Source organism: Cinclus cinclus, chromosome 1, assembly GCF_963662255.1.
Source record: "Cinclus cinclus chromosome 1, bCinCin1.1, whole genome shotgun sequence".
Classification (NCBI taxonomy): domain Eukaryota; kingdom Metazoa; phylum Chordata; class Aves; order Passeriformes; family Cinclidae; genus Cinclus; species Cinclus cinclus.
The window spans coordinates 14019745-14080692 of record NC_085046.1 but is presented as its reverse complement, the minus strand read 5'-3'; the positions used below and the strand labels follow the sequence as shown (position 1 = coordinate 14080692).

The 60948-nt window shown below is 38.2% G+C and overlaps 1 protein-coding gene across 1 annotated transcript; it reads right to left on the bottom strand.

Moving 5' to 3' along the window:
* Window positions 1–1442: 1442 nt before the first annotated feature.
* Window positions 1443–34996, bottom strand: KIF5B (kinesin family member 5B). Its single transcript, XM_062506905.1, has 26 exons — window positions 34871–34996; window positions 27538–27625; window positions 25902–25975; window positions 25380–25484; window positions 24941–24989; window positions 24580–24635; window positions 24379–24466; window positions 22823–22947; window positions 21235–21339; window positions 20749–20894; window positions 18821–18969; window positions 17313–17506; window positions 16335–16403; window positions 15045–15251; window positions 13159–13302; window positions 12321–12509; window positions 11380–11497; window positions 10977–11038; window positions 10758–10867; window positions 10494–10595; window positions 8405–8465; window positions 8215–8286; window positions 7934–8038; window positions 7229–7445; window positions 5424–5553; window positions 1443–4042 (listed from the first exon to the last, which is right to left on the bottom strand). The coding sequence occupies exons 1-26, from the start codon at window positions 34994–34996 to the stop codon at window positions 4036–4038; spliced, it is 2898 nt and encodes a 965-aa protein (XP_062362889.1). The 3' UTR covers window positions 1443–4035.
* Between the last annotated feature and the right edge of the window lie 25952 nt (window positions 34997–60948).

Here is a 60948-nt window from a genome sequence, read left to right as displayed (position 1 = left end):
CCACACCGTGCTATGCAACGCCTCAGCTTTCCCTCTGTAATCGTTAGCCTCTTACTTTCCTTTTCAAATCCAAATAGCCTAAATAGGTGCTTTTCTATTGTACCGTATTTTTCTTCTCCACAACTCTCCTTCTGCTCATTGCACTGTACAGCGCAGAGTACCCTCTGCCCCTTCAGCTTTCGCAATGAAACACTCAAAGGCTCAAACTGCTCTCCTCCTATTGCCCCCAGCAAGGGCTGGTTAAAGATAAACAGCCCTGTGCGGAGTTCAGGAAGACTCATGAGCTCAAAATTCCCCAGCAAAAATTCTGACTGTCTATCAGTCCTCAGGAACCATCTTCCAGTGGTGTCTTCTTTGTCATTTAGTGAGGTTTTATTACGTCCTTAATACGTACCTAAGTGGCAGTTTTGCATATTGCACAAGTTAAATAGTGATTCATTTTGACACTTCCAAAATGGGTGTTACAATTCCTTGGTGCATTCAAGGGGGAAGGCATCTAGGCCAGCCATTGAATTCCTTATCAGTTTGACAGCGCAGATAACCACAGTTTTCCCCGGCAGAGATGCAGTAATGTTTTCCTGCTCACTCTCCAAAGTAATTATGGACCACTCCATTGCTCGTAAGAAACTTAAGAGTGAAAGATTTCCTTTCCTTTCTTAGCATCCCTTAGTGGTTGTCTGCAATTGAAGAGGTCTGAGTTGAACATCCCCTAGCAGACATAGATCTATTCAAAAGCGAGCTCTGTGACTGAGCCGTCTTCTGTTAACAAGGCACACTAAGAAATATTTTACAGTATAGATCAGCTCACTGCTGAACAGTTTTACAGATGCAATTCCTCCCTCCTGAGATCTTTGCTTTTATGTAACTGTACTAGCAGACTTAAATCATGGCCTCCTTTATGCTTTATATATATATATCTCTCAAAGTTCTATACATCTAGCTGAATCTTTTTCTGTGGAAATTATCCAGAAGTTGATTGCAGCCTTGCGTAACTACACTACTCCATAAAAAAAATATCAGCTCAAAAGCACTAAGAAAAAGTAGAACCAGCTATTACAGATACTGGTAAAGAAAAATGAGTCCCTGGAAAGGAAAAGAAGCCTACAAAAGTTTAGATGGCAAGAAATACTGGAAATGGATTAATCTGTCTCATCCAGAATGAGGGGTCACCAAATCAGCAGACGCCAAGTTTAAAAAAGGAGAGGTTCACAAAACAAGCGATAATTCATGGTAATTCCTTTCCAGCCAAGTATACATGGGTTCTGGAAACAACTGTCCAAGCATGTGGATAAAAAGAGAACTTTGACCATCGCCATACAGACAACTGACACCACTCAGGAGAGCCCCAAGCACAACACAACACAACACACCTAGAAAAGATTACTGCATCATCACATTTGAGCACATGCAGAGATAATCAATGGAATAAATGCACAAACAAGTTCAAAGATTTTTCTCCTCTTTATTTAAACACAAATACATTTACAGCATGCAGGTAAGTTAAAACTATATGGCGTCTTCCCCAAACCAATTGTTTTAATGCATCTTAAGTGTACTGAAGTTAAATCAGATTCCACAGGTAGACTTGTCCTCATGTCAAATTTAGAGTTACACACAGTAGTGAGTCAGCATTTAAATTATGTAAATAATTTAGTTGTTCACCAGAAATAAATATTATTTCACCAAGTTCCTATCCTAAACCATCTTTTAAAAATATGATCTAGAGGAACATAAAAATAAGAACCACTCAAAGACTGCAAGTTGAAATAGCAGTGTTGAACATTTCCCGTTTAGACTGAATATTTTCATTTACAAAATACAGTAATTGTCCTGTCTGGCTGACCTTTGACAGCCAAACCAGAAAGCAAAGAAAGTTGTGTGTGTTCATATTTTTTTTACATTTTAAGAGGCAGTTCTTGGTAAACGTCATAAAAGGTTTAAAATAAAAAAGTTTAAATATAAAAAGGTGATGTACACTGAGCTACACACTAGTTACTATTTAATCTAATTCTTTAAACACAGCAATTTTCAGCACCAAAACCCATGACAATTACCTACAGGAATGAAACCCTCATTCACAGGCATGAGAAAAAAATCCTGCTTCATTAGAGTGTGTTGTTTTGTTTTTATGATTGCACATTGACAAATGAAGGCCTGGAAACCTGTAGTTAACATCTGAGAAAGATAATGGACAGTGCTGATTCCATGATGAGAAACTGAATTCAAATTATTTAGTTGTTTATTTTTTTTCCCCAGTATGCTGCCTTCAACTGTGCTCTAAAACAACTGCAAGTTTGGAGTGTTTGGCAGCCTTAGTGAAGAAAACTGTCTTAAAAGCTGAAAACTCCAAAATAGTGGGATTTCCAACTTATACACTCAACCTTTAAAAATCAAACTATTAAAAATTCAGACTACCGTAGCTATAGAAAAAAAGTGGTTCAAGGTCTAAAATTTAACTATATTCCATCATAATATAAATATTTTGCCTATTTTAAAATACAAAAATTGAAAGTGATTTGCTGTCTGAACAGCCACAGAGTTTCTACTGTTTCCACAATACCTGAATACCCAGCAAAAAACTCAAGCCACAACAAAAAGTTGTATCAACCAGGTCTGAAAAACTCATTGAATTCTTCCAGCAATACTAAGTTTCTTCTTTCTTAAAGACCTGGTAACTAGTTTCTATACAGAAGAAGGCTGTTCTAAAAATTATAGTGGCTAAACCCTATGAATAAGTTAAGTAAATTGTACTATAAAACTTTAAACCCCAGATTCAGTTCAGCGAGAGTACCGGAGCTCAAATCAAACAAACAAACAAACAAACAAAAAAAAAAAAAAAAAAAAAAAAAAAAAAAAAAAAAAAAAAAAAAAAAACCCAAATCAGAATCCCATGTTTAATTTTGTTAGCCACTTTACAGGAATTTATTTCAAAGAGAAGAAAAATATTCAACTACTACTTTGGACATTTCATATACCTACTTACAAATGGATTACAAATACAATTCAGGGTAGCACTTTATTTTATTGTTACTTTAAACACGTGCCTCTGGCATTTCTGGATACATCAGTTTAAAAAGCTGTGTCCTTTATTTACGTATCTGAATTCATTGGCCTGTTGCTGAAAAAGGCTTCTTAGATTGAAAATTAAAATTTTAGCCAAAAATTCCAGTACTGTATGCAGTGGGATATAAAGTTACAGTTTAGATTGCCCTCATTTCACTATTACAAAACAGCAAAAGTGAACCGTCACAGACACAGACAAATGGACAGACAGGCTCATCAGAATGAAGCAGAATGTTTTCACTCCACCAGACTGTACTGTGTGCAGAACCAGGACCAGGACAGATGGGATAATCCATTGCCAAAGTCTTTTTTTGTAAACTCAGGTTTACTGTCACTACTGTACAGTATTTAATTCTAGGTCACCTGGTGGCCGGGCATTCGGTAACAGTTAGAGAGCCTTGTTCATACTGAACACTTTCAGTTGGTGGTGTTGTGCCTCGGGGCAGCTCCTCAGCACTTCAGGATCCTCACACTGTACAAACACAGTTAGTTCCAACGTTCTGTGCAGCATTCCAAAAGAAAACTGTAATGTAGAGTGCCGCCCTAACTCAGTGGGACATGTAGTGTTATGTGACGTGCTAAAAATGGAAGTATACCTTAACACTGTTGCACATTTCCTAAGACAATAAGATGAACACAAATTAAGCTAGAAAATTTGAACTAAGATTTTCTCGACGTACATTCAGCTTGGCACAGTGCAGACTAAATTTAAGACATGAAAGACAAACTGTGTAATAAGCAGAGCTACACTTTAAGTAACATGTCATTTTTTGAGACGCCAAAATTGCACTCTAGTTGTTTTTTTTTGGGAATCAGTTAGCAGAATTTGTAGAAGGGGGAAGAGCTGTACAGGCCAGGTATAATTTATACAATTTTCAAAAAATAATCCTACAGTCCCCAAAAGGAGAGATTATTGTCATGGAATGACTCCCTCTACACAATATCCAATCCTCCTCACGTTGCATTTACTTTTCAGCAACTGTAAATGAAAAAAAAAAATAAATCACAGAGTTAAGCCAAAAAAGCAAAGTTATTTACATTTACAGTAGACCATTTCACTATTTACATGGCCTTTAAGAGCCCAGTTCTTAAACCACTCAGGTAAGTGCTAATAAAACACCCACTTTAAAATAAGAAATCACACAACACAAAGCGTTTAAGCAACGCTGTCTGCCACCAATGAATTTTCAGCACGACAAACTGACTGGGTATGCAATCTTGACTGCACTAATGGAGTAAACATTACAGAGAGAAACCACTTATAGCCCAGCCCCATTTCCCAAGACTGCTGCTGCTTTCCTGGCTAGTGGCAACTCCTTGGTCATCCAAGGAAAATGTTATTCAAGGTTGAAGTATCCATCAGTTCAACTTCTTATTTACTAAGAGACATTACTGAACAGAACCAGGTACCTTCACTAGTTCTACAGTCTAGTTTTCTCTGGAGAGAAAGGTTGGAAAAGTCAATCAGCCAGCCAAAAGAAACAAAGAGAAACAAGATTCACATCAGCTGTTCTGGAGCCCTTCAGAAGGTGAGCACCCAGATTTCAAGCACCCCACCCTACTTTTTTATATGTTTCCAAGTAAAGATGGGGATAATTAACTAAGGGAACGGCTTGAAGATATTTACAGACCCATTCAAAAGTGAAGATGACAACAGAATATAAAGCATTACTGTCAGGTGAACAACAGATCAACCAACTGTAAAGCAGATATTAATTAAAAAGAGAGGATTTTGTAAAGCAATTTAAACATATTAAATACCATGCAATTACTTTGGAGATTAGAGATGTTTTAAAGTAAATGCACATTTAATTTCAATTACTGTAACTGCATTTTAGCTAGGCTAACATTTTAAGTTTACTGGATGAGGACATGAATTCTTCTTTAAAATAATTCCAAATCACTGACATATGAAGCAGTGTACAAACAGAATTAAAGAAGTAAATAAATAACATGTGAAAATATGGTAAATTTTATTTTATCACTGAATGTTTTCCTGAAGAAAACCATATTTAAAAAAATACTAGCAAGCCAAAAGAATTTAAAATGTCCACCCCTCCCCCAAACAGTGGCTACTGTCTTTGACTGGTTACCATCTCCAATTGATTGTTTCCACATTTTGTTCTACTCCTGCAGAACACCATGAGAATTACCATTTCACAGCAAACATGTTTTGGAAGAAAAGTAGCAGCATCTTTAGTCAGGTGTACATTATATCATTCCACTGGCTATAAAATTCTGTAAAAAGGAGGAGTTAATCCGACTATTCAAGTGACTTCATGCCACAGAATGAACTGTAATAAACCTAATACAAAGTAGCTTGATCACACATTTTAAAAAATGCTACCAGACAAGCTTACACTTTGTCTTGCCGTCCACCTCCGCGCAGCACGACTGGCTGGCTGTTCTGAGTGAACGCACCTCCACCACGAATTGCACTTGGATGAGTTGGAGAAGCTGCTGGATGCTGGCCAGGCCGGATGGGCTTAGCTGCATGACAAGAAATGTGACTTACAAATACGTACACAATAATACCTTGGATTATTCAATTTTACTGATAACATTAGCCAAATGTAATAATCACAACTGAATGCACTTTGAATAAGAAAACAAGTTCAGAGGATGGCATTCTGAGAATGTAACAGATTAGTGTCAACTACAACAAACCCTGGAAAACAGACAAGGTTTTGGTTTATTGTTCCCTGTTAAAGCTCGGAAAGGTTTTGACAAAGATTATCTTCACAAGAATTATCTGTCCCACTTAATACATTACCTTCTATAATTCCTATGTTTTGGCAGTAAGAACTCAAATAAGACACAACACTAGACAGTTTCCTGAGAGTTATGTATCAGTAAGGAAACATTATACTTGCTGTCCTTCCCACATCTACTTGGTTGATAAAGTCACTAGTTACTCTGTCTGTAGGGGGTTCCGTGAACCAATATTCCACAGATAACATGGCTTCATCAGCCTGCTGCCACATAAAATTAAAATTTGCTCTATAGCCCAAGTAAAAATCCAGCAGTTTTGACAGGTCGTTCATAAGCTGCATACCCTTAATAAACTGTGTTTTCAATCAGTTTTGCACTTGGCATTTAACAGAACATGCAAAATGTATATGTAGGACTTCACAAAGTTCTGTAATACTAAAGAGAAGCACTTAAAGTTTCAGCAGGCAAAAAAGAATCTACAAGTGGCAGCTGCAGCAGAGAAACACTTCTTAATTACTGCCTTAGAGGAAGGTGATCTCCAGGAAGACATGACTCATTCACCTAGACATTTAATCACAACAGGCTGTATACCTCAGGTGAGATCACTAGAGAATTGTTTTCTTGGAGACCCACTTGAGAGAAAATTAAGACAGAAGAGCACCTGTCTGCAGCCACTTCATGTGACCAAAAAGTTAAAACTATTTTGCAACAGCTCTTTGCAGTCCTGCAGATCATGAGCAAAATTTAACTGCAATGCTCATTTCAGTTGCATTAACGTTTAAGGGAAGTGTATTGATGACTGAAGTACTTTAGATCTACAGCTGTAGTGTAATGTGCACAGCTAAGTTCTTTCTTTACAGGTCACAAACCTCCTCAGTACTCAGAGTAATGACAGGTGGAGAAGCAAAGGAATGCAACTATTTTGCCTGCACCTTCCCACCCGTTTTTCTGTTATTTTCCCCTAGAGAGGACTATGGATACTGTATGTTTTGGAACAAAAAACTGAAAAGGTAATTAAGGATTTATGGATATTGTGGGTTTCTGTCTGCCCTGTAAGATCAGGTCAATTTTGTTGCTGAAAGTGATGGCTAAATCTTTGTTGCCTTGAAATACCTATTTAGTCTTAGAAATTGGAATGGAATTGGAATGACCTAAGAGATTAAGACTCACATACAGTGTACTGTTTCTTCTAGGAAATGTAACATATTCAGGCTAGAATTCTAGGTTGGTGAGCCTTTTCCAAAGCCATTTAAAATAAATAAAAAGCCAAACAACCATAAAGCACCACCTCCACACACAGTCTGTTAACCAAAATATAACTTCTAGTAGGAAACAGACAACGTTGGTATGTGCAGTTTCAATGAGGGCTGAAAGATGCATATATACACAAAAACAAAACAAAAAAGAAGTAGGAGACAGATAAGCTTTAGGGGGCAAGGGAGTCTTTACTCACCAATTTGTGCTGAATGTCCTCTTCTGGCCATATTCTTGGATCTTACAGCTTCCTTTATACGATCTACTTCTTGCTGATAGCGCTTGCGATCACGAGAAGCGTTCTCTTTGGCTTCCTTCAGTGCAGATTCCAAAGCTTTAACTCTTTCAGCTGTAGCTCGAAGTCGCTTCTCCAGTTTAGGAAGTTCACAGCGAAGATCAGCATTATCACGTACCAGCTACAAAACCAGAAGTGATTATTTTCTTGGTATCTCTCTTCATAGGGAGAGCTAACCAAATACCCTCCCCACGCCTAAAGAGGCAAAGCAGTAGGGTTGCTATAGTAACTTTGCTTTTAGTAAATCTACGGAGGTCAGTGACATTGAGACTGTCATTTGAAAAATCAGTTGCTGTGGAAGAACCTGCTACCCAGAGGCACCTGTTCCACAGGCAAGCAGCCCCTAGACTCCTATATGAAGTCTAAACACCAACTTGGATCCCTTTCCATTTAAATGCAGATATTTTGTTATACACCCATATGGGCTTAAAACAGCTAATTAATTTATGTTACAAAATAATAGACTGAAATTTTCCTGTATCAAGAGACACACTTAAGATGTAGAAGTAATTTACTTATGAAAGTTACTTTGTGACCAACAGGCATATGCTTCTGTAACAATGGATCTGGAGTAGTTTTATTGAACTGTGAAATGAGGTCTCACTGTACCTGCTTGTGAACCTTTGTAAGCTGTTCAAGATTATTCTCAAGGAAGGAAATCTTCTGTTTCTGTGCAGCACTGCCTCCTGTATCATCCGAGTCGATCTCAGCACTCTGCAGTAACAAAGGCATAGGGAGGGAGACAGGAGGCTGAGTACAAATCTGAACTTGCATATTAAGATCGAGCCAGAAAAATGAAATCAAATAAACATCAGTTCCTAATTTAGTTCTAAACTGAAATTCATGCAGCATTCTCAGAAACAACAAATTTAACTACAGCACCACATTACCTTTTTCACTCTAGTAGCCAGATCTTGAACAAACAGCTTCCGAAGATTGTGAAGAGTCTGAAGTTCTTTTGCCTACAGTTAAGGACAAGAAATTAACAAAGCAACCCAAACAAACTCTGAAAGGGAAAAAAAAAAAAAAAAAAAATAGAGACAAATATTGACATTTGCTTTGGAATACATTCTATCTTACCACAGTCTCTTCCAAACCCTTTAAATCTTGCCTCGCTTGTTCCCGTCTGTCCTGCATAACCCTAAAAGAGAATAAATTATTCCTGAAATATCCTATAAAAATTAGAAATTTTGTTTTAGAGGACTAGAATTATAAACACTGTATGGTACAAATGAAAAGTATATTGGTTGAAGTCTTAATTTAAAGATGTAACCAACAGATGTCACTCAAATCTGTATGGCATGGGGGTGGTGGGATTGGGAGAGTTGCAAAAGGAAAAGAGGGATTTTTAAAATATTGAATATAAACAAGTACATTCAGATACATAAATTATAAAAGTCTCTAGAATAGTAAAAGACAAGACTCTCAGAGTCAGATTCAGAGTAAATATTTGGGAAGATCTTATCCTTCAAATGTTCTTAGCTCTGACCAGCCAAGATAAGTATCATGTGCCAGATTAAAAATTTTCTCTTTGTTTTAACACCTCACCCTCAACACACTGGCAAAACCAGCATCATAAACAACAATGTCAGTGTACAGGAATATAACCTGATGATTATCAGTGTACAGAGCTGCTGTCTTGCCAGTTCATGTGAAAGCATTTTCTGCACAGGAAATGTTCTCTCTCAGAACTGTAAGTCAGTGCAGTTATCAAGATGACACAATTCTGTAAAGGAATGTGGACTTCTCTTTTTATGACCTGAGATTAGAATAGAAAGGCCAAGGACTGCACGAAAATGAACTTTTCCTGTTAAGTAATTTAAAAAGTCTCTTTTCCACTTGAAATTTCTCCTCATTCAGTTTCACTACTAGTCTGCAGTTAAATGAGCAAACATTTGATCTAATAAAATATTCTAAATAATGTCACTATCCTATTCATTTTCCTGATGTCTCTGGATAAGTAGTTCCAGGCATCTTAAACAACTTCAAATCACAAAAGTTAAAGTGAATGGTCTGCATTGTTCCTGGTCTGTCATTTGCCATACACATTTATGACAGTCTGTGGAAAATAACTGGATTCAGAAAGGCTGGGGGATGACACAGAATACAAAACTAATTTTTAAAACTTCTTTGCAAATCTTTTGAAGAGGAATGTTCCTATACAGCGAGTGCTTTAAAGTGGTCAATGCTAGATGTAGCTGAGCCTGCAAAATGAAATAGAAAGTGATAATGTGGCATGGATAGCAATCTTACAAGACAAGAAAACCTACTGTAGTTAATGTAAGTTTCATAATCATTGTGGCATATAAATAAATCAAAATGGGATGGACTCATGAGACCAGAGTACCGTTAAAACTTTAGTCTGTTAAACAGGAAAAACAAACAAAAAAGTTTTTTTAAAAAGCAAGTGTTGCTTCTTGGTTACCAGCACAGATCAGTCAAGTCCTTCTGATTACTTCAAATTCCATGATAAAAACCCCTGAAAACCACTGTCTGTGTCTTAAACATAGGCAAAAGCACTTCTCAAAAAGTACTTTTAAGTACAATGTATTTTTAACTTCTGTAAAGATAAATATGTATGTGCCAGGAAGGGGTTACAACTGATAGAAAGAAAACTTAGAAAGATTTCCAGGAGATTAAGGTCAGATTTCTAGAAGATGAGAACTGTTTTCAAGCTTAACTTGGGATACTTACCTGCAAGAAGAATGTAATTCCATTTTTACACTAACTTTTGAGTCTCTAATTCACTAATACATTTTATTTAGTTAATCAATGAAGCATGCAACTGTTTAAGAATTAACCAAGCAGAGCCACCTAACAAGATAAATCACGTACAAGCCATAAAAAGAATAAAGCAACACAAGAACCAGAAAGAAAGGGGAATTGTTGGAAGACTTTCAGCCTTACAGGATGCAATACTTAGCTGCAAATTGAAAAGTTAGTTACTCCAACCCACAGCACAAGAAAAAAACCCCACAGTTGTGGCCTTCATATCTTTCACAACTTTACTTCCTATTTTAAGTATTCACACAGTGTAAAGGTTTTAAAAATGGTTCAAGAAAGCCTCTAACAAGCATACCATAAAGTGGGAGGCACTGCATCACATTAGGTCGAGAGTTTATAGATAAAATGTCCCCACACATTTGTTTTATGCATCATTATCACTTACGTAAGCTCATGAAGTTTTCTGCTTTTTTCCTGATCAGTCGCTTTCAGCTTCTCATGCTCAACTCTCAGACGTTCCTGTTCAAGCATCATCTTCTGGTTTTGGCTAAATACAGAAAGCAAATATTTTATCAGCTGAAACTCTCAGCACATGGAAGACAGAAAGACAGTGTGGAGGAAACTCACCACTTCCTTCCATTGTACTGTGCTTCTGTATTTGCACAGTCCAGAGACATTTGGCACCACTAAAATAATGACAATTACTCACTCTTGAAGCTCAGTGATGAGCTTCTCCTTTGCATCAACTTCATCTCTCAGGCTACTGATTTGTTTCTGATGAGTCTCACGATGGCTCTGAATTTGCTGCTCCACAGCTTGCTATTAGAAAAACCAGAATATATTAAATGATCTGAGTTACCACCAGACTCCACTCTGTGGGGATTTGGGTTGTTGAGGTTTTCTTTTTTAAACAAAGAAATTGACTTACCTTGACTTCATTTGCGGTTTGAACCTTATTTAAGTGCTCTTTCTCCATTTCATGAACCTTTTCTAGTAGGGATAGAGAAGAAAAAATACATTTCAGCCAGGTACCTAGGCAATCACATGAATGATGGCACTAATTTCCCTTTCCCTTGCTAACACCTCCCAATTTGGAAAAAGTCCCCTCCCACCACAAAAATTAATTAAATTAGTAACATCTTTAATCCTATCAATAAGTTCTTTCAAACGGCAAACATGTTTTACCATTGAATAAACTCTACATGTTCAGTGGAAAAAAAAAAATTCTTTCTATAGCTCTACCTTTCAATCTAAACAGAACAGAGCAATTCCCCATTTATCACTATATTCTTGAAACGGTGGTGGGTGGGGTGTAGGGAGGCAAGTCCTACCCTGTGCTCGCAGTTGAACTAATTCTTCATTAAGGGAATCCACAGATTCTTCCAGCTGCCTCTTTTTCTGTTCCACATTCTGAAGATATTCAGTCAGTGACTTGATCTTGGCTTCATGCTTGTGGAATGAAAAGATTCATTTACTTTGGAACTAGGTACCATAGAATTACATCTGCATAAAGAGCTCACACTTATTTTTTAGTACACAACAAGTAACCTCATCTCAGAACAAAAATGGTGCCAACTAGACTCAGAAGAATATGATCAGTCAAGTAGATCTGTAATGTAGCCTGTAAGACAATGTCTTTATTCTGGATTGGAATGCAATACATTTTTGGCTTGGAAAAGAGATATTTTGAATGTTAAATACTAACAGGGCAAGAGAGGCACACTATATTTAGTAGACTGCCCTGAAATGTGCATCTCCTGATTTTAAAAAAGATTATGTGTATGAAAAACAAAATACAGAAATATTAAACCGCATATCTAGAGTACAAGTTTTCAGATGTGTTAGAAGTCACATTACTTATCTTTTCTAAAAATCACATTAAAATGGTCTTTCTCACATTAGAAATAAATTTAATCTGCTATGCAAACCTCCTGGAATTTTACTCTGCTAATATCTCTCCTCCTTCCAGCTTGTGGCACTAGCCACTGCTACTGTAAGACTTGTATTTATAAAGAATCCTGTGATGGAGAGTTTTTAATACAAGTGCTACAAAAGCATTAGCAGGTTACAGATATAGTGCAGAAATCCTCACATCCTGCCTTACTTAGAAGCATCCAATCTGATGAGAGTACTAAGAAAACAGCTGAGTCTTATGGCTGTTCACTCAGTGTGCTTCATTAGGTGCAAAAAAACCCCCAAAACCCTGCAACCTTTTTTCCCCCAATAGGTTAATGAATTTAATTTATAAAGAACATGGTAGAGAAATATTTACCTGTGAGATCCGGAGCTGGCAGGCAGCCAACTCTTTTTCATTTTCTTCCATTTTCTTATTGCTTTCAGCTTGTGTGCCTTCTAACTGTTTGCAACGTTTCACCATTGTTTTTACTTCTGATTTCATTTTGCTAATGTATAGTCTTGCAACTGTGAATTCTTCATCTATCATGCCAGTTCCTTCAGGCTGCTGAAAAGGGTGGAATAGCACATTTAGAAAGCTCAGTTAACAAAAATGAACTAACAGTGCACTGGAGCACATTAATGACCAGGACACACATCCCCAGCCTCAACTGATAATCACAGAATTAAAAAATATATATAAAAAAAACACCTAACATTTTGGTACTTAAGTCTTCTGATTGATTATTTATAAGTTTGCACAAAGACAATGAGTTGTTTGAAGAAGGAAATACAATTCACTACTGATTTCTAATACTGCTTACATTCTTGCCCTACAGCCATCTTCTAGACTTATTTCATGCCCTCATCCTGTTTTTGATACAAGTATCATCCCGATTGTCACTGTTGGTCAATATTAGATTTCCAAGACAATGCTGTTGATTAAGATCACTCCATACAGCAGTTTGGTAACATGAATGAGAACACTGCTTCAGAAAAAAAAGCATGCCTGCTCTTACTTGTCTCTGCATAATCAAGTTTTGTCTGGGACGTGATTAAGACACAGTATAAGCAATGGAGGAGTTTACATCCAAATTATTAATATACATGAAGCTTCCTCTGGTGGTAATTTTTACCATACTAAGAAAATGCCCCCACCTATCCAAAATGTATGTGTTTGATACACGGCACTGAAGACAGCAGTGATTAACTCTCACCTTGACATCATTATTTCCTACTGCAATTCCAATCTCTGCAAGATCTTTTAGTAAGGAGGCCATCATTTCTGTTGCTCGTTTCTTTTGATGGTTGGTCATTTCTTTAAGTTTCTGAAGCTCTGCATCTATACTGGCTAAAGTGACCTGTAGTAAAAGAAGTTGCCCTTGATTAAACAAAACACACTCTTGTTCACACTAGTTTCATACTATTTATGGAACATCAGCATTTCTTATGAAAGAACTAAAAAGTACTGGGGACAGCGACCTTCAACTAACAAAAAATAATCTTAGAACTCTGCAGCAAAATTAGTGTTAACATTGTTAAACAGCATTTAGAGTTATATACAATTAAATATTGCAGGGAATCACATTTATAGAAAAAGGGTAAATGTACAGCAAGTCCAACACTTTTTACCATATTCTGGTAAATTAAAACAATTTCCCAGTACTGACATTCCATAAGCACAACATTTATTCCTGAGCACTTTCTCAGCTGTTTTGTGCTGCTGTGGCTGTAGTGGCTGCAGATTGCACGCTCAAGAGTCTGCTATTTGTTGTCCAGTTTTAAAAAGACACCAGAATTTTTACAGCAGGAAAGTTTCAGGCAGAGATGCCAAACAATGGTTACTTCATAGGCTAGCAGTGCCAGATGGGGATGCCTTAATTTTATGACACCTCTGACCAGTTGCTTTCACACCTCTGAACAGTTGCTTTCTTGCAGACTGAGTTATTCATGATGCTCAATGGATATTAATTATAACATCTAGAATCACTACCTATAATTAGAAATTACATCAATAAAGCAAACTAAAAAAAAACCCAGCAAAAAACAAACCATACACTTCAGAATCATACACACACACACACAACAGGCCTACTCCAACAGATTTTAAATGCTGGTCAAAGACCATAGATTCTCTGACTTTTGGCCAACCTTCAAGTGATGTAAGTTACCAGAAAGATTACCCAGCTCAGAATACTCAGAAGTTTAAAGAAAAGTTTCATGACCTTGTGAACTTCAATTACATCACTAGTGTTCTACTAAGTCAAATCTTACTAACTGAAAATTGAAAGTCACAATCACTAGAAGACTCAGACCCTCTTATTCTCATCTTCAAGAACACAGAAGAGTGAGACTTGTGTCATCAATATTGTCTGTAATGCCAGCAAACATGCTGATTTTTTCCAGTACTTAGAATTTTAGGACAGTAGAGTATTAACTGCTTAAGACTGATTGAGGTCTGCCAAATAGCTGGCTACCAAAACAGTCAGTTCAGAAACTTCACAGGTACATAAGGAGGTGCACAGTAGTCTGTGAGAATGATGATCTGTAAAATCTGTATTTTATGATCTGAAAATCTGTATTTTAACCAGGGTTATCTTGTGGAATACCTCCTCAGCTACTCCTTTCAGAAAATAACCCAAACCATTTATTTTTGAAGTCATCAAGGTAAGTTCTCACATTCCATACACACAGCAGGCAAGAACATATTCCTTTCAAAAAAAACCACAGCACGCCCACTGCAATTTCAAGATTGGAAGAAGCAGATCCTTAAGTCAGGATTTCCCCAGCTGCACCAGATAGATGAAGAAAACCAGCATGTAATGAAAGTGTTAGGTTTTGACACCTAGGATATTTCTGAACACCCTTCAGGTAGTAAAATGCCACAGGCACTAAAAAGACAAGCATTATCAAGGTCAATAATCGACACAAGTTTCTTCTTAAGCTTACAGTTTTTAGGTTATCATTCCCTGCAAAAATGAAGCAAGTTTTAGACTTAGACTCTCATTTTCCCTTGTGAAATACTTTCAAATTACTTAGAAATACGTAAGGCAAGCAAAGTCACACTGAAGATTGTCAGTAATTTCTTATCCCAATTTCATACCGATTTTTGATTGAGTTCATCACTAAGCAGTTCATATTCCTTTGCCTTATCTTCTACTTCCTGAGATTTTTGATCATAGTTGACAGCTAATTCTTCGAGGGCTTGTAACACCTCTTTCACTTCCTCTTTAGAAGCATCATTTTCAGCCTGAAGGCGATTCAACTCTGCTTGCAGGTTGTCTTGGTCCCGTCTGGTTGATGCCAGAAGCTGCAATGTTGATAGAGATTTAATAAAAATTCAACAACAAATAATCATGAAGAAAATTCCATGCATATCTTGGATTTTATTAAGGCTTTTAGCGATTACAATAGCTTATATCTACATTCTTTGTGACTAGCTTCATGTAATAAAGATACCAAGAACAGAATACGAACAAGTATTCTATATTCGCAATTCTTTTAAGTTCTTAAATATCTTAAAAATGGAAGTGATTACAAATGAAGATATAGAGGAATAGCAACTAGAAATGCACATGGAATATTGCAAGTTCTCAAAAAAGCCACTGAACACTACTCATGAGTATGAAATTGTTCACAGTCTAGGGACTAAAATTCCACAATTTTAACACTGTTAGCTGCTGAAGAATGACTAGACAAAGGGTACAATTGCTAAAAAAGCAGATTTATTTATTTGCATAAGATTCAACAGTAGCTCTGACTTGCCTAGTCCTTGGCTCATTTCCTTCTGGAAATGTGTATGAGGATTACTACTTTTTAACCTCTGTACTGTAGAGAAATAATTCTTCAAATATTTTGGCTAAATGAAATTTTCATTACTAATAGGAATTTTCCCCCATTAAATTTATATCCCTGGAAACATGTAACAAATAATTTGAATATTCTAGCAAGCATGGTCTGAATCAACAAATAGATACTTCCTTTTCAGTGTGGGCCAATATATTTCCCCCTTCTCTCTCTATACAGCAACTGACCAGAAGTAAACCTTAAAACAGATTTCTTACATTAAATCAAGTTACCTTTGGTTTTGACAGCCTGCTAACTTTGCATAGGGAAGACAACTGCAACTGTCTTTGTATAAATTACTTCAATTCTTTCAATCTTCAGGGATACTTAAGATCCGAGTAAACTGGTTTAGGTTTGGCTATCAGCACAGTGTAGGTGGGAGGAATGAACAGGCAGAGCATTTAGAGAAGGCATAGAAGAGAACTATTGTGCAGTAGTAGGCTGTCATTCTACTCCCTGGTCATAAACTGTGACCTACTCCAAATACCACCAATTTCTTTAAAGGAAAGACAAATGAAAATAAAACAGATGCAAGAACAAAACTCACCTCTTCCTGATCCAACATCTGTGTCTTCAGTTTTTCTACTAGTTGACTCTGCTGATTGATTTCTTCATCCTGCAGTTGAAATAAGACCATGCTCGTTAAACTGACAAGTACCACTCATAAAAAATAAATCTATGAGACAGCAGACATTAGGGATCTAACTTCTCCCTATTCCGAGATAATGATGCAACCAAGTGATAAAAGTAAAAAACAATTCCTTTCACTGGTTGATTCATTAGGCTCATAAGCTGCCATGTATGTGTAACACACCATGCTTCAGAGACAAGTCTCATACCTGTGCTTTTGCAACTCTTCTCCAAGTTGTTCTAACTTCCCAAAACAATTAATATTTAAAGACTTTTTTTCTATTCAAATGCAGAACTATTGCTTAAATTTGAGATTATGTTCAAATAAAATATCCAAAACATGGAAAGAAAAAACTTGTCTCTTCAAATTACTCACTTCCCCACATTCATCATTTTCCAATTAACAAATGACCAGATAAGGCAAACTTGATTTCTCTTAATCAGAATTAAGAGAAGGAAAGCACCCTCAGCAAATACTTAAACAAGTTGAGCTAACAGATGAATACTGGCAAAATAAATTCAGAATCACAAAATATCCTGCATTGGAAGGGACACACCAGGATGATTAAGTCCAGCTCTTACCCCTGTGCAGGACACCCTGAGAGTCACACCCTGTACCCAAGAACATTGTCCAGAGGCTTATGGAACTGTCAGGTTTGTGACAACTTCCCTGGAGAGCCTGTCCCAGGGCTCAACCTCCCTCTGGATGAAGAGCCTTTCCTAATATCCCACCTAAACCTCCCAACACAACTGGAGGCCATTCCTTCCTGTCACAAGACTGAAGAGATTTGTACCTGTCCCTTGCTTCTCCTCCTGAGAATGCTGAAGATGTATTACACAATGATACAGTTCAAGACATTTTCAAGAGATCTTACGTTAAGAAAGAAGGGCATACCTTGTCATCCAGCTGTTTGTAAAGTTTGGCAATTTCCTCTTCACATTTCCTTCTCTCAGCATCAGTGAAATTGCCAGTTACTCCAATTGTGGTAGCTGGTTTATCATTAATAACAGTAATATCCTTGTCCACTGCAAAAGCTTCTAAGTTGGCCTTCTCCTTGTCAAACTGTTCATCAACTGGTACAGTCTCCCCTAAAAAATACACTTAATTTTAGTACAGTTAGCCATTACATATTTCCCACAAAATTACCCTTGAGAAGTACTACGTATTTCCTACTAACAATATCGCAGAGTCAATAAGCAATTGAGTTTAGCTGATAACTTGGCAAAAAAAAAAAAAAATTACCACTAGATCATCCAAACTATTTCCTGCTTACCACAAATCATGTGTTTCACCCAGTTACTCAGCTCTGAGCTTCAAATTACACATCAAATTGTATCTTCTAGAAAAGTTATCTAACTTTCCCAGGAGACAGAAAATTATTTCCCTTGGCACTCTGTTTTGCTAGGGGGCCATAATATTTAATTTTACATTGCTTTGCTTCTAATTTAAAATATTTTCAGTTACACTTTTATCCTTTTATACTCATAAAGCTTTTTCTGATGAGAACACTAACTTCACAGTGAAGAAAACACTTCATGCTAAGACACTTCTCAGGTAAATTAAACTAAATTCCTCAGTGCTTTATTCAAAGCATTTTATGCAGTCATTGGAAGGTACAGGCTCTTTCCAACACTCTAGTATCTTGTGTTAAGTATAGTTCTTTCAGAATATTGACATTTCAGGTGTGGCCTCATACCAGCTCTGAAACAATTAAAAAAAAACAAACAACAAAAACCAAAATATCCACACCCTACCAAACCTATTTCAGCAAAGCCATTTTCTTCAGATTAACATCAAGATGTGGTACAGCTCTCTACAAGACTGCAAAATTATTACCTATGTCACCTATATGACCTATGTTCTCTTTTCATGAATATATGGCTTCACTATTAACTTGCATTTTGCCAACAACTTGAACTGATAAGAAGTTAATCATTCAGGAAGAATTAACAGGCACACATTTGGTACCGTTAGCAACTTTGGGGTTTGCATGGGATTTTTGCCTATTCATGTGTTTGAATTTTAAATGGGGCAAGATCTTGTGATATTATTTTGAATCAGAAAACCAAAGCAAAGGAAGCATTTTACTCGGTTTCTGCACTTAATAGTTTTTTGTCCCCCCAAATAAAATTTTCACAATGTACATAACTCCAGTTCTGCTCGAAAACTAAGTGTTGAATCATGAATCTAACATGAATATACTTCCAGACATTTTTGCCATTACATGATTATTAGAAGTTATTTCAGGTGCAATAAAGTGAAAAATATCATGTTCCAAAGTTGACTTAATACTATAGCTTTAATATCCTTATTACTGCCTTACATAGTCCTCTTAGCTATTTTTGGTAGCCTGAAGATTACTTCAGAGTCTGTTGTCTTGCCTATACATAACTGCTTCTCACCATTCCTCCATCTGTTGAGCTCATTTTCCAGCCACTGTATGGTGTTACGCAGAGTCTTGTTCTTCTCTTTTTCCTTCTCATACTTTTTCTTCCACTGTTCTGCAGTGAGCTCCACGTTGACACAGACTGTGTTCTTAATGGTCTTTGCTCTACACAGAAAAAGCAAAAAGCTCTAAAACTTCATTTTAAAAGAAAGGAATTAAAGGTTACTAAACAATATGTTCACATATCACTGGTGAAAGCATAAACATTCCTGTCTCTTATAAAACCTTATTTCTATTCCCTGTCAAGTTACTATTCTTTAATTTGGCTTGATACAACTGTCAATGGACAGAGCAACAGAACTTTGGAAAGCAAAGAAATCTCAAGATGAGTTTGAAAAATTCACCTGCATACCTTCACCTGAAACAACTCAGGTCAGGACAGCTGTGCACAGTTTTGAACCAAGAATAATATTCCACATCCAGCAAACACTGTCCAATGGAGAGCATAACACTTTTAGGATGCAAACAATCTGTCTTTTCTAAAAAAATGCTCATTTTAACCAAAAAGTCCAGTCACTAGATCTCCACTAACCAAAAAGGTGGTACAATCTACTTAGATAACTGCAGAATGTTAAGTCTCTACGTTCAGGTGAATGCCACTAAATTAAGTTTGGATTGGAGACAGAACTACAGGCACTGATAACATATTCATGAAGTTATGTATGGTCTTCACTATAGTGCCATACCTCATCTCAGTAGTTTCCTGTTTGGTCTTCTACTGCTGAATATCCCACTCCAAAAATCAGAACAGCAAAAAAGCCTAATGGCAGTTAAACATCTCCCTTGCTCTGCACTGACTCCTATAAGTACCTTTCTGCAAAACCCTAGGAAAACACTACCACTAAAAGAGACATGATTGTCTACTATATCATATGACTTATACATAGGCTTCAATTATTACAGTGGAGGGCTTCAGCATAAATTTGACATCCCCAGAAAGTTGAATTAACATACTGGACTAACTGTGGTGTTTGAGACAGAAGTGCACTCTGTTAACTCCTGAAGACATCAAGAGCACAAGGCAGTGAAATTGCACAGCTGCAGCTGGAAGAAACTTTTCAGTAGCTCATTCACTAAATAATAAAAGGAAAAGAGCTCTTACCTCCTAAAAGGAAACCAAAAACCTTCACTGTTGCAGAATGCAGTGATTACTCCACACTCACTAACTATTCATATTCTGCCAGATTTCTAATCTGGTCTATTTTCCATAATACAAAACTTCTCCAAGAAGACCAGTAGGAAACTATCTTGTTGAACTGAAGTGAAAGAGGTACATTGCCATCAAAGACCAGATGGACTAGCAGAACATTGAGTGTTTTTGTAATGTGCTCCACTAAATGAGGAGATTCAATCTAGTGGTCAAGAACTGGAGTATAACAAAGCAGCAACAATAACAGAATGGTAAAGAAGAGCTACCTAAGAAAATACAAATTTGGAAATAAGTATGTATAAATTCAGTTAAAAACGTCACAGGAATTTACAAGTATCATTTTGAAGTATAGTGGACTGTTAGATACAGGTCAGAGGACAGGCTCTCCTGGAAAGTAAAGGATGCAGCTTACCAGGGGAGGGCTCCTTCCTACCTTCTTCCACTTTAGGGAGGGCAGGGGACAGGGAAATACTTACAGCCCTCCAAAATTATACATTAAATCACATTTTAAACCAAATTATATGCTTCTCCTGAAAATATAGTCTTCAGGATCCTGGTTGGTTTAAGGATTTTTATATCTTATGGGACAAGATAGAACACAACACTTAAACACATATTCACTGAAGAATTACAAAATGACAATAAACATTGTCATTAATTTGGTTCAGGAATCTTAATAGAGCGATTTACTTCTTTCTCATTCTGCATTTACTCCTATTAAGTCATCTACTCACCTTTGGCCGAACAGAAGAGTAGATTTAGTTTCAGATTCATTGTAAGAAGATGGAGAACAACAAATAACAATAGTGGTTCTGCAATTACCCCCCAGTGAATCTTGAAGGATTCTGGTCATTTTGCTATCACGATATGGAACATATGTCTACCAAGAAAATGGTTAAATGATCAGTCATGAGTTTTCAGACATTTAATTTGCTGAAATATGTACTACACCTTTGCTAGGTTATGACCTCACTAGAAAGACATTAAATTCTACTTTAATTCATTAATCATAGGACTGAAGATGCATGGGATGACAAAATTTTATTTCTATGTTCGGAGCACAAGGAAACTTTCAGTAGGATGGTCAGGTCCCCCAGCATTAAATGTAACTTATTAATCTTTACTGTCAACACAGTGCAAGAGTAATTGCCACTGCATAACATGTTCAGAGATACAAACTTTTAACCTTTAAGTATAAAAAGACAAAATAGAACACTTACACTGCTTTCTGCCAGTGCTGAGATGACATTTCCAAGAGCAGACAAAGACTTGTTGATGTTCTTGGCCTCATCCAGCACAGCACCTTCTGCTCCAGTTTTACTAACCTATACAAGATTAAGACATTACTAAATGCATCTTCAAAAAATACCTTCAATATTTAAGAGAAACTTACGTAATTTCCCCACTTACAAGTCAGCCTCCCTAACTTTACAAGGTGCACATGACCAAACTCTTAAGACTTTTTCCCTGATTCATCATCAATTTCTCAATCAAAACTCAGTATCTGAAGACATTTCTCATGTTTTTAACGGAAATGAATATTCTCCCTGTGAAGGACACCTTTCTTAAGCAGATAAATATATAGTTAATAACTTCTGTCAAATTAACAACTTCAAGTTTTTTTAAGTCTGTAAAAAAGACTGAATTCCTTAAAAGCAAATAAATATTACGAATAGTTTGTGCAGAGATCATCCTTAAAACCAAACTACCTCTCCCCTTAAAAAAACGTAACAAAATAAATCATAAAACCCAAACCACATACCACTACTACCCCCAGAAAATTCAGCAGAAAACCTTCACAAGCAGAAATCTCTGAGAACATATTTTAGAGGCTGAATCTGACCTACATGAGTACTTTATGAACTTCAGTAGGTATCACCAGAAATGTGAAAAATGTGACCTGATGCCATGCTATTTACCTTACTTCTTTTGCCTCAAGGTTTGAATTTGACTTACAGTTCTATAACCCTCCCCTTACTGTTTCCACCAAGCTGCAATCATGACTACAATTAAACAGTTACATTTTCCCGTGTTTAAACTGACACAACGCATTAGAAAATTCCATGTATTCCATAGGAACTGGGGAACTGCACCAAAGTAAGTTTGAAACACTGAAAGGAACTACAGAGAAAGGAGACCTGCAGCCAAGCCCTTTTCTTTAAAAGAAAAAAAAAAAAAAAAGACTCTGACTAAAGAAACACATTTCAGAATAAACATAGGATCAGAGACAACAATAAGGTCACAGAACAATGATGTAAGGAAAAACAACAGCAAGCAGAAATGACTGAAAAAACTGAAGGCAAAGACAGGGATAAACCCAGAAGCAAAGATGAAAAGAACGTCAGAAATCCAGCTCTTAGAAGACTAATTACAGTATATATTTCCTTCTCTGCTACTGATATAGGAAAGCAAGCTGTCAACCAGTATTAATCTGAATTTTAAATTAAGAAACTTGGTACTGCTACATAAGAAAGTCCAGATATTCTGCACCCATTAAACTTTATTCCTGTACCTGGCTAAATCACACACCTCTAACACTTTCTTTTGGCACTCTCAGATACTGAAACTGAACTTTACCCTCCTTCCCCACCCTAGCCCAGATTTACAAACCCTCACTTGCAGAAATGCAGATCAGCTTAAAGTGGTAGTATCTAACAGCCAAGCCAGCCTAGTATTCAGAAACCATGTTTCAAAGTTAAAATTAACACACCTCAGATGACAAGCCAACCATGAGTATTGCACTAATGTAAAATACTGACAGTAAAGAAAAAACACAGTTTCAGAGCAGAAAAAGAAACTTATAATTACCTTCTCACTACCTGCCAAGTCCACAAGGTAAAGTTTTCCGCTTAGTTTCTGTTCTGTTTGAGTATTCTCTTGTTTTACATTAATAAGAAAAATACTATGACTTCGGGAGCTGTGTTCATTCATATCTATAATTCAAAATAAACACATTGTAGAAAATATTTGTACAACCAATCTCACTTAAAACAACACATTCCCAGAGTGCAGCAAGAGATCCAAAGCTAATGAAGCTGTATAGTGTAATTTCTCAATGACAGCAGACTTAGAGGCAACAAAACCAATGGTATCATCTAACTGGGTAAGAGAGACCCAGTTTTCCCTTGGGTTCCTATTAATATCACATAAGTTCACTCATCAGGTTTACTAGCTTGTCAATCATGGATTTCACACATTAATTTACTTTATTAGAACAGAAAGCACATTTAGGTCTTGATAGGAGAGTCTTTTGTAGACTTCCAGTGTGCCCTATTTTATCCTTCTGTGAAAATTTTAACTGGCCACAGCCACACAATCCCTGTCTTGTACTGCCCCCTCTGCTGTGAAACATTAAGAAAAAACAATACTTGAATAATTTTAAGTATTATTTTAATCCAGTAACAAAAGTTAAGCAAACTGCAATCTGAATGAGAACATCTGCCCATTTCTTCTTCCTTTTAACTGTAAATCTCTCACAGTTCTAAAAGTATCAGCTTACTGATGTTAAAGAGGCAAAGAACACAAAACAATATTCTATCCAAATTTTCTTAGTGCAGTCCCCACCTGAACCTTCTTACTTAGCAGCAACGAAGCAAAACTGCAAGACTGAAACATTCCTTAAAAGGAACATTTTTTTTTTTTTTTGATCCCTAACCAAAGAAATGAGAAGAAAATAGTTATATTTTCTTAATGATTGTATAATCTTCCTTCCTGAATAAAGAGCCAAACACAGGAAGATCGTGAAACATCCTCAAATTGGGTCGGAGACTTCTGACAGTCACCTCAGTTGCTAAGAGCTCAAGTCTTACTTTGCATGCACCTACATCTTCGCTCATCTTCTCTAACCCCTCTGTCATTTCCAAATCCTGCTTTTCGTGGGAATTTGGAGACCTATGACATGGCTGCTTACAACTCAGCAGCATGCTACAGCCAAAAATCCTGGAATCTTGGGATGCTCCTTAAATCTGCAGCAGGTCCAAATTCTCATCAGCTGCTCTCGGAATTTGCAACAGAATGATCAAACCGTGGATGAGCCCCACTTACAGATTTCTTGGTTAATTGAAATAAATTCCACAGACTGGGATTTTGCACTATTCCTAAAGTGGAACTACACCTCTTCCTCCAGTGATGAATAGTTCCTCACTGATGACTTATTTCCTCCTTTCAATCCCAGTCTAAGCAACATGATCTAATCAGAACTGAGTTTAGATACTTGTTTCTGAAAGAAACATTGAAACTGCTTATGCCAGACCCTTTCCAAAATAATGAATGATTTAGCTCACATCTGTGCATCCCCTACTTGTTTAAAGCATATCAGAAGCAAATACATAAATCACTAAAAGGAAACAGAAGATGATACTTACTCGTAACTGCTACGTGTCGATTTGATTTTCCTTCATCTATAGTATCCATAACTTCTTCTGGACTACATACAAAACGCTCTGTGCAACCCTTCGGGGAAAAAAAAGGGAGAGTTGTGAAAAACAACATCACATCAACAAGGCACAAGTAAATGGTGCATACTAAAGGAGTGCAAGATGAAAATACATCAGACTGGTGCTCACCTTTACATAGGGAACTCTATTTTTGTCCTCATGAACAGAAAGATTGGTCTTTGAAACTGGAAGAGAAAATATTCCAAAGCTAAGGTAAAACTGAATGAAAGCACTGCATACAATGCATGCCCAAGTCATAAATGCTATCACTCAGCAACACTTGACAAAAACTTAACATATAAGAAAGCACCACCATTGCAGCTTTAGCAATATCATAAAATGAGCTCCATGCTTTCCCATTATGATGTACCTTTATAATGCAGAGGTTATTAGAACATTGAATACCTAAGTAACACAAGGGGTTTTTTTAATATGTCCCTCCAGAATAATTTATTTGATATGTTCAATACAAATACCATTTTGGTCTTACCATCCAAAAGGTCCCTTATTTTATCCAAGTATATTTCAAAATATGACACCTAGAAATAAGAAAAGAGAAACATCACAAGGCAAAAATGCTTTGCTTCATGATCACAAGGATTCAGCATCATGACTATGACCTCCCCTATAACACTACAACCAGCTCAAGTTATTAAAACTGCACTAAAATACACCCTTAAGAAACTGTTTTGATCAGAAGTTTCAATCACTATCAGCACTGCCACAACTTATCAGTATAGTTTCCATCAATGTTCAGTGGAACAAAATTGAAGTGTTAACATAATTCCTCTTTAGGAAAAATCAGTTACTTCAGTAATAGCTCAGGTTATCAGGTTTCCAAGTTACAGGAATTTGAAACAGATACAGAATATCCATTTACCTACAGACTACCCTTGAGTGTTAATAAGTAAAAACGAAGAGAAGTTTACCTTAATATGAAACTCAAGATTCTCATCCATGGAGTAAATATAATTAAAAATATCCTGCACTATTCTTGGAATAATGCCCATTCCATCAGGGTCATGAAGCTTCCCCTTAACAGAAAAAGATATAACAAAAAAATCATACTCAAATCCAGCATTCAAGCACAAGACACCTGGTTCAGGTTAACAGACAAAATGCTGACAGGTATGATGCACTTACTTTATGAAGTAAAGTGAACCACCCATTTGGCCCCAGAATTCCCCAAAAAGTGAAAAGAACAGCCTCAGAACTCTCCCAAACTACTACAAGTGAAAATATGCTATTGATATTATTCTTGTGTTTCTCATCCTGCTACTGAAGGTGAAAAAAACTCCACACTAATTGCCATTCTCAGTCCTAAAACAAATAACGGGGTATCAAAATGTTGCAAGAAAACAAGCAGACATCTTATTTCTATCAAGCAAAGACTACTGTGATGAAAATACATGACAGTGACAGTAAGAGAAAATTATTTTAACGTTTCTTACTTCCATAGTGTGTGTCTTTCCAGATGATGTTTGCCCATAAGCAAATATTGTACCATTGTATCCCTCAAGTACATCTAAAGGGAAAGAGTAATGTCATTAGTTTCCATTTCCTTCTTCTAAAGAAAAGTCAAATAAAATAGAATGCAAGCAGGCAGGTCCTAAAATATCCAGCAAGTTAAATCACTCAAAGTTTGGGAACCTTGTGCTAGAGTTAGGGGGAGGGAAGGTTTCCTCCCTACATCTCTGAATGCATTTTGCCATCACTGTGTTAGAAGTTGGCTGATCAGAAGCACCTGCTTCCTCAACCAGAAAAATCAGGACTTTGCAGATAGGAACAAGGAGGAAATCGATACAATTGCCAGGCTGAACAGATGGGTCTTTGGTATCTCAGGAGAAACCAAACATGAAAACACCATCATATTTTTTGCCTTCAGGAAAGTTTAACTGCCCAATTATGGTAAGAACGGGCAATGCCCTAAGTGTCAAGTATCTAACTCTTAGGCCATAAGCTTCCATTTCAAATTACTAATGAAACAACAAAAGTTTTAGATTGAGGGGCAAGGGGCTGGTGGGTTGGATTGTTTACATTTAAGTTACTGTAGAATCCCATCCTGCAAGCAAACTTTTATTTTCCAAAAACAAGCATGAGGAGGCACTCCAAAATAAGGTCTTTTCCACTTCATCATACTCCTAAATCTATTTGTCTCACCACTAGAGCTCATTTGCTACTTGGTGCAGCACAGCTGAAAAATGTCACAGAGCTCAGAATTTTACATGGAGAAAAGGGGCAGCATTACAATTCTTAGCTAAATTCAGTTTTCAAGGAGCAAACTTCTGATCTGGTCCTGATTATTATTTAACTCATTAAAAGGTTAAATACTTGAAACAGCATCACTTTCCCACAGTAATTTACTTTTCTAATAATGAAAAACATAGTATGTTTACCCAATATTCTGTTGTCACTAGTAGCTGGTATTTCAAGGATTTCTGACAAGGCTTTGTAAAGCTGTTTTTAAAGTTGGGTCAATTAGAACTTAATGATGCCCTCAAAAAGAAATCAGTTTTATTTTCAGGTAACTAGCTAATTGCTTACTACAAAAATTTACTGTGGCATATCCTCCTTTGTGACAAGACTTGATTTTCTGAAATTACTAGGTCAAATCTGACAATTCAGTTTTGGAGAAACTGTACACCCTGGCCTGCATAGCAATAACTCATATTCCACCATTTTCGTTTCCTCCTGCATTTCTCCAAACAAACTTCTATATCACAGTTTTCACCAGTAAATTTGGGGTGACATGGGGGAGGTAGATGACACACCCCAAACTTATTAATAACAGTTATGGTTAATTTCTGATTAATTGTTTTAAATTATTATTGCAGAGAACTGTAAAAAAAAACCCAAAAACATAACAGGTAAATGTTACCAAATGTTGCAATCAACTGGAACAGCAGCTAAGCACTGACACAATTTATTAGCTCAATTACAGGATGACTTTATGGTGCTACAATCTATGTTGGCACTTACTGAACATTCTGAAGATAAAAGGCAGCAAGAGAAGTATTAGTTTTCAACACTGAAATCCACAGGAATATGAGATTTTCTTATGGTAAATTTGCTCTTCCACAATCTTACCTTTGACAATCTTTTTAGCACAGTCATTGTATACTTGTTCTTGTGACGTGTTTGACTGGAATACACGGTCAAATATATATGGCTTGGACTGCAAAAAAGATAAAAACAAAAACAGAAGAGTTATCAAAAAATGCTGGAAGTGGAACACAAAGGTGTTTGTTAATAGTTTAGAAGTATTCTACATTGTTTCAGCCCAATCTTCTATTTTAAGCACTTGAAGACTAGTGAGGAAATCAGCTTAAATAGTGTTGCTTAAATCTTCCCATGCTTGCTTACAAGGAAAGCCTTGAATTAAATATATTTAGTTTCAAAGTGTTAGCCAGGTAGTTCTGCAACACTCCTCTGCCACATGACCTCAAGTTATTTGATGTACAAGGTAAGCCAATGCCTGGTCTGTACATCTGAGAGTCCCTTATTCTCATATACCTTGGTAGTAGGTTTACTCTGGTAAACTAGAATTATTAAAAACATACCCCATGACACAGTATCTATCTTGGTAGTATTTCTTGAAAAAAATCAAACCAAAAGGAAACATTCAACACAAAGTATTGTGCCATATAAGACATCCTTAAAATAATGCTCCCCAAGCAGAAGAAAAGGCAATAGTGGGAAAGGGAACCTTCCACAAAACTCATTTTGGAAAAGACTACACGAAGATCTGACAGAATTTTGAGAGGAATGCCAGATATTGCTTTGTTTTACAGAAGAAATTTTCATAACAGCTTTAAGCAGCTGACAATCCGTTAGGCATGCTCATCTTACAAAGCTCAAATTTTTGTAGCACTTTTAGAGTTTGATTTTGTAGGTTCTGTAGATGGGCAAAGTTTACAAAGAATCTAGGTCAGTTAAAACTGTTAAACTCACTGCAACTGTTAAGTGTTCCATTCTGCTTAAATTTAATTCATTATCACCCCCTCACAAGGATATTCTAAAATTGCCTCTCTGGCAAAGAAACAAGTATGGCTTCCATCTTTTGCCCACCCGCATTTCCCTTCCCTGACGTGACCTTCCTTGCCTTCTAATAATATCTAGCACCATAACAAACAAAGCTTTTTTAGACTAAACACGTTTATCTGAGGCCTTGAAATCAGTTGGACGAGCACCCTCTTGGAAAAATAATTACAGTGTTCACTGTATAAATATGTTGAAGAAACCACAAGACTCAGTCGGCAGAAACTGTCCCTAAGGGGCTGAAGTTTGTCAAAACACTTGTTTCGCAGCAGGGAAAACACCACCCTTCTCCATTACTCATTCCAGCTTCAAAGACACCTCAAATCCCTATGTTCTACGGGTAGAATTGAGGCCATTAGATACACCAGAGGGAGACAACTAACAAGTCAAGTAACCCTGAGGTAAGAAAATGAAGACTGAGAACACATTACAAAAAAAGGAAGACACTGTAGAAAAGATGACACCATCTTTCTTTCTTTCTAGCAGCTGTAGTTTCAAAAAACCTCCAACTTCACAGATATCAATCAGCTACACTACTGCAAGTCAGCCACATCACAAAACATTAATCAGCTCTGTTTCATGCTCAAATGCTTATTTATATGCACTGAAATAATTCCATTGTGGAACAGAAGATCAAGCTGCAAGACGCTTCACTTGGGCAGTATTGCCTTTAACTGACCTTGTTTATTAACACAGTGAAAGCTGCTAAGCACATGACCAATTTAATTTTCCCTCAACAACTGCTACCAATATACAAAAGTTAATAGTTTAGGCCAAGAGAATCCTCACAAGTGGTTGTCACTTGACACTTCTTCATCCTTTGCAGGTGGAAAGTGGAATATTTGCTTACATGTCCTCATTTTTTTATCACATCTATGAAAATCCATATTAGTGGCATGTCCCTACTCCATCATCACTGAATCAGTATCTAATCAAGTAGGTTTAGACAAGCAGGTTCCAGAATAATTATGTTTTAAGAATGCAAATTACTCCCACTCAGTATGGTTTCACATCTTTGACATCTACAGTGCTATGTCTTATCACTTCTCTTCACAGTCTACTCTCTGCAGTAAACAAAGCTGAAACAGTATTACACAGATTACCATGCCCTAGAAAGTCTCCTCATTACCTTTAAGCGATTAATCAAGACAGATTACAGTGTCAGATATTTTTTCTGCACCAGATGCCTTTTCTTCCCCAAGCAGTAAACAATCAGATCTAATGATGAACGGAAGACACAAAAGGCCCGAGCGGCACTAGTGCATAGTGTCCCTAACAGGGGTAGTAGCAGTGTCACTAACTCTGTACGAGGCTACTTGGACACACCCCAGAAATTTTCAGAAAATGGTGCTCAAATTCTATTAAAAATTTAATACACATGGCCTTATAAGCAAAACATAAAATACTAAGCAAACAAGCAGAACTTCTTACTTCCTTTCTAAGAATCTTTTAGTTCCTTGCCTAGCATTTCTTTTGTCTGTAGTCAACCACAAGACAACTTCAGCTCCCGCAGTTGCCTTGTACTTGAAGGGATGTGGTCTCACAGCAAAAATTTCCAAGTGCTCTCACAGCCTTCAGAAAGGTGCAGCTGCCAACATGATTTAGCAGTAGTAAAACTGAATCTGAATAAAGGGATGATGAACTACAGTTTCATAGCTAACTTAAAGACTAGTTACTCATTACATAAAAGGATGCTCAGCCGATCTAAGTTATACAACATTTGGAGTACATGTGAGTTTCTGTGGAAAAGTTTTTTGCCAATATGTCCAATGAGGACTACAGAAAAATCTGCAATCACAATTGCAGAAATCAATGAAAACTTACATCAAAAGCCCAAGAAATACTTAAGGTTATCTCCACAGGTGTAATTTTTAAAGAACTCTTTATTATTATTGCAGCTTTCCATAAGGTAAAGAATTGGTTATTCATAAGATGACCTGAGTTCACCTTACTTTTTATGCACTGATATCTGAAGCAAAGTTAGCAGTGAAATTTCACTTGAAAAATCAGTATCCTATTTTTCTACAAAACACATCCAGAAGCTCCTTAGTATTTTTTAGCTAGAATGGACAGTTGAAACAGTGCTATAACACCTACCCATGCTTAGCCTGTTCTTGCTGAAAGGTTAAAGTAGTACATAAATGGGCTTACTTTGCCTTTAAGATCTGCATCTATATTAAAGAACATTCTTCCCATCAGCACAAAATATGTTAAAAGAATAATCCAAAATCATTCCTGGAAAGTATGATGCCAAGTACCTGACTCACTTCTTCCTGTTACTAAGCTAAGGTGGTGCTGCTTTTACACACCTAATCTAGTCCAACACTGCCAATGGGTGAAAAGGCACAGCTAAAAATTAATATTTTTAGGATAAAGAAAGAGGATTTTCTTCTAGTCTTAGCCCCATGCACACAAAAGTGCAGCTGATATAGAAAAGTCAGTGAATCTCAGTTCTTTTTGTCCTCTTTTTCTTATTTCTGTGAAAACACCACAAGTATTAACTTCTACAGCAGTTATTTATTGCTATAGAATGACTAAATATGTGATTTTAAACACTGTGACTAGAAACTCAATTTCCAGAATGGAAACAATATTTTTTTAGTAAGTGTTTCAGCCAAACTTTAGTAGAAAGGTTCTTCTGAAGAGAAAAGCAAGCACTGCCATTTATAATAATGGTCACTGAATTTCAGAACAAAAAATCCCAGGAAATATAAGTGAGGTGTCTCTAAGCAAGTGGCACTGCAGCCAGGAAAAAAGCTCTCCCTTTACAGATTTTTGTAAACCAGAATACTGCCTTTCTGTTAAATCATCACACCGCTGTCACCTGTCTTACTCAATATTTAATGGAATAAAGAAAAAGAACTAGAGAGTAACACTGGAAGTATAGTACTATTTCAGCTACAGATTGCTATTCCTAATTCATATTTAAAGTTACACTGTAGACCTGATGCCTTTTTCTGCATCTCTAGTTAAACACTGCTTTTTTTTTTTTTTTGCATTAGCAAATAATAATAAAGTTACTTTACTTTAAAACTGCATCTCACTTCTTGAATATACACAGTAGTACAGCCTTCAGCATTTTTCTTTTGCAAAACCTACTACTAAAACTGCAGTAGTAGCAAGTGACCCTCACTGCCTGATTCTAACAATTTTCTAACCTAGCCTTGTCTCATGTATGATCCAACACCAGTTTAAAAGGTAATGAAAAGGAAAGCCAAATGTTTCAGGGTCTTTCCAGGATCACAGGAGTACATATTATACTAAATAAAAGTAGCACCTAAACAAATATGAAAATACAGACAAGTAACCATGATTCTTTCCTAAAAGCCATACAAATAAGGAATAGTCAATGATCATTATTAAAAACCATCTGGACAAGAGGCACACTGCTCATTTCTGTGCACACCCATAAGGCCTCACCACTGCAGCCACTGGGTAGTGCTGGTTTTGGTTCCAGCTTCAGCTGCAAACCCCTGAGTGCCATTCTATTCAGCAATGTATCTCTTGGGCAGTTTTAAGATGAACAAGACAAGGAATAGAAAAGTTTTTAAAGAAGATGCATGGATATATTAAAGCTACTCAGTTGCAAGTAGTTTTATATTTGATAAAACAAAGGAGATAATCCCATATCAAACTGCTCTTTCCCCCGTTCTTACTCAACAGCCTGAAATCCACAAGCAAATTGCTATCAATTTTCACATACAAGTACATTTCTAAAGTTTAACATAAAAGTTACATAATGAGTCATCTGTTTTAACAAAATCCTTATATTTAACAGGAGAAGCCATCAGGAAGAAAAAAGTAAGAGAATATTAAGGTGGAAAGAAGCCACCTGTAATTAAAAAATCAAAAGCTCTTTACTAGTTAAAAAGTTTCATACTGTGGGAAAAAAATACTTTGTTTCAGAGTTTGGTCTTTAAAGCAGACCAACACCTTACCTCCCCTCAAACTGCTGTTACAAACTAACTACAGTTAAAACTACTGTTTTATCTATCACAAATCAAAATGACTCACTTGTCCAGAAAGACAACGACGACATTAATTACACAGGAGCCAGGAAAAGAAGGGAAGATAGCTAGCTCAGAGATGACAGGGGAGTCAAAGGAGGAGGAGGGATTGGTTATAGCCACTGAATTTCCTCCCCACCCTCCTCCAGAGGAGTCAAATCTGCAGTCTGGGATCAGCTCTGCTTCCAGACTGCCTCCCAGTCTTCACCTCTCATCGACCATTACAGGCAACTCCCAAGCACTGCTAAAGCAGCCTCCACTGATCCAGCACGGAGCCAGGCGCCCACAGGAGGTGCAAGTCCTTCGGGCAGCTGAGGAAAGCAGCTATAAAAAAACCAAAAGTGGCTCAATTACCGCTCAACAGGCAGCAGCCAGGTCAGAAACCAAAGGGCTGAAGTAACCAAACACAGCTCATGGAGGAAGCCCTTTAGACACTGTATCATGAGCACTGCTTCTGTTATCCTCCCCGGGCAATTCCACAACACACAGAAACAACTGGTGCCTGGATACAGGCTCACGTTAGGTCCCTAAATTTGTAAAAACTCAGCCAAGCTATTAAAAACAAAACCACCAAACAGAAGTTATTGCCAACAGTTTTAAAGATTCAAGTCATAATTTTGAGGATATCAATCCTGTCCTATAGCCACCATTCCAAAGACAAAACCAGAGAACATCAAACCTATATTCAAATTTTGTGAAACAAGACACAGATACTGTCACTGCTACCAAATTTAATAATTTTGGGGGCATTTTTCTCCAAGTCAGACAAGTCCTGGATCCAGGACAACTGGGAAATGTGTTGTGATTTTTACCAAGCAGAAATTACCAAGGTACAGCTGGCAACACTAAACATCAATCCTCAGCAGAAAGACTCACATGATCCCTCAGGAGTACACCATCAAACTGTTCTACTCAGATACAGAACCACCTCAACACAATCTACATTTTAGATAATTTTAAAGAGTATTTTAAAAAGATAAAGCTTTCATTTACACTAAGGCTACTGAAAGAAAATTTAGAAAATTTCTTTTTTAAGTCAGAACACAATCAAGGTTTATACACTAAACTGTGGACTATAAACAGACTATGCAGAGTTCCAGTGAATGGGTATTCACTGATGAAAGTGAGATTATTCACTCTAGTTGAATTTTCCATTTTCCAGGATTGGCTCCTGACTCTGAGTTTACCTGTACAACCTCAAGAAGAAGTGATGCATTCCAAGATAGTTACTTGCCAGCTGAAATAAGCCCAAATTACCTCATTTCACAAGCATGCCATTGTTCTTGTCAGTCCAGACTCATGGAATTCCATACTTTATTGACAAATCCAGCTGAGTATTAACAGACTAAAGCACTAGTATTAAGTAACTCCTCTCTAAAAAAAAGCATTATATTAAATTGCCCCCTGCAACTTCAGATACTGTGCAAAAAAACCTATCATTGGTAGCCTCCAAAAACAAAACATAAGCCCTCAAAATTTTCAGACAGATAACTGGCATCTAAAGTTACTTTCAGTAAGAATCAGCAGTCTCTCAAGAAATATATTTACATGAAAACACAAATTAAAAGTTAACAAAAATAAAACAAACATCGGGGCTAAAGTGTGTTTGTACAACACTAACCACACCAGGCAATAAACTACTGCACTTTTTTTTTTATACTCCAGTTCCACTTTATAGCTAAATATGATACACTGAAGAAAAAGGAAAGGATTATCTTTTCCACTTCAACATCCTTATTGCTATTTACAGGCCTCCTACCTTGCAAGGAGACTCCAGTAATAATACATTTACAAACTTGCAGTAAGGCAAATGGTCTATTTATTTTGATTTAACAAAAAGAAGCTGTCAGCTGAAGACTGACATACAGATCTCGAACACTAATTCTCTGGAGCCTGCACCGCCGTTCCGCATTTCTTCCCCAAAACTCTCCGCAGACAATTATCTCTCCCAGCTCCCCCGCGAGCATTTCGAGCGCGCATTTAGCACTCACACAGCACGGCCGGCCGGCGGACACAGTGCGGGACTCGCCCTCACTCCGCACCTCGGCACTTGGGCCTTTCGCTGGAGCCTTTGTCAAAGGTCTCTGACCTGCCCCACGCCCCCCTCCCTCCCTCCCACCCCTCGTCCCGCCGTGCCCTCACCCAGACCAGCCCACCCCACCCCGTCCGCAGCTGTCCCTGCCCCCTTTCCCCTTTCCCTCGGTCTCCGAGGAGGCCGCTCCCCTTCCCGAGGCGTCCCCGCCCGCGGGCGCTCCCGAGCCCTCCCGCCTCACAGCGCGCCCACCCCCGCGGCGCCCGACCCCGCCGACCCCTGACACCCCCTCCCTCCCCCCCCGCCGCGCTTCCCGCCTCTCCCGCCCGGGGCGGCCCCTCACCGCGATGACGACGGTGTCTTCGCCCTGGAACTTAGCGATGTACTTGTCGCCACGGGCCACTTCGGACTCGTTGAGGGGCCTGAAGCGACACATCACTTTGATGTTACATTCCGCCGGGTCCGCCATCTTAGGCCGCCGCCTCCGGGGCGCTCAGCTCCGCCGCCGCCAGCTGCCGCCGCCGCACCGCCCGCGCCGGGGTTCTCGCAAGCCGCCGTGGCCGGGAAACCCGCGCCCGCCCCGGCAAGAGGGAAAGGGAAGGGCTCCTTCCTGGCCGCCGCCGCCTCCCGCTCTCACTTCCTCCCCAACATGGCACCGGCCATGGCGGCTGCGGCCGCGGGTCCCACCCCGCCCCGCCGCTGGGGCGGGGGGATGACGTCACCCACCGCAGCGCCCACCCTGCCCCGCTCTTTGCGCAGGCGCAGCACCTCCCTCAGGCGGGCGGGGGCGCTGCCCGCGGGGCCGCCGGGGGCGCTGGCAGGGGCGGGGCTGCCTGAGGCGGGCGGGGCTGCCTGAGGCGGGCGGGGATGCCGTGGCGTCGGCCGTGGCCGCTGCTCGTGTCTCGCCGCACCTGGAATCACGGAACCATAAAATCTTAGAATTATAGGGTCATGAAATCATCAAGGTTGGAAGAAATATCTAAGATCATGAAGTCCAGCTGTCAACCCAGCACTAATCCTGGGACCCCTAAAGCACTAAACCATATCACTCAGCGCCAGCCTCTTAAACACCTTCACCACTGTCCTGCGCAACCTGTCATCCATACAGAATCACAGAATCAGTTAGGTTGGAAAAGCCCTGAGGTCATCGAGTACAACATAAGACCAAACATCATCACGTCAACTAAATGCCAGATCCAGTCTTTCCTTAAACACATCTGAGGACAGCCAGCAGAGCATCTCTGAGCAGCCCATTCCAATGTCTAATAACCATTTCTGTGTATAATTTATTTTTACTGTCCAACCTGAACCTCCCTTGGGCCATCTTAAGGCTAAGTCCTCTTGCCCTATCACTGTTTGCCTGGGAGATGAGGCTGCCCTACCCCAGCTGGCTATAACCCCCTTTCAGGTAGTCATACAGAGGGATAAAATCACCCCTGCGCCTCCTTTCCTCCCGGCTGAACAGCCGCAGCTCCCTCAGGCAGGTTATAGGCCAAGGGCTGCAGGGATGAGGCCTCGCTCTGATCCGAGCTGCCACCCAGCTCTGCTGGCAGCTGGTGTCGGAGAGGTGACACGGCCCTGCCACCAGCAGGACACTGAGCGTGGCAGTGCTGGGGACAGCATTTTATGTGTGACAAAACTGAGGGGCTGAGTGTGAAGTAAAGGCCTAAAGCTGATGGTTGAGATAGGAACCTATGACATTTGGGATTTTTAGTTTGTTTGTTTGCATTTCTTTTCCTCTGCTAGCTAAAAGGTGGGAAATCCACACCCGTGAGGTGTTCACAGATGCCAGGGAGAAGCCACTGTGCCCGTGAGCCTCGTGGCCTGCGTGCATTCTGGAGCTGGAACACAGCGAATGGGATCAGAGCACGTGGAGCACATGGAGCCCACAGCTCGTGATGTCACCTGCAGGATGGGGACTCTCACCACCTCTTCAACCCAAATGAGAAAAAGCAAACAAACAAACAAATCTGGACAGCAGCTTTTAAAGCTTCATTAATTGCAAGTTTAGTTTATATATTTATTACAGGGGCTCTAAAACTAGTTGACCAAAATGTAGAGAGTGTATCTAGACAAAAACATCAGATAAACCATTCTGATAGAGAGCCCCAAGAGTCTCACACTTTTACAAGTGTGCCTTTTACATCCAAGCATGAACTTTCACATAGGAACAAAGTCACAGCTTGGCTGAGTTCAGTCAGTTTCCTGACAGAAATAATGATTTGTACTGGAACTTTTCAAATAACCTTGAAGTTAATTTAAAAACTCCAGAAAAAATAATAGGGAGCCTTTCTTTTAAGTTAGTATCTTTTAACAGGCCAGAAATACTCAGAAGACCCATGTGCTTCCCTTAGAAGTACTCATTTTTCATTATAAAAAAGGGGGAAACTACTGTGAATTTTAACAGAGACCATCTGTAACCAGTCCTCCCCCATTTTTAAGACTTCTCAGTTTAGGGACTTCAGTGATGTGTTTTTACTTAGTATAGATGTGCAAGGCAAACTCTTCAAAACTGTTCCACATGAGAGAAGAATAACCTAATAATCTAGTTGCATTTATAGGTTCTTTTCACAGAGTAATGCAAAAAATATTTCTGTGCCTAGTTTATCTTATGAGGTAAGCTGTCTGCTCAACCGGGTTCGTGTTGTAACAAGTTTATTTTTCCGCTGTGATTAAAAATGCAGCAGGACTGTGCTGTCTTATGCAGGGCAGCAACAATGACATGTCCACACCCATAAGCACATGTGGAAATAGCTGTCTGGAAAAGCCAAGATATAGACTCAGTATGTAGAAGATGCAGTGCTAGTGCACAACATCCAGCATATGAGATATACACAGACATCTGTCTACAGTTTTCAATAAAATGTTTTAAACATAATTGTTTTTAGGTTTTACATGTCAGAAAACTTGTTTTAGTTGGTTGCTATTTTGGAAATTATTACATTGTGTCTCAAGCAGCAATATGTATTAATGCTTCTCATCTCTTTTTGAGATTATTCACAAGCTTACGGCTAGGAATGTTCTTATGCAGCTGCAGGATTTGCATCCTCAAAGATTTCCTGTGATAGAAGGTTTTTACTTTTATGAAAGGAGTGTGAATTATTTACTACTTTTTCAATTTACTTTTGTACATAAGGAAAAAGAAATGTTAGCTGCATAATGAACAACTTTGTGATTATTACTCATAGAAGTATGTTTCACCTGCTGAACATCCTTTACCATAATGTATTGATGAAACTTCTAGTTCTTATTATCCATAAGCAAAGGGGATGTATCTTTAGCTACATTTGCTTATATGTAGTGTCTGATGTAAGAATATCTCAGTCAAAGATGAAACCTCATAATGACATGATTCTCGAGAAAATAAGTGCTTGGCCTTGCTTACCTGTTGACTGTTTAACAGAGCAGACACTCCACAAAGACAACACAGACCCATGAGTAGATAATTACTCATTTTAACTATGTTGAAACAAAAAAACGTCAGCATGTGTGAACTCTGTAGTAGGAACTGGTCACTCTGAAGCTGTTGGTTCTGTGTGAGCTCATAGCAGAACTGGCTGATGGTGTCTCATCTCAGCTTTGGGAGCCCATGGTGAAAGAGCTCTGCTGAACCACACGTGTGCTCTCAGATCCCTGTCAGGGACTCTGTCATGAAGTTTCTCTTCTCTTCTCTGATCTGTTGTTCAAAATAGCAACTGCTCCTTGGCACGACCTACTTAAAGGCTGACACAACAAAGCTGTGTGCTCAAAGAGGGCACTGTGTTATCTCTGCTGGTGCCAAGATGTGTCAAAAGAGCAGCCTTGAGGACTTCTGTTTAAAGATGTGGTCTCATGAGAACAGGGCAGAGACCAAGCATCCTGGAAAGTTTCCCATTTTGTGGCAATAACATTATGTGCTTTCTTTGCCAACTGAGAATATATTTGCTGTCTTCTATGTTGTTATGTAATGTCTGTAGCATAAATTTTTTGACATTTAGGATAAGACACTCTTTAAAAGTAATATATTGTAGTGAGCAAAAATTATATATCAGTTGTCACAAAAAGCGAATTGTTCTGTTTGGTGTTTAAGCCTAGTATGCCCCACGTAGCTGACAGTAAGCTTGGTAAAGCTTCTCAGTAAAGAGCAACATGTTTTATTAAAGTAATTTATGAAAGGAATTCGTGTTGTTAGTTCACTAACCATGTTTCTTTCTCTTTATGGTCTGTGCAATAAACCCCTACAAATTCTTTTATGACTTATGGATCCTTTAGACCTTCAGTCTTTCCTACCAATAAAAACACGTTAAGAAAAGGGAATTGGCAAACCTAAGCCTTACAGGGAAGCTATATTGGGATAATGATGTAATTAACCATCAAAATTGTTCCAGCAGCGCAAAAGTGATCTTGATTTCATTTTAAAAGAACATTACATATTTGAATAAATCTTTAAACCAGGTGTTTGAGGAGAAGCAAATTAAAGCTACTTCCTCCTGCTCTTTCAAGAAGTAAGAGAGATTCTGAGATTCATCAGTTGACAGCACTTGTTGACATTTAGAGTGCCTAATGCAAACACAAATACGCTTCTCATTTAAATTTGCAGTGTGCTGGGAAAATACATGACATGACTTCTGAGAATTTGAAGTGCATTCCAGATAAAATGTATTCCAAATTTGCAAGTCAGTTTGCAGGACAAAAGAGTGATTAATTTGCCAGATATAGTGTACCTCAAACAAAGTTCTTTGTTGCTTGTAGCACACTCTGTAAATAAAGGCTATTAAGATGACTTATGAAGTCTAGCAGCATCACCTGACACTGGAACACTGTAATTAAAATTACCAAAGTGTTATGGTTCAAACAGCTTATGCAATATATATTTTAAATAATATAGATATATTTTAAGTCTCTTTACCAAGACACTGTGTCTGATCAGCTCAGCTTGAGGAACTCACTAAGAGATTTATTGAGATTAGAAGGTTGGTGGATGAAGTTCAATGGCCTAAGATATTGTTGGAGTCCAACTAGACCATTTGAAGCTCTTACCTGGTTGCAAAACACTCAAGCTTCTTTTCATTCCAGCAAATGATATGGATTGCATCTCCTGTCCAAATCAAGTTCTGGATTTTATGTGAGCTAGAAGGATGAACTGTGTGTTGAGAGTGCTTCTGCTTATACTTAGTAACTTAATCTTGGAAAAAATATAATTAATTTAAAAATCAGTTTTATTTCACTTTTTAGCTAGAAATGCATAAAACCAGAAACTCTCTAATTTGTTCCTAATCAGCAGGATCACATTTAATATTCTGATAGCAATAGACTAATTAAAAGCAAAAGCAAGCTCTAGGAATAATCTCATATTTTAGATGTTTATTTCAGTTAATTTGTGCAAATTCGTGCAAATTCATGCAAAAAAAAATCTGTCTGCTCACTACCTAAAGCATTTTTCTCTAATTCCCTTTGAAGAAGGAACACACTTTTGGACCTTATTTATATTCTTAAATTAATATTAATATTAAAAGAATCCAGCATATGTTGTCAGGAACATCCTGTCATAAGTCACTATTCTCAGATGCTTTTCATTGTTTATAACACTTACTAAACTGACCAGTGGATTTTATCTTAGCTTGCTGGGTGCCTGCCTAAAGCACGTTTTTTATAGTTGTGCAAAAATTGATAATTTATTTATTTTTTTTTTTTAAATAATTAAATTAGAAATACCTTGTTTTCCATTGTTGCTAAAGAAAAACCTCTTAGAATCCTTTCATGTGGGAATTATAAAAGAGAGCCTAAAGACTGAAATTCAATGGGAAGACTTCTGAAGAGCTCTACTTCTGATTGTCAAAAACCACTGAAGGCTGATGTTGGGGGAAAAAACCTCATGTGAACATATTCTTTAGTGTCCTGCAGAATCTTCTATTGGAATTAAACCCCCCAGCCCATGCCCGCGGCTGTCTGTGCTTGTGTGTAAATCACTGAACAAATGATCTCCCTCCATGTCTCAGCAATGGGGGTTTAGCAGTCTTTGCTCTTTCAGTCTGGCTGTTTGATATGGGAGCCAGAGCTGAAGGCAAGGAGCAGGACTGTCTTGAATTCAGGAAGAAGATGCTTTATGTACAGAAGGAAATTTGAAAAGTTGGGATAGAAGAGGCAATACAGAAAACAGAAGTTTGGGAACACAGAAAAACCGTGCAAAAAAGCCTGTGACTTCTGCAGGAGCTCTGTCAGAATCAGGAATGGGATTTACAATCCCTCATTTTCTGCCATCGGCAAAGAAACATGGAACAAGCAAGTGAAGCTTTGCCACTCAGAGGGAGTCCGTCCTATAGCTGCCATGGGCTTTGTTAGTGGAAAGGGCAGGAGCAAAGTGTGATCACGAGAGTCTCTGCGTGGTTTATTGTGGTACTCCAGAAAAGAGCTGGCTCAGGTGCTGCAGAACAAAATTCACGCCAGTACTATAATATAGAAATATATAGAAATAGAGAGACATTTCCAAGCTTTTTAAAGAACAAAGAAATTATGCACTGAACAAGCTTTGCAAAATGTAGCATCCAGAGAGTTCAAAAGAGCATAAAATTATTCTTGGCTGATCCACCTGTAAAGATCTGGTATTGACAGAAGTGGTGGTCTCACAATAACCTGATTTCAAGCCACTGGTGGCTATGAACATAATTGCTTTGCACCTCAGGCTGCATACAGAAATGGCAAGAAATCCCACTGAGATGATCATTCTGTTACATACTTAGCTGGTGGGGAAACTACCACTCCACAGGATGCAGCTACTACAGCCTTACCTGAAATGTGAAATGAAAGTCAGCCTCAACCATGTAACACCAGTGTATTCTGAATATGACACTTCTTTTACTCCATTTTGGATTTGCTCTTCTTTTTTCTCCTGTTTGTTCTCAATTTTGTTTTCTCCTTCTCTTCACTACAGCATTTTTCTTCTGAAGGAGCATATCCTGATAGCCTTGCCTGGAAGAAGCAAAACTACTGATAAAATGTCTAGATTTGAAACTGAAGTCTTGCTTATTTCTTCAGAATGCAGCCTTGCTTCCTCCCAGGCCCCCCCCCCCCCCCCCCCCCCCCCAAATTTTAAATGGTAACAAAAATTTAGGGAGCACAAGTTACATTGTGAATTTTAACGGATGCACAATCTTTTGATCTATTCTTGATTGTAAAGTGCCAGCCACAGTTCCTCATTGGTATGGTCTATAGATAACCTTTCTTTATTAATGTAAGTGCTTTCACGTGCCAAAAAAACCCTGCCACTCTAATATAATTTGGGTTAGATCATAGCTAATTTGCAGTCCCTCACTCCCCAAACTTGGAGAAAGAAAAGTACAAAAAGTAGGTTGAATGATAAGGAAATGTCAAGCTATGTATTTTATGACTGTAAATCGATATGACATGTACTATCTATCGAAAGACATTAGCCATATATCCTGTGTACTTCCATGCACATGAGAGTCTGTCCAGTGGTCTTATATAGCTGGCTATAAGGGTGTCAGAAATTATATGCATTTTCCCATCTTGAGTGTGGAAAACATCCCCCAAGGCCCCTAAGTCTTTAAGTCTTTTTGTGTTGGTTTTTTTGGTTGGTTTTGTTTTGTTTTTTTTCTGTTGTTGGGTTTTTTTTGTTTATTTTGTTTGGTTTTTTGTGGTTTTTTTAGTTTTGTTTTGTTTTGTTTTTGAAAGCTTCTGTCTTGAGATTGTGCAAGTAATTCAGCAAGGTCTTATTTTCAGTGATTGAAAAAAGGCTTTTGATGGAGTTTAAGGCATCCTCCCTGATATTTTTTCCTCCACTGTCATTGAGGGTATTTTATTGGGCACTTGCAAAAAAATCTAAATTCATATGCTTTTTGAATTTGAATTTAGAAATATCAAAGAAACAAAAAGCCCCTAAATGTAGCAGTTAAAGCCCCATCTCTTAATGTGTTTCTTTAAAATCTAAAGCTCAAAAGACAGTAATATTTGGGAAGGCCTTATTGACTTCTTAGGGAAGCACCTAAAAAGTGTGCTTGAACAGAGGTCCCATCTTGCTTTTCTTCTTGTTTCTTAATTCTTGCAGCTAACCAGCCAAGATTGTCATGCTTCTATTGGCCAGTGAAAATTAAAGTCAGAATCAGTTTAAGATAAATGGGGTTTGCCTCCCACTGATATTGTTCTGAAAAATTATACCTGGCAAGATCTTTTTGTCCAATTCATGCATCAAAAAACATCAAACATCAGAGGCTGTGGCTGTTGAAGTAAAGTCTGTTTTTCACAGTCGTTACACACACACATGCATACACACACAAAATGACTGTAAAATCCAAATTTATTTTGTAGGGCTAATTCTGTTTAAAAAGATGATCAGACACAGGTTTTCACTCACCAAGTTTGAAATGTGTTTATACTCAAATTCTTGGCAAAATTATATTTTATGAATCTCTAAAGCTTTGCAGAAATAACGTTGGAAGAGAAGAATCTAACCTTTTTTCCTAGTGCTTTTATCAACAGAAATTTCTCAGTTCTGACATTTGTCATTGGTGACAGTACATGCAATAGGCAGAACAGGGCTGACTTTCAGAATTCAGTTTAAAACTGCCAGGCTGAAAATGCTTTTTCAAGTTTCATGCTGAAGAAACTTCTCTGGCAATGGTAAACACACCATTCATGAGGAACGAGAGGGTGGGACAACTGCACCTCAAAAAATCTACCTTTCCTGTGAAGTTCCTGCTGACCTCACACAGACTCACCATCCTGACTTCCAATCCTCCCATAAATGGGTGTGTGCTGCCCTAGGTGGAGGAGTGAGGGGGCATGGAGGAGTGTGTGCATGCATGCACATGTCTGTGTCATAGTGCAATTCATACTCTTTTCTCCATCTCAGTCACATTTTTATCAAGCTCGTTTACCATGCTGTCCACAGGAAACGGTAGAGAGGTTACACCAGATTTTCAAGCTGTTTAGTAAAAATGTCCCTTTATTTTTTTCTTTCTACTCTGGATGTTTGCCAGCTCTTACAACATGGATTTAGTATGTGGGAAAGCACCAGTTCTTAGTGGTTATTCAAGAGCTTTGGTACTAAAGTGCTGATCTAGCACACTAAGGAGTGGCTGAGTAAGGAAAAGAAAATCAGGTAAGGGATGAGACAGGCACTAATCACTTTTGTTGGCAACATCTAAAGAACTTTTGTCATCCTAAGTAAACTTCTGTCTCATCCCTACTGCATTCATGAAGATGGTAACTTTTCAGCTTTAGTGCAGCTCTTTCCTGTCTATCCAGCCCTGTAATGGTTTAATGTGTTACATTTGTTGCTTCCCCAGTGTCCATCAGGCATCTCAAACCATCAAAAAAAGTATAGCTACTAATAAAACCTTTCTTGCCCCCACATATTTAATCCCCTTTCTCAAGGACCTTCACAACATTAAAGATAATTGGCAATGTGTTTCATTATTTGTTTCATTATTTAATTTCATTCATTATTTGCTGCTCTTTTTTTATCTCTCCTTGCCTCTGCTCATGATTTCTTGTTCTCTTTTCTTCGATGTTGAGCATAGGGTACAGTTCGTCTCCCAGAGTTGCAGCAATGCTTTCTACTGCATCACCCTAGGTATTAAATAACCTGGAAGAATGATTTCTGTCATGATGCCTACCAAAATGGTGAATAATATGGGCAAAGACAAAAGAAGAGTGATAGCATTTTATGAAAGTCCCATATTTCTGATATTATGAAAACATGGATTCATCTTAAAAGCCATTAATCAGTTTTGCCTGTGGTACTCTGAGTTCTTCTTTTTCCATAGACATCAACAACGTTGTTGTTTTCCTAATTGTTTGTAGAAAATTTTAAGGCATTGCCAGAAATACAGAGAAAAAAATGGAATAGTGAAACTGAAATTGCCTTTGTTATTCCCACGCCTCTTGAATAATTGTATTCTGATTTGTCCATATGCATCTATTTCAGAAACAATAGTATCATCATTCCTGGCAAAGAATGCTTCCTTCCTTGGTTACAACTCTGAAGAGAGGGCTTGTTCTTGGATAGAAAAATAAGGAAATTGATTCCTCAGTTGGTGTTTGTCTTCATTTTTGGAGCCCCTGAAAAGCATTAGGCTTGGCATCGGCTAAAAGGGAAAAATTTGTAATAAAATTTTCAGTAAGGTTTATGTCCATTAAAATGCAAAACAATGCCCCTTGCAATAGCTAGAACTTACATGGCATGGTGTGAGTAAAATTAAAATTTCCTTTGTGCCCTTTGCTCTGGCCAAGCATTTAACAGGCAGCACACAAGTGTGATAAATCACTGCATTCTTCTGAATCCAGTTCAATGGTATGGGATTAAAGGTTTACCTTGCAGAGCGTGTGAGGGTTAGGATATAAGAAGAGGGTTGGGAGCTTAGAGTGAGGCAGCAGAAGCTTTAGCATATGGTTCATTGGTGATTGCAATTTGGCAGATCAGCCTGGAGAAGGTTGTAAAGAACACTGCAGATTTGAAGCCTTGTGTGTCCTTCAGTTCGCCTTACCTCATCCACCAGCCCTCTACCCTGTCACAGCTCTGCAAAATGGTTACTGTGCATGGACCTCATAATCAGTGAAGTACTTTTAGAATAACTTGTAGAACAATTTTATACAGAGACTTGAAAATTCTCCAAAATATTTTCTAAAGTGAAAATGTGCTTAAAATTAATGCAATTAATGTCAAAATTGCAGTGTGAAACATCAGTGGTCCTTGCATGCTGTGGCCCAGTTTACATTGTAGCTGACACTGGTCAGAGTTAGCAGCCTTGAAGCAACTATCTTTATGGATATCAGAATCCTTTTTCTAGTGTTTTCTCTGGAATAGGCTCTTTTGTGTTTCTGTTATAGAATTCCATCTTTGTTTACCTCTTAATTCTAAGGTTCATCTGCATAATCTCCCTTTCTACTTACAAGTCAATAATATTTGGTGTTTTCCATTTTCAACCATTTAACTCCTCCTGTTTTCAGAGATATCATTGACTGCATTAACAATATGCTGAAGTAATTTTAGTGCAGAAAATTTCCACTTCTATTGTTATGTGTATTTGTAATTATTGAAAAGAAAATAATTGGTATTTATTTACTTTGTAAATATACTATCATTATTTTACATGAGATATTAAAAATATATAAATTTCTCAGTGTTAATAAAATTGATGATAGAATATTCAGAGCAGATATAATTGTCCCAATTAATTTAAAAATGGAAGATGGAGGAATACCTCTTCAATCCTGTGATTGTTTCTGAAAATCCTCCCTCTTGAGCATTATCATCATCATATGGGTCACAGTGGCTTAGGTAGGTACCTAGTATGTCTTGAAAAAAAATATGCTTGTATGTGTTCAGCATTAAATCTAGGACTTATGAATTCAGTTGTAGCAGTGTTTTTTGCATGAACTGATAATCTGGAGCAGCTGTCCTTTCTGTGTAAGGATTACAGAACACACTGATTACAGATACATCAGCCCTACTTCCATGCTCAAAGACACAGCCTGGTCTATGGAAAACAGTCGTGGTCACTATTATTTTAGATGTGTTATTTATTATAATATTTAGCAGAATGATGTAAGGGTTAACACAAAAGTTCATGCTGTTTGAATAAAAAAGAATACAACATTCCTGTTGTATTCCCCAAGGCTAGCTTTCCCTGGGAAAAGGTAGACAACAATGGTACATTGTTATAAGAAACTCAAAAGTGTTTTAAGATGGAGGTTGATAAGTTTATGGATGGGGATCCCAAAACAAGGTAAGAATGTCTGTGGAGTTAGAATTAAACCTTAAGATCACTGCTCTTTCGTATGGATTTATTGATAGGGCTGGTACCCAAATGCTTGTTAGAGAGGAGATTCTGTGCATTTGCAATGCTTTAGCCTCCCATTACTTATGAGAGTCCAGTTAAGGACTTCTTAGCTCTGCAGTCAAGTGGGTCCTGGGCTGAATGCTCACTGAGAGGCACTGCTGTTGCTTCTGGTGTTAGGATCTCTTGGAGCATCCTAGGATCTTTTGGTCAATTTACTTCCAATTTTTACTGCTGTGAGGGTGTTTAGAAATGACCACTCCTGCTTTCTTCTCATGGCACCGCATATGTACAGCTTTAATCCTTTTTCTTTTAGCCTCAGGCCCACAGGGAATCAGGAATAGCATTCACACTGAGGTATGGGGATGTTCATGGAGGAGTTGTATAGCTCTTTTAAGACTAAATATCTCTCACTGTTGTTCTTGGATTGCCTGGAACATCATTCGGTAACCTAAGCAGTCTTTTTCAGTCCTCTGATACTATGCTCTAGCTTGTGCTGAGACTTGAACCCAGAGAATAACAAGCAGTGCTTGTAAGCTTGGAAGGCTGTTGGTTGTGCTTCTGACCTGCTTAGGGCTCTTCTTCTTGGCCAAATTAAAGATTTCTCCAGAAATCCCTATTGAGTGTTTTGTGGATGTTGAATACGTCACAAGAGCTGGTTTGGGCTTTGAGTGCAAAGTATATTTTTCCTTTCTCTTCTTTGTATCTAGATGTAGGTAGTGGCACAGCTTTTTTCCTGAGAGACAGGCATTCCCTTTCTTGTACTCCCCAGATCAACAGCATGACTTATCTTTATAAAAGACAAGTACTGGCATGCTGGTCACATGATGTTAGAATTAACTAAAAAGTCCAATGTGATATAAGTCTTCATTAAGATCACTGAAGGTTTTATGAGATACACAAGACTGTAGAGGAAACCCTTTCAGAAAATCTTGTGTGTATTAATGAAGGTACACCAGAGTGCTCACACCAGTGTGTTCTGATGTGTTGAAGATTTTTGCTTCTTACTTCTTCTCTGAGAAAAAGAATTATATGAACCTGGCGGATTTTTACTTAGCAAATCCATTTCTTTGTTCTGTAAGGATTTTATGTGCACACACAAGCAACAAAAGTAATTTTGCTATGTTTTTTATTCCTGTTAGACAGGGTAATTATGTCTTAGTTAATAAGCTGAATTCTGTTCCATTTTATACATAGCCAACAGAATTTACTGCGTTGCTAGCAAAGATATTTATGTAACTTAATGAGAACACAAAAAAAGAAGCAAGGATTTGGTTTGCTTCAGACATGCTTCCCGTGAGATTACCAATATTTATTGCTTTGATCTTTCCTCAAGGTTCAACATTCAAAGAGGCAAAATCATATAAACAAGACTTTAAAGTTGCTGTTGACTGGTTAATTGATTATTAATTTTTTGAGATTATTTGCTCCTGAAAAGAAAAAGCAGACAAAATAATAATCTTTTTTCTGTGGATACACTGTTCTTCTGCTAATAACTGTTTGTTTTTTTTTTTTAAGAAATAGCAAGGGAAAACTAATTGTCAAGAGAAACATCATATACCACAGTATATAGGAACCTTGGTATTCATGTTCTTTAGTCTGGTTGGAGTCTCTTTTCTGCATTCTGATCAAAGAAAGCTGAAGTTCTGTCTGCCAGAGAGGTGTTATGTTCTTTTTTTTGACCTTGCCTTGGGCAGAAGGATTTCTGGAGTGTCAAACAACCAGAATAGTTAAAACCTAGAGTACATTTCATAACCTGTTAAGCATCTATAAGCTAGCACATAGTCAAGTGCTCCTAATCTCCTCTTGTAGTGTATGAACAAATTTAAATAGCCCAGAAGGTGATTTGTGTCACTGCAAGGTAGGTCAGATAAATTATCTTCTGGAGAGGCCCATGTACTTTCTATTAACTGTAAAAGAGCCCAAGTAATCTATCTTAGCTTTGGATATCCAAGTCCTAGATGCCAAAAGCTTAGATAGGATGAAGACTGAGCTGGACTCCTAAGTGGGGTAATTTAGCCATGTGCTTAAGTTTACCCACAGAATCCTAAAATGTAAATTTGGACCCACCTTAAGTAGACTTTCAGAAAACTGCAATAAGATATGCAGCAATGTGCAATATCTCGATAACATCAGTCTCAGAACAACATTTCTAATCAAATGAAAGCCTCAGATGTGCTGCACACATTTAGTACACTCCTCAGAGCAGTTTCTCCAAAGCAGAGGCTGTATTTGGCACTCACTGGAAGGAAAGCATTCAAATGATGTAGAATCAGACTGCTTCTCTGTATCTTGCAAAGATCAAATAGAATCCATTAAAACATTATTGATTCAAACTTTGTGCTGAAGTACTGTCTGTGAGAGCTCTGTCATTAGCCCTGTGAAAGGGCTGATTAGACTCTGACATGAGTTATGAGCAGAGAGAAGCTACCAGCTGGTATTAGTGTGCATAGTGAAAGGCACTGGGCATTAGCAGGGGGCAGCACTAAATCCTCTCCAGAGCCCCAGCTATTCCATGGTTCTGGGATAACTGCTCTTCTGGAATTCATGTACATCCCCTCTTCCCCATGCCTGAGCTCTCCATTGCTTTGCCCACGGTATTATTGCATTTTCTCTATGAAAAAAAAAAAAAAGCCCAACTGAAACCAGATTTTAAAATATTTTAAAGAAACCTTCCACTTTTATGCCAAAGAGACAAATTTGACAGGTGCCTGTAGTATATTTGAAAGCAAGTATGGAGCAATCAGATTCAAAATTGAATCCTTTAAAGATTGACTGGAGCCTGCCAGTAATGGGTAACTCTGTGCTTTCCCCACCAGGTGGGAACAGAAACATCAATATCAATGAATGCATGTCAGATTGAGTGGAAACAAACCCTAAGGACAGAATAGTGTGGGGAAGTTTTCTACCCACACAGCATTAAAAAATTTGAACTGCCAGTGTATTATAAGTATTTAATTAATACTTTGCAGTGATCAAAAGCAGACATTCCAGTGGCAGAGCACAGCACGCACTTCTAATTTATATACTGTTTTATGTTTATCAAAGTGATCAGCTTTTTTGGAAGTGATAATAAAGGGATAAAAAATTGCATGAAAAATAAGCTACCACATCTTATGTTGGAGGGTATTTTTTTCTCTTTTCTTTGTCTTTAGATGCACAGTTCATTTTCATAAAATTGAGCTTATAAATGGTCCTTACTATAATTTAAAGTATAGTAATTTAGAACCAAATCATAAAATTCTTAGCATATGCAATCAAAATTAAATTTAAAAAGAAGGGTAATATCAATATTTTTAAAATTTCTGTAGTCTTTTCAAATTCATTTTTCCCAGTAAGAGGATGTTTTCACTGCTGAGTTAAAAGTGAAAATAATTAATTCCACATCATTCAAGATACATGATTTGAAGATAGGAAATTGTTAAGTGTTCTAATTCCAGACTCCCTAAACAAGGACTCATAGTCTGATTCATCTAAATGCAATAGTCTTCATTCAAACCATCTCCATTAATTTTTTGTCTGATTTTAACCCTGCAGCAATGCTTTTGAGTTCCTAAAGAATCAAAGAAAGTTGATGAATAAGATTATGGAAGTTTTATTTACTGAAATCAAAAGATAAGAGAATTATTTTGATTGGTTGGATTTACTTTTGAGGTTTTTTTTCTGCTTTGGCATATGATGTTTTTAGAAGAGTCAAATTGATGATTGATTAGTAAGTATCATCTCTTAACATTATGTGCATATGATGACACTGCCAAAATTCAAACTCCTTGACTGCATTACACTAACTTATATTTTCAAATAATGTTAATGGAGCTCTGTGTCACAGAGAAAATCAATCAGATGACAGATGATTTGTCCTCCCAGTGCACGAATGAGTGCGATGGATGTGTGTCATAGATGTTTGCTCTTTCTGAGGCTGCTGCAATAAAATACTCTTTTTAACTTAATGCTTAATTATTTTTCAGAAGAACAAATGTATCACTGACAAAACTTGAAACATTTGCTCTAACAAGCCATATAATTTCAAGTCATAAACATCAGATCTGTACAGCTGACTGTATTATATTATTTTGGCAATATATTGATTGCCAGGTGTCTGACAATCTATCATGGGCAATTCTGCACAAACTGCCATGAGTCCGTGAAGGAAATAATTTCATTCAATTTGGAATGTACAAACTGTTTTGTTTTCTTAGGGCATGTATTTTATCTTCTCAAGGTGAAATTATGATTGTCATCTCCGATATTGCAATTCAGGCTGCGAATGTAATGGAAAGAATGTGTAGAGTCAGCCAAATTCATAATCATTCTGTGTGCCCTGCATCCACTCTGTACCAGCAAACCCAGGAGTTGGCTTTTTACTTTAGCTAGTGGCTGCTTTGGGATGCAGGTAAAGAAACCTCTCAATATCAAAATGTTAATTAATAGCATAAGTCTACTTGCAGGTCAGCTGAGATACTTTGCAGATGTATTTCCCTCTTCCCTTGCATGTCTGTATAAAATCTGTAAAGCAATACAAGGCCCATCAGTGTTGAGACTGCTTGGATATTCACCCAATCTTCATGAAAAAAAGCATTCCCAGTGCCTTTACAAGGCAAGAACTGCTATTTACAGAGGCATTAATGAGCCTTTCCAGCACTTTTTTCCCTTGCATGCCATTTCTCTGCCTGGGTTACAAGTGTAAAGAGAAACTCCCAGTGGCACAACTGGCAGAGGATCAAACACAGATCCACACTGCTGATCTCTAGTTCAAGATGCAGATCAATTTATTTGAATCCATTTATTGAGGTGTCACACTTTTGCTGATGAAGTCTTTCTTAAATTTAACATTTCTCAGTGATTTTCTGCTAGGTGAGATAATATCCAAACCCATAAGCTTTTCAGAAAGGGTTGCAAGGAGTTCTGTTTTATTTAACCTGCAAACACAAGCCATTAGGCATAGAGCTGGTTGAGTTTTTTCTATTTTGTTTTACTTTGTCTTTTCTGCCTATTACTTTGGAGAGCAAAATATCTGTAATATCTGTATTACTTAAACAAGTGATGAATCAAACGCAGATCACATATTGTCTGTAAGTATTTAGCAGGCATAGAAGGTTCACTTTGTGTAAAATATACATAGTAGATTTTCATTCTGATTTATTTAGTTTTATTTACATTATTTCAAGTATTTGTTTTATCGGAGGAGATGTGTTGAACAGGAAACAACTTTTCTTTTTATAAGGCCAGGATTAATTTCATCATACAGTAGCTGAGACAAAAAATTGCTCTTGTTTGAGGAGATTCCTTTCGTGCTTAAACAGTACCAAAAGAACACTTCCAAATTTATAAATGCCCAGGTGTTTTGCAATGGGATTTGCAGCTCCAGTACAAGGCATGAAGCTTTGCAAATGTCCTGAAAACAATGTTCTCTCCTGATCACTGCCCATGGTCCAGTGCATTACCATCTTGCATGGGACTTTTTGCCTTGGAAGCAGAACAGAACACTAGAAATTCTCTTAATATTTTCTTTTTAGTTTTCTTTTTCCTTGTCCTGTCTTCCTCCAAATTACATCCAGAGAATTCACTAGCATAGAAAAAGAAGCGTTGCTATCCTGCTGTCTGAAAAGAACTCAGCATTGCTGTTCTGGACTGTATCAAAGTAATTTGAGGGACTAGTCAAAACTAGAACTAATTCCTAATTTAAAGAAGAAAACAGTTCCTGCTTCTGTGGAGACAGGAATATTCCTGCCTTGTAATGCTGAAATGGATTTCAAGGAAGATGCATCTTTGGGAACCTTATGGAAGACATAAAGATGTTTGACTTTGCTGGCAGCAGTCACGGGAAAAAATAAATAAAAATATCCTAAGTGGCCTGTGGTAATTATAAACACATGCAAGGTAAGGATCTCATTGCTATCAGTCCTCCTCCTGCCAACTGACCCATCTGGGCATCAGGAAGGTTCTCTCATGTGATTTCTGTTTGAAGTGCTGAGGTGTTTTCTGACTACTGACAATGGTCTTTTTGTATGTTGAGCAGACCAGGGTATACTCGCAATCAGTCAGCTGACAGAGAAATTATTTTAAAGTTTTTTCCTGGGTTGAAAGTTGGAGAAAAAGTTATTGTTAAAATTTTAGAAATTAATTACTTTTTCCCCCATTCAAGATAAAAAAAGGAAAAAAAGAAAAACTAATAATAAAATCAGTAAGAGACATATGAAATTAGATGTATTCTAACCCCTGCAAAATATCCTGAAGTATGGCTTAATTCAAGAAAATAAAGATAATTCTTCTAGTGCTTTTCCTGTTTCTAGAAACACACTTAATTTCCTTTCTCTAGTGAATGTAGTCTGATTTTTCTCTAGAAGGACACAGGGACTATGAGTTCAAATGGAACACAGAGGACAAAAAGTGTTTTGGTATCGCTCACCTCTCATAGGGTTAAAGAAAGTAGCGATAGTGCAGAAAAGAAAATGGTATAAGGACTCTCACTGACCTGAGAAGTATCTTTCTACAGAATCCAAAAGATCTTTAGTAATGAAGTCTGGGTAGTTCAACAATCCTGCATCCCCCATGGCCAAGGAGAAGGAGCATCAGGAGGGTGAGGGTAGGGATACCCACCAAGCCCTCCTGCTGGACCCACATCTATCCTAAGGCTGCTAACAAACAGCCAAAGGCAGCTGGGAACAAATGCCCTCAGCATGTCTCCCATCCCCACCCAAGGGGCTGAAAGGAATCCTGCCCTTGGCACCACACTGCCAGGAGCATGGGAGAGCTCTCCTCCATTTGTTCTTCAGCCAGCTCTGGTGGCAGCCAAGACAGAAGTCAGCCTATGGAATGCTGATTTTGGAAACTAAGTAGCGGTAATTCAGCATTTTACTTTCACTCTCCAGCAATAGCTCTTTCAAAGCATGTTTTTAAATTTTTTTAACTGAGCTTTCCAGATGTGTTACTGAGGAGAGTCATCAGGGATTTTTGAAATTTAATGTTAAGATATTTTTAGGTTGACATATACCCCATTTGCTTAGTGTTGAATTGTGTCTAGGTTAATTAATTTATAATTTCTCATGTGTTCTTTGGTCATGTAATTTTAAATTTTTCCTTTGTGCCCAGTCAGCAGTAGATTTCATCTGTTCAAGTCGTCAGGAAGTCTTTTTGACCTCAATTAATGCTCCAAGGAGCTAAGCTAGTAAGCATTTCAGCCATTACTTTACCATCATTGGGACATAAATATATGTTAGAAACATGTGCTTTGCTAAAATGGTCTTGGAGCAGATTCTGCATGCCTCTGTCCCCCCTTGGATCACTCTTGCCATTCTTTCTGTGCTGGCATTCCAAAGCTGCTGATTCACAGCCTGCATCTGGTCCTGTAGCATTCTTGCCAACTAAAAGCCTGATGGATTATTTGGACACTTAACTTGCTCAAGTCATTCTCCCTCTGTAACTATTTGTTTGACATCCTGTGTGTTACAAATACATTTCTGCAGGGCCTTTCCTCACTGCACTTGAATAGCCTATTTGATTTACCAGAAATTAGGTGTTTTCTTTCCTTCTTTCTTTCATTCTTTGTTTTTTTTGGCTCAGTTCTGCTGTTGAGGATGAGATTTGCTGATTCTTGTACAGAGGCCTGCAGATTTCAGAAAGGCATAGGGTAGGGGAGGACATCTGCTTAGGAAGAGTGACTAGACCAAGGACTGTGATCCAGGTCTGTGACCTGACCACTGGAGAGAGCAAAAACTGAGCTTTCCAGATGTGTTACTGTGGAGAGTCATCTGGGATTTTTGAAATTTGACATTAAGATATTTTTAGACTGACATATAACCCATTTGCTTAGTGTTGAATTGTGTCTGGGTTAATTAATTTATAATTCTATATGTGTTCTTTGGTCATGTAACACAACTTGGGCATCAAAGATAATATGTGAGATCAGATAGCAGCTGATTTCTGCCTAACTTGTGGCTGTAAAGAGGCTGGGTACCGCAAAACAGTGACTGTGCTTCATTACATTCACGTTAGGAGGGATGCCTTGCTTTAAATTCCTGTACTAAAACATGAAAAGTTACATGACTTGCCATCCTGTGGAGTTCATGCCACTACATCAAAAGTGGCCAAGGTCCCATCTTATTGAAATAAATCAAAACTTGCAAGCAATTTCAATATATCTAGGATTACTTCTAATGAAATATATCCCTTGCCTTAACCAAGGCTGTTTTTATCTCTTCAGCTCTTTCAGTGGGAGTTCCTCATTGAAAAGGCTGCTTAGGGCATGAGTGGCTTTTATAGAGTGAGGGTTCCTCCAGTGAAATGTTTCATATGGGTAGCATCTGTGAAGCCCCCTTTGTCATTGCACTTCACAACTATTATTTCCAGCTTCACTATGTAGAAATAATTTCCAAGGGTGGGATGTGAATTTGATGTCCATGACCCTTCAGTCTTTTCCTGTTGAAGTTTACTTATACTGCCCATGTGGCTCTACCATCAGTGGCAGGGGCAACGTGCACTAGGAACAGGTCAGGCAACCCTTAAGCCACTAAAAAACTTTGCACAGTGCTGTCAGTGAGTGCTGGCTGTTGTGCAAAAGCCAACACCACCCATCTTTCAAGAAACCTGCCTGTAAACTGACACAGAAAGCCAGCATTACAGTCTTGTAACAGTAGATATGTTATATTGTGTGTGGATGGAGACAAGATAGACATTGGCTGTAGTGATACTTGTCCATAGCAAAAACAAGCAAAATAATCCAGACTTGACAAAGTCCTGTGCTCCACAGTTGGGTGTTCTCAGCTGCCTCCAGTCCACAGCAAGATTTGCAACATCAGGTTTTTTTCCTCCAACCCATCATTCCTGCAGTCTGACAGTAGTGCGGGAATTTTCACTTCCAGGGATTTTCTTGCTAAGAAGCATGCCTCAAGTCTTTGAAAACAACTGCTGAATGTACACCCCACTGGCTCAGAGCCAAAAGGCACAATGTGTATGGGTTTTATTTTTTTTCAGCCAGTCATAATATTTTTGCTAAGTTGAGTTCAGCCTATGGAAGTAGAAGCATGTGGTCAGATCTATCCTTAAAAAAATGTAAGGTGTTGATTCTAAGTTAACTAAAGAAGGAGGCAAATTTAGAGATCCCTGGTCTGGTTCCTGTAAGCTTTGCACCTCTGTGCTGCCCTGCCTCCTCTCTCTGCTTTTCTCTTTCCTGAGCACATGCCCTCAGGATCTTGACACTGCTGTCTCACACCACAGCACAGACCAGCTGCTGTGCCAGGACAAATCCAACTCCTGAGAAACAGTGGGGTCCTGGCCAGCAAGCCCAGGGCCAGCTCAGGAACTTGCCCTGCATTGCAGACAGAAGCTGAGTTTCCATGCACAGCCTTTCCCTACCTGCAGGCTGAGCTCAGGTTTTCAACTTCATTCTACACATGGTCCCAGAGCTGGATGCTACAGGAAGCATTAGGATTTCCATTGCAGGAATCATCCTGGAGGTTTTCAGTCACAATTATTTAAAGCAGTTGTGATATTATGGTCAAAAATAAAGTCTCTATCAGCAGATGGAGCTGAGCTGAGGTCAAAATGATCCCATTTCCTATATCCTGAATAAAAGCCTGCAAGATGAAACTAAAAAAAAAAAAAAGGTACTTGTGATGCTTCACCAGTACGGAAAACAACCCAATTTAGTGCTGGCTGTGACTGGTGAGACAGCTCCTCTCTTTGAAGTGTCCTGATATGCCTTCCCTACACAGGGAATGGTGACCCAGGAAGGCTTGCTGCACATCCTTGATGATGGCCAGCCCTTTTCTTCCCACAGAGTGACAGCTACTATCAGACAGTGCAGCTCCATTGCCAGCCAGTGCAAAGTCAATCTCCTGACAGAAAGTCAGACTTCTGTTCTGGGTATTCTTTCCCCTAATCTCTATACTTTTCTGACTAGAATTCCCTTTGCTCTGCTTTCACTGAAGATTTCTCAAGCCTGAGAGTGGCCAAAAAGCCATGTTCACAGTAAACTGATAGAAATTTGTACAAGGAAATGTAGTGGGAAGGACAGAGAACAGCAAAATTTATCTAAAGTGACTGTCCAAAAGAGGCATAAAAGCCAAATCAGGTTAGAGAGATGAGATTTCTGTGTGCCAAGCACATAATCACCAGAAATCTGATAGTTATAACATTGGTGTTTTGAAGATATTTGAGAAAAGAAGTACTTAAATGGAGGTAGATGCTAAGTCACTGTAGGAGCATATAGTAATGACCATATGAGAAAGGCCACTAAGTCCAGTGGCACGGATGTAATTCGCTCCCAGGCACGACGCCAACCCAAGGCATAATCTCTGCCAAATTATTTTGGGCCAGGTTTCTGTGGTTGCTGCTGAATCTGTCTTTTTCCATCCTACAGTAACAGGCTGTTTAGCCCCAGCACACATATGAAACTGAACTAGCATTTTATTTCAGGGAATAGGTGTAATGTTCCTGACAAGTTGGAAAGTTACCAGCTGGGTTACCTTCTGCATCTCATTCAATCAAATATTGTCATTATAATGTCTATTAGACCAAGCAGAAGTGAAAGGTAAATTTTCCCAGTGTCCACAAAACTCCATAGCAACTGAAAGGGAGGCCAGCTATAACATATATTTTTTCTATTGAAACAGTCAGTATCTAAAAAGGCACAAAACCTTGACAGCTTTCCATGCTTTAGTGAGTGCAATTTTAACGGTATTTTTATACAAATAATCTCATCACTGAAAGTTGTTTGTTCAGCTGATCTGGCAGAGCTGGATGCATTATAGAAAGATAGGTTATGAGAGGTTTCAGTGTCCCTGAAACCTCCAGGTGAAATGTAGAATCCTGTTAGAAAAGGCAGCATCTGAAGATATTCAACACCTTCAACCAAATTGTTCTTGCTGCTGAGAGTTCTTCCAGGTCTACCCTGGCATAATCACAGGTAACAGTGTCAGGTGCCCAAGTGTCAGCAAGACTTCTCCTATTCTTGCTATAATTTCAGCATTGCATTTTATGCAAAGTTGGTCCTAATTCTAATTAGATTATTTGGTTTTCTGGTTTGTCAATATTCAGTAGAGTTTTTGTATGTTATCTTCCTTGCTGCTTTGCCTCGTTGCTCACCTCTTTCTGTGGATCTTTGCTGAATCTACAACTTCTTCTCTATAGAGTGTTCCATATAATTATCTTGTCACCTTGACTTACAGGGAAGGAAAGAAAGCAGTAAATCCCTGAGAAACAGTGTTTGTCATCACTTGACTTACTCTGAAGGGAGGTGTTTTTGAGACCATCAGCAAGGAGATAATTACTATAGCTGGGTTCACTGTGTTGTCTAACCCATCTTTTTGGTGCCTTTACTTACATAAAACTATTCTTGTTTCCTACACCTGCCTGACACGAAGTTGCAGGATTACTTGAGTACTGCTAAATTTGAGGTGGGAAATGAAAATGTAGTTTCCCAGTGAAAGGGACCTGGTGTGTCTGTGTTGGCTCTGTTAAAAGCTGAATCTTTAAGGCAGAGCACTGAAGCACATTTACATTAATTTTTCAGGACTGAGACTGTATCACCAAACCTCCCATGTCTGCTTACAGAGGTCCAAATTAATTGCAGTTGTGGTGATCGGTTTAATAATTATGATGATCCATGTCTGTCAGGACCTGACTTGAGACAAACTGTGCAGTTTTTTGCTACCAAAGAGCTAAAAGATGTCCTTTGATGAGCTCTGGCCTGTGCTGCAAGCAGACAAATGTCCTCAGGGCAAGTCCCTGTTACTCTCCTGCAAAGCCTTTGAATCTTCTGAAGTCTCCAGACCAGACAACTTAACTATATCGATGTTGTTTGTATCAGTAGAAACAATTAGCTAAAGCAGAAGGCCAAGAGACAACGAGGGGCAGTGGCCAAATCTAAAGGAACAGCCGGAGAAAAGTCAGCGGCTGGTGAGCAGCTCGGGAGGGAAGATCTGTGAGCCATTCACCGGGAGAGAAACAAGGACAAACAGTTGGAAAAATGAGATATAAAAAAGCCTGGAAGTGGGTTTGGCTGATGGCATCTGATTGCTGCCAGAGTCAGGCATTGCTCCAAAGCACCAGGACAAGGCGTCTGACAAACTGCTTGTCCCGGCGCCTGCCAAAGGCTGCGCTCCAGCAGGAAGTGCCGGCGCCAAGGAAACTGCAAAGGAGGCTGCTAATTGTCATTCTCCAGGTTTGTTCAGTGTTTACCCACATCCGCCTCCTCTTCCTGGGCAATCTTCTGCCCCCGGCCCTCTTCCCAGCCCACGGAGAGTGACACAAGGTTCTGCAGAAAGGACCCCAAGGGACAGTGACCATCCTGTGCTGGTGCATGCCCACACAAACCTGCAGAACCCTTTGCTGCAGACAGCTCTTACAAATAAGGAGGATGGTTATGGACATGAGCAATGGAATAGATGATTTCTTGGTGGACACACTTTGTTACCCCACCATAGCTCTACTTTCTAAGATACAAATGATACTGATTATCTCTGGAGCACAAGCAAAATGTTGAGTCAACCAAAACTCAGAAGGTTTTTCTTCTGACATTCTTAATTTTGATCATATTGCTGACAAAATACTAAAACACACCACAGATTCCAGCTCTGCGTGGCAGTCTCCTAGGCTAAAGCAACAGCTATTGCCATATGCTTTGAGCTTTAAATCAGGCATTTTTTGAAACTGAAAAGTTATGCCTGTTCTCTTGACGACATCAGTGAATCACAAACTACTTAATCTAAAGAATTAAACAAGCTCTGAACTCCCAGCAGATGCCAAACTTCAGATTTCTCTATGCTATACTAACTTCGTCCAGATTTTTGATGTGGCTGGTTTCTTCCATCTCTTTGAGAGAAAGGTTTATCACACTGAGCCATGCAATTACAAACAGAATGAAAACTTTCAGAAATACATATCTCAAATACACACATATCTCAAAATTTATATTACTCTTAAGGTGATGCCATATTTGTTTTTAGAGAATACTACTGAACATAGAAGTGCATTTATTCAGGTGATTTGTTTCCATTTTATCCATATCCTCAATTATGTAATCAAACAAATTAAACAAATTCTTTTTTTCAACTTGAATTATTTGATTATAAAAGCTGTTTTATCCCAGAAACTTATTAAACCAAAAGGCCAATTTGGAAAGCAGGATTTCTAACAAACTATCAAGAAAGTGGACCATGATAGTTTATGTTGCAAAGCTGGGATTTGGCTGGTTGTTGGTGTCTGTAGAAAGTGGTAACCTAGTGAACCAGTTTGGATTGTCAAAAAGCCATGATCCTGTTCCATTTGTGTGTATGTCATCATCTCAGGCTTTTATGGAGACTAAACACTTCCTTGGGCAGCAAATTTTGTTCTCCTGGACCTTGTGTTCATGTCCTGCACAGTATTAATTTTACCTAAGAATAGCTGTTCATTTCCATTGCATAAGTCAGGGCCAGACTGTTAAGATTTTAGATCACACATCCAGTGAAATTCACTTTAAAATCTTGACAAAATTATTTACAAGCACTGTTTCAGAGGTCTGCTCCTTAGATAGATCAGTGCTCACATGTGAAGTTCCAGTAAAAGCCACATTGCACTGGAGGAATACAGGAAATTTGCTTTGGGGACAGTGGCCACCGTGGTCTTGATTCAGTGGTGGAGAAATTCTCTTTTGCCTCTAAGTTTGGACTTCTCCACACCCACTGCAGCCTGAACCTGAACTACTTGTGCCCCTGAGTTAATGCTTCCTTCTCTTTCTGGTGGTACTAGGGCTGCTCCCTGCTCAGCTGGAACTTACCCACGGGGACCTAGGGAATGTGGCATTTCCTAACACGGTGTGTTTATGTTGTAAGGGGTTTAAGGGAGAATAAAAGGGATCCAGAGTTTTTCAGTGGGGGCCATGGTCACCTGCTGAAGAAACCTTCTCAGCTTCCCCTTAAATGAAAACAAACCCTGCAGCCAGGTCAGGATGTCACTGTCATGCATAACAGATATAAACTTCATCCGAGCAAAGCATCCTTGTTTTTAAACTACCTCAGAAATCATTATATCTTTGCTTGCTTTTAAAAATTTAGTAACTTATATTTAATATTAATATTACATTAAAACTTAAAAAAAATTCTATAACTTTTACAGAAATGTCTCATTTCTGGGTAGATTCAACTTCACCAAATTAATGCAATAACTATGGAATTCTGTAAGAGCAATATATGTCCCACTAAGCTTGAAATACTTAATATGGTCTTCTCAATTTGACAGTTAAAATACATTTCATTTTCTGAATGCTTTTTCAGATATCTTTCACTTTAGCAGTCAAAAGAATTAGTTTTGGAAGTGACTTATTCAAAGATACAGACTCAGCTGAATAAAAAGCTGAATTATGCCTTGTTCTCAATGAACATTTATGTTGCTGATTAAGGGTAGCTACAAGGACATGGGCTTCCAGTCCATAATTTCATTAGTGAACTGTACCTGCAGTAGTGGATGCATTAATTTACTTTCCCAAAAATTCTGTTTTTCATACTCTGTTCTGAGACCAATTATTCAACTGTGATTTAAGCACAACACAGTGAGAGATGAGGCAAATTAAAAGCAGTGATGGAGCAATTTTCAGAACTAAGAACATTTACAATTCCAGGGGGGCTGAAGACTATGACAGCTGAAGGGGAAAGGTAGGTCAGAA

Coding starts and splice junctions, on each gene's coding strand:
- KIF5B (XM_062506905.1), bottom strand. CDS start 34,996: ATGGCGGACCCGGCGGAATGTAACATCAAAGTGATGTGTCGCTTCAGG. Junction 15,252..16,334: donor AGATGTTGGATCAGGAAGAG/GTGAGTTTTGTT, acceptor TCAACATTGCAG/CTTCTGGCATCAACCAGACG. Junction 10,596..10,757: donor CTCATCACTGAGCTTCAAGA/GTGAGTAATTGT, acceptor TTCTGTATTTAG/CCAAAACCAGAAGATGATGC.